At 37.4% G+C, this 72,089-nt stretch overlaps 3 protein-coding genes across 7 annotated transcripts in view; 1 reads left to right on the plus strand and 2 right to left on the minus strand.

Annotated features, from left to right (window-relative positions):
* Positions 1-18,698: 18,698 nt before the first annotated feature.
* LOC110769153 (TFIIB zinc-binding protein) lies at positions 18,699-22,268 on the plus strand. Of its 3 annotated transcripts, none has more exons than XM_021973073.2 (6): positions 18,699-18,852; positions 20,609-20,767; positions 21,259-21,299; positions 21,621-21,680; positions 21,770-21,829; positions 21,946-22,268. In XM_021973073.2, the coding sequence occupies exons 2-6, from the start codon at positions 20,617-20,619 to the stop codon at positions 22,018-22,020; spliced, it is 387 nt and encodes a 128-aa protein (XP_021828765.1). In that variant the 5' UTR covers positions 18,699-18,852; positions 20,609-20,616; the 3' UTR covers positions 22,021-22,268. The 3 variants fall into 3 exon arrangements, with proteins under 3 accessions (XP_021828765.1, XP_021828763.1, XP_021828764.1); XM_021973071.2 differs by lacking the exon at positions 18,699-18,852 and adding an exon at positions 19,600-19,756; XM_021973072.2 differs by lacking the exon at positions 18,699-18,852 and adding an exon at positions 19,763-20,268.
* A 2,114-nt stretch (positions 22,269-24,382) lies between these two features.
* Positions 24,383-39,214, minus strand: UBP8 (ubiquitin-specific protease 8). 2 transcript variants are annotated; one of them, XM_021973092.2, is made up of 13 exons: positions 38,841-39,214; positions 38,271-38,522; positions 36,481-36,622; positions 33,912-33,971; positions 33,744-33,833; positions 31,516-31,860; positions 31,239-31,379; positions 30,976-31,146; positions 30,408-30,665; positions 30,088-30,236; positions 26,952-27,485; positions 25,926-26,199; positions 24,383-25,207 (listed from the first exon to the last, which is right to left on the minus strand). In XM_021973092.2, exons 1-13 carry the CDS (start codon positions 38,930-38,932, stop codon positions 25,091-25,093), a joined length of 2,625 nt encoding a protein of 874 aa, XP_021828784.1. In that variant the 5' UTR covers positions 38,933-39,214; the 3' UTR covers positions 24,383-25,090. The 2 variants fall into 2 exon arrangements, with proteins under 2 accessions (XP_021828784.1, XP_021828785.1); XM_021973093.2 differs by lacking the exon at positions 38,841-39,214 and adding an exon at positions 36,864-36,959 and having other exon boundaries at positions 38,271-38,411.
* A 27,151-nt stretch (positions 39,215-66,365) lies between these two features.
* LOC110769155 (ubiquitin carboxyl-terminal hydrolase) overlaps positions 66,366-72,089 on the minus strand; it is a 7,036-nt gene continuing 1,312 nt past the window's right edge. For both annotated transcript variants that reach the window (XM_021973076.2, XM_021973077.2), the window contains 2 exons: positions 69,818-70,065; positions 66,366-66,853 (listed from right to left, as the gene is read on the minus strand). In XM_021973076.2, the coding sequence (XP_021828768.1) occupies positions 66,497-66,853; positions 69,818-70,065 (605 nt within the window). In that variant the 3' untranslated portion in view covers positions 66,366-66,496. The remainder of the gene's footprint in view (positions 66,854-69,817; positions 70,066-72,089) is intronic.

Consider the following 72,089-nt stretch of genomic DNA (forward strand, 5'->3'; position numbering starts at 1 on the left):
ATGATAGCTCATACCTAGCTCAACATGACCAAGCATCCAACCAGCACATGCTGAGGTCAGCATGACCAGCAACTTCAAGGGCTTACAACTTGGGCTTCTCTTAATCAAATTAGGACTTTAAGCACTCTAAATTGAAGTTCAGAATGTCTTCTTTCCAGCCATATGTTATTTGGGCCAATCCAAGGTCGGATGAGGAAGTTAAGGCCAAAACAAATTGCTAACTCATTTTCCGCGCTGATAAGATCCATCCTGAGCATGGTTCTGTGTTTGCTAGGTAACGGACTCCAGATTTATCCAATAGGGCTGAATTTTGGATATGTTATAGTACACACCAATTGGAACAACTTTCATGAAGAATGTGGCCTCATTCGAGCTATGTAGATTGTTGAAACAAAGCTTGCAATATGACCTACGGAACTGGACTGGCAGGGGGCTGTAGCCAAAATGAGTTTGTCTTTAAGCTCTTCATCCATTCATCCAAATTAGGCCTTAACATGCATGGATTGCATCATTTACTATCCAAAGCCCTCATTATTACCTAAAACTCAATGAACTGAAAGATAAACACAAAAAGGATTAAAAGCACAAGTTTAACTCAAAAACATAACCAAATCATAAGCTAGAAGGGTACAAAATGATATGTAAATATGCACCGATCAAGTGACATGCCCCCAGAATCATTTCCACATTCGCCGTCATGAATCTTGCAGTGCACTTCGAGAGTTTAGGGATACTTTGTGCATGTAAGATAAAGACCATAATATGATATGCGGACAAGCTTGTTATCCTTCATGTAGTACATTGCCGCTTTTTGCTGGATTTTTCTGGCTTCGGACTTCTCATTTGGCCAATTTTCATTCACCAAGTAGTCGATTGTGGGTTCTTGCCAGCTGGGTCTTCAATGCTTGGCCAATTTTCATTCACCAAGTCTATTTGCTCTGCGTCTTCAATGCTTGGCTAATCAAGATGCTCTATCGGGATCAAGCACCTAAACTGGGTGTCCAGAGTTGATCCTACGCTTGCCAGTGTATAGGCATAAATGTTCTCAGCTCGGGGAACTTGTTGGATGGTGAAGATGGGAAATGCCTTAAAAAGTTCTTGAACTTTTTCGAGGTATTGGATCATTCTCGGTAGGGGTGGGCATCAAAATCGGAATACCGAAACCATCCCGAAACCGTGCCAATCTATGCCAATCCCGTGCCGTCCCGTTTGGTGTTGACGTGTAAACGGGATGATATCACGTCATCCCGTTACTGTTTGGCACAACATCAGTTCCACATTTGTGATCCCGGTTGGTGTCATACCGTACCGAACAGTAAATGAATTTTATTAATCCTAATTTAACTTCAGTTCTACCCTACTCTGAGTCCACAGATATTTAGTCGACTCCCTCTTTGTTTCTCTGCGTTTTTTCCTCCTTTCCTTTCCTCTGTTTAATTCTTCTCTTCTATTCTCTTCTCCTTTCTCAATCAAATTGAATCCGTTCCCAACTCCTCCAAGTTCCAACATCAATCGATCTCATCTTCTTCTCCTCCTCATCCTCATCTCTCTCTCTCTCTCTCTCTCTCTCTCTTTCTCTCTCTCTCTTTTTGTTCTTCTCCAAACCAGTGGAAAAGGAAAGCCCCAACCCAAAGTCTCTCCGAATTTGTGTAGAAAAATTAGGGGGTTTCTGTGGGATCTTCTTCTTCAAGCCCGTTACCCTCTGCTACCAATTTCAGTCCGATCTCAGATTCTCAGGTATTCATAATATATGGAAAGTTGTTTTGGTTTGCAATTATTTGTTTTCAAATTTGAGAAATTGTTTTGATTTTGGGAAGACATGAATTGGTTCTATAAGCATGCGTGGGAAGACATGAATCTATTAATTCGATATGGTATAAATTCTCTTATTATTTAGGATGGATGTATAGAGGTATAATTCATTGTATCTCGAATGTATGTATAGGATTAGCAACAATAAACAAGCTTTGTTTGCCCAAATTAAAAGCATATAAAAGCTGCTGTAATTCCAATATAGTTAGATGGTTTTTCGTGTGTTTAGTTTTGTTTTTAATAGCATATAAAAGCTAAGTCTCACTGCTGTAATTCATTCTGTATATTATGAGAATTAGAGCAATCAAACTGCTGGTTTTGGTTTTGTGTTTTCAAAATTGAGAAATTGTTCTATGCATGAATCTGAAACTGTTATTTGATGCAGCTTTGCAGGTATATTATTCTTGCATCTACAGCTCTCCAACCTAGCCCGAAGCCCCAATTGGGAATTTGGAATGGTAAGAGGCCCCGAAACTTGTTTTTAATATTATTACTGCTTTTGCTAAGCTTGTAACTTGGAATCTATTAATAATATCCATATGATTCTTCTGTTCTCTGCATGCAGTCTGGATATATTGCTTCTCCAACAGGAACCTCACCATCATTTGAGATGGCACCATCGTCAACACAATTTGCACCATATCCAACCCAATTTGCAGAAGGAGCAGTAATGCCAGTGCCACCTCAAACTAAATATGATGATGATGACTCAGTAAGTGAAATCAACTCAGAAACTAAACCTAGAGGTGTGAAACGTAGTTGGGGTTGGGATCATTTTATTACATATGAGGACAAGAAAAAGGGAAAAAAAAAAGATGCAACAGGGAAGATTATAGAAGTTGAAGTGGTTCATAAGAGAGCAAAATGTGTCTATTGTCCTAAAGGTCCTTTAGGAGATTATGCTGTGGATAGTGGGAAAAATGGGACAAGTGGAATGCTTAACCACATTAGAAAGTATTGCAGATATTACCCTGCAAATGTTGACAAAACCCAGAAGATAATTAGTGGTGATAAGATTCAAGGTAACAAGCTTGTAGCCAGGGGGTTTGTGCAGACTGATGTTTTGGAAGCTTGTGCTGAGATGATTATTATAGATGAGCTTCCATTCAGTTTTGTAGAGAAGAAGGGTTTTAGGAAATTTTGCAAGAAGGGCCGAGGGGATGTGCGTTAACACATGGCTTCCTGCTTTTGGATGCGGTGCGGTTGTGCGCGGGCGTGCCAGCACGGTCTACCGTGCGTCGAGATGTTGATGTGGATAGAATGGTCAAGTGGTGCGCCTGTTTGAACTCATTTTCTAATCAAACGATTGTAGTCGAGAGAGGAACTGATCTCGGCTGCAAGGTTCACGGCCTGAGCTACAAGGCCATTTAGGGGTGGTGCTTATGGTGGGTTTTGGGCTGTGCTCCGGCGCACTGCTCAGTGAGCGGCGGTCGTATGATATATGGGGTGAATGAATGAGTAACAGAGATGGTGCTCCGGCGCCTTGAAAATCAAGGGTCGTATGATATATTGATGAATGAATTTTCCTTACAAACTAACACAACTCCTAGGAAAGTAAGTAAAGATATTGAAAGTGCATTACAGGAAAATATAATTTGCTCCGTGGGAAGCTTTTGTTTGGTGTTTGAACCCTGTGAATGTAGCTTGAGCCTTGTATTTATAGGAAGAGTTCTTGGAAGAGTAATCAAGGCAAAAAATCTGCATGGTGGAGCCTAATTAGAGCAAGTGGGTAGTCCAATCGACATTTGGGATCGTGAAGTATGGTGGTGTGACCCCATAAATCCCAGTGAATCTCGACCGCCGCCCTGATCGTGGGTTCTGCGCTTCTGGCCGTGGAGACGCATTTATTGTTTCTGACAGTTGGTGACCCAATATCTCAAACTGCAAGAATTCTTGTGAGAATGTCTGCGTCTAATCACTCTGATCCCTATCACCAAACCCTGACTTCAATCACTTCCCACCTTCCCTCGTGCATTAAATGCTTATTCGTGGTCAGTGGGTTTGCTACCATAAACAGAGGCATTGCTTCATTAAATGAAGCATGGGACCCTGCTGCCACTTGATGATCTGACCTTAGTGCCTTTGGCCGTGATTTTGTTCGGCTTCGGCCTCGGCCTATAATCAAGGCCGAGATGATCATGCCTTCACAACTTTTCCTTTGCTTTTTTAGGAAGGCCAGACATCTTGGCGAAACGCCGCGTTTTAGCCTCACGAGCAAGTGTTAGGGTCGAGAAAAGGGGCTCCCTCGGTCAGTTCTTGGCCGTGATTTATTAGGCACAAACAATGATGAGCATAAGTTGAAGTTGAAGAAAGATTTGAGGGAAACTAGGGTTTGCCTCACTACTGATACTTGGACTAGTGTCCAAAACTGTAATTATATGGTGTTAACTGCCCATTTCATTGATTCTGAGTGGAAAATGCACAAGAGGGTTTTGAACTTTTGTGTGATTTCAAATCACCGAGGGCCAACAATAGGAAAGCTTATTGAAAATTGTTTACTTGAGTGGGGGATAGAAAAGGTTTTGGCTATAACTGTGGATAATGCATCTGCTAATAAAGTTGCTATAAATTGGGTTAGGTCAAAGTTGAATAGAAGGGCGAAAGCAGAATCTGTTTTGCAAGGGAAGTACCTGCATGTGAGATGTCTTGCTCATATCACAAACTTAATTGTAGTTAGTGGTTTGAAGAGGCTTTCTAAGTCTATTTTGGCCATTAGAAATGCAGTTAGGTATGTTAGGTCTTCTCCTCAAAGGTTGGAGTATTTTAAAACATGTGTGAAAGCAGAGGGACTGTCCATCAAAGGTATGGTTTGAATGGATGTCCCCACAAGGTGGAATTCGACATTTATAATGTTGGATGCAGCCTTAAAATATAAAAAGGCTTTTGTAAGAATGGGGGAGGATGAGGACAACCCTTTCTTAGCTTACTTCAAGGAACCAGAACATGAAGTTGATGAGGATGGTGTGGTTGTGAGCAATACTAAGCATATTAGGGTTGGACCACCAAGTGAAGATGATTGGGAGAATGCTACTGTTTTTGTGAAGTTCTTAAGGGTTTTTTATGAGGTCACACTGAAGGTGAGTGCATCTTTGCACTCCACTGTCAACAAAGCTTTTCATTCTATTTTAGCAATAGAAAAAGAGATTAATAAATTGTTTGTGTTACCTGAGATGGCCACTGGTTCAGAAGCAGAAAAAGTGTTGATTGATATGGCAAGCAAAATGAGAGAAAAATATAACAAGTACTTTGTCAAATTTGAAGATATGAATGTGCTGTTGGTTGTTGCTATTGTTTTGGACCCTAGATTCAAGCTTAGGCATGTGACACATCTGTTTAAGAAGGAGAAGTTTGATGATGCAGAAGTGGAAAAAAAAAAAAACCACATAGATAAAGGAGGTGTTGATGTCTATGTATGAAGAATATGCACCTAGATTAGATGGTGGAATTCACATGAGAAGTGGAAATGTGAATTCTGCTCCACGGACAGTGAATGCAAATTCAGAAGATGTTGATGATATAATGGATGATTGGATAAAGGTGGTGGAAGAGAGCGAAGAGGCTGTGGTTGCACATGAAGTGGATACCTACTTGCATGATCCTTTGGAAATAACAACCAAATAGGTCTTTTTTGACATCTTGTTGTGGTGGAAGCTCAATGGTCCTAAGTAACATGTGTTGGCAGCTATTGCAAAGGATATTCTTGCAATTCAAGTATCAACAGTGGCATCTGAGAGTTGTTTTAGCACTGGGGAAAGAGTAATTGATGCATTTAGGAGTTCATTAACTCCTAGATCAGTGGAGGCATTGATATATATGCAAAATTGGTTGAAGGGAGATGACATTTGCACAAATTTAGAAGATGAACCTACTCTTGAAGAATATGAGTTTTATGAGAGTGTTGAATTAGGTATGTTTACTATGTTTATTAATTATTACTTTATAATTGTTTATTATTTTATAATGTTGCATTTGGTTATAAGAACATGTGTGGATTTATTTTTGGCAGAATATGCAAGTACTAAAGTTGCTGCCACCAGTACAAACACATTTGGTGCAGATCCAAAGGGAAAGGGATATGCCATTTAATATTTCCATTTCTTGCTTTGAAGTTTGTACTTAATTTGGCTTGATTTGTTTTGTAAAAGTCTATGTGAGAGATTTCCATTTCTTGCTTTGTAATTTGACATGTCTTGAACTTGAACTCTTAATTGATTGTTTGTTTTGTTTGTTATTAGGCTTGATTTATTGTAAAAGCCTATATGAGATTTGATTTGATTTTCACTTGAACTTTGTATGAGATTTCCATTTCTTGTTTGGTCTTGAATCAAGACTATTGACTTGATTGTTTATTTTGTTGTATTACACTGATCTCGTTTGGGTCCGATATGATTTGAACGTGTTTCCCATCCCGTGTCATCCCATACCGATTCCCCTATTCGGGATTGACACCAGGATGACCTCCATCCCGTGTCATCTCATACCGTGCCCACCCCTAATTCTCGGGTGTTTTGCCATGTATTCCCCTAAGGCTTGATTAGTGATAAGCTGAGAATCTGAATAAATGGCTAACCTTTTGATCAACAATTCCCTTGCTAAGTGTCATCTAGCGAGCAATGCCTCGTATTCAACTTTGTTGTTTGAAGCTTGGAAGCCAAGTGTGATGGCTTGTTCCAACATGGTTCCGTTCATGGTGATTAAGACGATGCCTGCTTTAGCTTATTTATGATTTGAAGCTCCATCTACGCACAACTGCCACATGTCTTTGGACTGGTCAAGTTTGGCAGAGGTTGGAGCAGAGGATTCCTCGCCTGTTGATGACTTATCTTTACTTTTGCTAGTCAACTTTCCTTCTTCTGCTGAAGAGGGAGTGAATTCTACAATGAAATCTGTTAGAGCTTGAGCTTTTATGATAGCCCATTGCATGAGTCTTTGAGAAGCGTCAAGGCTATGAAGAATCGATCTTAAACGAAATTTTGTCATGATGATTATTCGATGAGCTTAGAAGTAGGGACTTAACTTTCTCACTAAAACTACAAGTGCCAAAATGAGCTTCTCCATTTTTGGAAAGTGAGTCTCTGCATTGATGAGAGCTTTTGACGTGTAGAATACCAGGAGTTGTGCCTCCATCTCTTCTCGGATGAGAGCTAAGCTAATTGCTGAGTTAAGCATCACTAGGTAGATGAACAAGCCTTTGGCTGAGGCTTTGAGAGCAGGTAAGGTGAAGAGCAGTATGCTTTCAAGTCTTGAAAGGCTGCTTTGCACTCTTCATCGCACTTGTCTCTTTGTCATTTCTTCAAGGCTTTGAAGAATGACATGCACTTGTCTATAAATCTCGAAAGAAATTGGTTGAGAGAAGCTCCTCTGCCTGTGAGGCTTTGAATTTCGTTCATAGTAGAGGGAGACTTCATATTGAAGATGGCTTTGATTTGATTGAGGTGAGCCTCGATTCCCCTTTGAGTGTATAAGTGCCCCAAAAATCTGCCAGATGAAACTCCAAATGTGCCCTTGCTTGGATTCAACTTCATCGGTATTTTCGGAGCAGGTTAAAGGCTTCGCCATGATTTTTGATGTGATTTTCCCGTTGAGGAGCTTTGACCAACGTATCATCAACGTAGACTTCCATTGTCTTGCCTATCTGCTCCTTGAAAATCTTGTTCACCAACATCTGATAAGTTGCTTCAGCATTTTTCAGCCCGAAGGGCATGACCTTGTAGCAATAGATACCCCTTTTGATTATGAAAGAAGTCTTTGCTTTGTTGGATTCGTGCATCATGATTTGATTGTAGCCGGAGTATGCATCCATGAAGCTGAGTAGCTGATTCCCAGAGGTTGAATCCACTAGCTGATTGATTCTTGGCAAAGGAAAATTGTCTTTTGGGCATGCCTTGTTGAGATCTGTGCAGTCTACACATACTTTTCATTTGCGTTGGCTAGCCATTCGGAGTAGATGACCTATTCGATGAAGCCGGCAGCTAGGAGCTTGTCAATTTTGGCTTCGATGATGGCAATTTGCTTGAGAGCAAAGTTGTGTCTCTTTTGAGCAACTGGCTAGTTGGCTTGATTGACATGAAGCTGTGGCAGATGACCTGCGGGTCGATGCAAGGCATGTTGTATGGCAAACATGTGAACACATCCTTGTTGTTTTGAAGGAAGGTGGTCAACTTCACTTTCTCCTCTACGCTAAGTCGCGAGCCGATTCGCGCTTTCCTCTTTGGCTTGTCATGATCAATAACTATAAGTTCGACGTCCTCATCAGGCTTTCATCCTTCTTCAGTAGAAGCCTAAGGGTGGACCCCTTCTTCTTGATCTTGGTTTGGTAATTGCTATTGAGAAGTGACAGGTTCTTTCCTTTTCTCTTTTGTTGAATTGACAGGAATGAACTCCGTTTGCCTGCTTCCTTTCAGCCCTTGGGCTGAGCATCTTCTCACCATCGCTTGATCATTGTGGATATGCCCGATGCCCCCCCATGGATTAGGTAGCGTATTTATGCTTAGAATAAGAGACTGCATTTATCTTGCTTAGCCATGGCCTGCTAAATATGCCATTGTAAGGGAGATTGCCTTGATGATCATGAAAGTCTGCGTGTTGATCACTAATGGAGAATAGACATCTAAGTCTATTGTGCCGACAATAGTCGAAGTTAATCCATTAAAGCTGGTCAATGGTCTGTGGACTTGTTGATCAGGTTCTCTATGCCGATATGCTGAACAACTGAAAGTTACAGTATGTTGGTTGCATTGCCTTCGTCTAAATGGATATGGTCAACCATTGCTTGCACAACTTGAATGATGATGACAAAGGCATCATTGTGTGATAGATCAAGCCTGAGCAAGTCCTTTTTTTAAAAAAAGCGGATGACGGGATCATCTTACTTAATTAGGCAGCTGGTTAAGACTTGGGAGACTGTTATCGCCTGCTTGATCTTTCTCTTATTTTCTTTAATGGTCATCCTAGACTCATCGGAGTCAACTAGGATGACACTGATCCTTATGACATTCGCAGCGAGCTCCTTAGTAGCATCACAATCTTTGATCTACTGAAAAGCCTTGTTAATGGCCTTCTTTTACTAATTCCTCAATATGCTTCTTTCATGATTTGCAATCACAGGAATAGTATCCGTCCGTCCGATGGAATGTGCAATACTTGGAGGTGTCTTTTGTTGTTAATATTATGTTAACTCGCAATTGTACGGGGCAATTAGTAGTATAGCAAGACAAGTACGAGGTCGTACCCACGAAGACTGAGAAGTTAAAACTAGTTATGTACTTAGATTACCAAATTCAAGAAAGTAGGAGGTTATGTCTAAAACAGAATTTAAAACAAGAGTGGTTGTGATTGTTGAACAAAAGAAGCAAAATGAAATTGCAAACAAAAACAAGTAAACAAATGTAACAAAGAGTGGTTTTAAGAGTTGGAAAACAGATTTTGAGACTAGGGCATTCGAATCACCATAACAATTCAATTCTGGGTTATAAAGATTCAAGTAACAAGTCTAATTCAGATTCAAAGATTGATTCTAGCTAAAGTATGATTAGGCCATGGTGTTTGGTCCTAACCTTGTGTTCCTAATTCCCTAATTTGATCATTTGTTGTCTAACCTAAAATTAAGCATTAGGAACCCATTAAGCATAGAAGAACATTTTAAACAACCAAGTATGTATCTAATCCCTGTTGTCGAATGTCCATACATACTCTTCCTATTCATAGTTCAATTCGAATTAAAGCATGGTGTATACTCTTAATTCAAACCAAGATAGTTAACAAACAAGTTCTAATGGTGATCAATCATTCAAACAAGCATGTTAACTTATAAGCATAATGAATAAGAACATGAATCATGAATCAAACTTGAAACTCCAAACTTATAAACCCAGAATATTCATGTTAGGTTACATCGAAGCCCTAGTTATGGATTTAGCTACTCATAATGGAAAAGAGACTTGAACAGAAATGAGAAAACATAATGAATACAATAAGAGTAGAAAAACCCTTTTTCTGAAGTTCTTGTGGTGTCCAAGGCTTCTCCAAGTGCTTCTCCACTTCTAATGCTTCTCCAAGAGCTTCCCCACTTCTAGAAAGATGTATGAAGGATATGGAGGTGATTTGGGATGAGTTTGAGTGAGTGGTGATGGCTAAGGAAGATGAAATTCGTAGGGAAATGGAAGAGAGGTTTGCTGGAGTTGTTTTGGTGATTGTTGGAGTGTTTGGGATTTTGAGAGTGTTTGAGGATGGTTGGAGTGAATTGTGGGGGTTGTGAATCTCAGGATTTGTTGTGTCTTGAATGTGGAATGGATGTGGTATTTATAGGGAGAGGGGAGTGACAAATCTGAATTCAATATGGCTAATGCATACAACACTTGCATTATAAAAGATGAATTGGTTGATGCACTTCACCAATAGATCCCACCAGCAGCCCTAGCTCATCTTCATGTCACCATGACCAAGCTTCCAACCAGAAATGATAGCTCATACCTAGCTCACCATGACCAAGCATCCAACCAGCACATGCTGAGGTCAGCATAACCAGAAACTTCAAGGGCTTACAACTTGGGCTTCTCTTAATCAAATTAGGACTTTAAGCACTCGAAATTGAAGTTCAGAATGTCTTCTTTCCAGCCATATATCATTTGGGCCAATCCAAGGTCGGAGGAGGAAGTTAAGGCCAAAACAAATTGCTAACTCATTTTGCGCGCTGATAAAATCCATCCTGAGCATGGCTCTGTGTTTGCTAGGTAACAGACTCCATATTTATCCAATGGGGCTGAATTTTGGATATGTTATAGTACACACCCATTGGAACAACTTTCATGAAGAATTCTGCCTCATCCGAGCTGTGTAGGTTGCTAAAACAAAGCTTGCAATATGACCTACGGAACTGGACTGGCAGGGGGCTGTAGCCAAAATGAGTTTGTCTTTTAAGCTCTTCTTCCATTCATCCAAATTAGGCCTTAACATGCTTGAATTGCATGAATTATGCTCTCTTGCTCTATTGGCCTACAAAACACACAAAGGGAGGGAAATAACTTAGAATTATAGGAACTAAGCAAAAGAAGTAAGTAAATTGGGCATGTATATGTATGAAATTATGAGCTTAACATCTTTCATGGCGAGATCAGATTTCATTGGTGGTGGCCTCTTCACTAATGACTTGTCTTTCACCTAGTTGAGAATTTGATTGATCGGAATAGTAAATTCTGTGTAAGTTTTACCAGTTGAAGAGCCACCTTCGGTAAGTCGCGACTTGCACTTTCCTTCATTATTTCTGTCGTAGGATCCGCCATTCTTCTCACTTGCCCCTTTTTGCTATTGGTCAGCTTGATTGCCAAATTTCTTCATGCGAAGGCATCAACCAGAGTCTGACTTGAAGCGACGGTCAATTCGTGCTCAGTAGGTAAGCCCTTCTTAAAAACAGAGCATGATATTTGATCATCGCATCCCACTATGTTGGATTTCTCCACCTTGAATATTTTTATGTAGTCTCAAAGAGACTCATCATGCTTCCTCTTTATGGTGAAGAGATGATCAGATTGCTTTTTGATCACCAGGTATGAAGTGCATTCCTTCGTGAAGAAGAGAGCTAGCTCCCTAAAGATGTAGATAGACTTTGGCGTAAAGTATGGAACCAATCTTTAGATGCTCCTTACAAGGTCATGGCGAACACCTTGCACTTCAGTGCATCACTGCCCTTGTAGAGTATCATGGTACTCCTAATGTGCTTTAGATGGCTTTCAAGATTGGAATCCCCTTTGAGTGGTGTGAAGGAAGGTGTTGTGAACTGCCTTGGGGGAGCTGCCTACTCAATCTTGTCGGTGAATAGAGAAGGGTTCAACTAGTTTACTTCTTGGCGCATAGCGTCTTCCAAGTATCCTCTGACCTTTAGGTTTCAAAGTCATTCGTTCACAAGCTTCTCGACGTCTTCCGCTCGCAAGGGATGCAGCTCGCATTGAGAACGTCCTTGACATCGACGTCGTTGAGTAACCTTTTCATTTGCTGAAGGGGTTGGTCTGTTTGGCTACCCTGCCGGTGTGGCGTGTTGGTGGGTTGAGCTTGTGAAAGGATTTTTGTGGCTTATAGCCTGGAATCCGCTCTTTCGCTATGACCCAGTAAGTGTATTCCCTCATGTTCTCCTTGAAGAGCCCTACGTGGCTGGTCTCATTGTGGGCATAACCTTGAGTGAACGGTTCCTTGTGGGCCCAAGTGGGCGTGAACATTGGATCGTACTCCCAACCTTGAGTGCACATTGGTCTACATGCCTAATCTCGAACGGACACTTGCCCTACTCTGGTCACAGATCAGCATGTTCTTGTCCTCCACCTCGTCTGCCAGTTCCTGGGCAATCTCCATGGGATCTCTCGAGTCTCTTGCATGTGTGCTCGTCCATCCTTCTTTCCTCAACAATAGGTCGAAATCCGAAGTTGTGAATCAAGTCAATCTGCTCGAGTAGCCGATCGACCAAGTTGTTTGGGTCCTCGAACCTCTTGGCCAACTTGTAAACCTTGCGATTGAGATCTGTGTGACTGTTTGGATCGGTGGGAGTGAATTGTGTGGAGCCAAGTTCCACACGACCTAGGGTTTCGATAGAGGCGTGACCAAGTGCCATGAACATCGTGCACGACGACATAGGAGGGTACGGATGCACTTGCTCCAAGATAAGCCTGAAGGTGACAGTGGGATTGCCGAGGAAGGGTGGAAGTGCCAACGGTGTTAGAGGCCTCACCATGAGTGATGGCATCGCCATGGGTGAGAACCCCGGACTTGGCTGCGAGGCCGAGAGGATGATTCCTAGTCACTGCCGCAAGACCACTTGGATGGCCAAAAGTTTCATACATGGCACCACGGGGTGGATTGGCAACCATGACCATGGGACCATGAGGATGGTGGCTCGGCGTTGCACCGTGGTGCTGGCTCGATGTCACACCGTGGGGATGGCTTGGACCCCTGAGGAACTTTGTAGCGTGGTGGCCTTGAACGAAATTAGTTGATGGAAATTAATGTGATAATACTTCTAAGTAGTTTGCATTTCCAATATTTGTTAAGATCAATTAGTTCATGTTCTATTATTAGAACAAACTAATACTATAGGGTTAGTGTTTTATGTTAAAATCATTTAGAATTCTGTTTCATTATGCAAATTTGCTAGTGCTAAGGTCACATACTCTATTTCTTAAAATAGTTTCACATCTGTCATGCCATGCTTATTACACACATATATGTTAATACAAACATTTCATGAAAACATAAATCACGTCACAGTATCATGTTATAAGAATACGAAACACACTTTAATATGTAACATGAAATCTATATCATTCTTAGTATATCGAACATGTCTTGGTTCCATCAAATTTGCATAAATTTATTCTCTTGATACAATTACCATCTCTATCTATTTCTCTCTCTCTCTCTCATGGTGGTTAAATGGATTCCGAGCCTCTAAATTTAGATTTCATGCATTTTCCTGCATTTTGCAAAATCTTGACTATCCTAATAATCTAACCGTTTAAAGACATGGCATGTTAGCGACATAAGTGTTTAATTTTACTTTTCATTAGACAATTATTTAATTGTTTAAATAAAAAATAAAAAATAAAAGAAAAATCCACTCCCTTTCCACAAAAAAGTGAGGGGGGAGGGGCTGTTGGTTTCTTCACGAAAGGTGAGGGGGAAGGAGGAGATGTGAGGAAAAGAGAAAGAGGGAGAGAGAGATGGTGAATGGTATAGCGGCTTGGCTGGTGTTGGGTTGGGTGGGGAGAAAGTGTTATTATTTGAAAGGTTTTTAAAATTTAACGTTTTGATTTTGTTTTAATATTTTGGTTGTTTTGTTTTATTTATTATAGGAGTTACAATTGTTTAAATTTTCAGTTTTTATTTTCTATTCATTGCCTTAATTTTTCTGATTTAATGTGTCTGGAGGTGACGAGTGTTGGATGCCTATAAAAGGCCACTCCTCCTTCACTTTTGAACATACCACAATCAGATTTCTCTATTCTTATACTTTCATATATTCCTTACTTTCCATATTATTATTTTTGGGCAACGGTTTTGTGGCTTAGAGATTTCTATCCGACTGTGAACGTGCTCATAGCGGACCTTGAGCCAACATATTGGGGTTGTATCTTGGAGTCTTGTAGACCGTTATTACCTGCACGTAGGGAGGCTACAAAGGCTTTAGGACAGCGTATTTGACGTGCTTTCACTATACCAAGCTTGCTTTCATACTCTTGACTTATTTTATTTATTTATTTGTTTCTTTATTTTTAATTTACTGTTAAAGCTTTATTTTATATATTATTTATATCTAAATGTTTGAATAAGAATTTTATAGAAAAGGAAAAACACAATTTTTAATAACAAAAAGATGGTGGATGGTATGTCTACTTGGGTGTGTTGGGGTTGGTACAGGCGGCGGGGATAGGGGTGGGGAGGGGAAGATGCATTTCTATTTTTATTTTATTTTATTTTAAAGATTATGTGACTTTTTAATCTTATTTTTTAGTTTTAAATTGAATTTTCCAATATTTGAAGTCATTAGATTTTTTAATTAATTTTCTCAAGGTTTGACATGTCTTGTTTTAAGCGGTTAGATTATTAGGATGGTCAAGATTTTGCGAAATGTAGGTAAATGCGTAAACTCTAAATGTAGAGGCTCGGGATCTATGGTTAAATATAACCACTAACTAATTTAGTATATTAAATTTTTTAGCCCCAATTTCTTCTTGTCCTTATTTTTTTTAAAAAAAATTATTATATTTATTCTTTTAACCAAGGCGCATGTGCTTATGACGATTTAAACATTTTTTTTTTTGTTGACAATTTAGTGTTAGGAATTTCAAAAAATCAAAATGTCTCTTAAACTTGTCTTGATTGACAAAAACTCATGTATGACATATCTAAAACCTAGATGATGGCTACCAAGATTAGAGAAGCAATGGAGCTAAATTATGTGGATATATACGAAGGGTTCTTATATATTTCATAAGAAGGGATTGAGAACCACACAAAGTGTACAAGATGAGAAGCAAAGCAAGTCATCACAGTGGTCCTCTCCTGGTGGCGTGAACTGGATTAATAGAGAAACATGGTACTACTACAGCATGGCATAGCAATGAACAGGTTGGTTTGGTCTGGTCCCCATCTTTCAATTATACACCCAGATTGGAACAAGTAACGTGGTCCAAATTACTATAAATTTATAAACACTGCGACTTTCTTCAATGAAAATGAGACTATACTACTGAAGCTGTCCCCAGTTTCTTTTATTTTAGTACAATCGTTTTCTCTCTATTAGAGCACCTCCACCGGTGCCCCCCCAGCCAGGGCAACAAGGGGCCTAGCCCCAATTTGTAGTTCCAGCGGGCTTCTACAGCCTTGGCAAATCATGGGTCCCATTAAACTAGGCCAGCCCAAAGGCAAGAACAGCCTGGGATGTTGCCTGGGTTCGATGGTTTGCTAACGTCAATGATGACGTTAGCAACAAATACTAAAAATTTCAGAATTTTTTTAAATTAAATACTTAGTCATATTCTTCACTTCCCACTACTCTATACAAATTCCTCTCCTCATATCTCATGTGAATAGTGGTTGCCCTTCAGTTGCCATGGCAATGGATGGAAACACCACAACCTTTTACAAGGGCTGCCACTATTCACATGAATAGTAACAGCCATTGCCTTGCCCTTACCCTTTGTCATGGCAAATGGGTGGAAGTGCTCTTATGTCCAATTAATAATACAAATTAAATTTGAGCAAGTCGTTGTATCGAAACCCACTATCATAGTTCACTAATTGGCCGCAAATCAAATGTCTCATATTATTGCCAACGAGGTTTAGCTTACTGAAAAAGGACCTTGATTTGCAGACCAGTGGTATCAGGTTCAAGCCCCCATGACACCTTGGCAGTAACGAGCCTTCAACCTAGTTAGTTCTGATCACAAAAACAAAAACAAAAAAAGCTCCTTCAGTTCCCATATTAAAGACCTACTTGGCACCTTTCTTTTCCTTCATAATTTAAAATTGCTTGTTTTTTTGAGAAAAATTTAAAATTGTTTTGTAATTAAAGAAAAAAGAGGTAATATGAAAGAATAAGAGAGGTGATAAAACAAAAATAAAAGTGATACTTAAAAACAATATGAACCTATCAATGGTACGAGGATAATTTTATTAATTTTATCACTAAGTACGAGAGACATTTTAAATGAATCCCATATTGAAATTTTGCAACAAAGTGCAAAGCCTCTCCAACAGGTTAGGCATGGAAAATTTTCTGAAAATTAAAGGAATAACTAAGGTCCCGTTTGGTATCCTAGACTCGCCCCCTATCTCTATCCAATTTTATAAACTCAAAACAAATGTACAAAGTCCCAAAAAAATCCGTTTGGTAGACTCATTTTTAAAAATCCAAACCCAAACAAAACTCAAAATTAGAATTATTGAAAACAAAAAAAGTGAGATTTTACATTTTCTCTCTCTCTCTCTCTCTCTCTCTCTCTCTCTCTCTCTCCTTATGTTTTGTTAATTTTAATTTGGGAATTAGGGTTTCTAATTTTCTGATTTTAACTTCAATTTTTTTAGATCTTAAAGATACTTTGCAGTTCAATACCGAACGAGTTTTCAGATCCTAAAATCAATATTTAAAAATTCATATTTTTTTTAAATCATTTTTTGAGTAGGATACCAAACGGGCCCTAAATATCTCAAACTGCAAGGGACCCACTAGTGTAGTGGTTTGGAGCAATTGCTCCCCCAGGAAAGGCATTTGATTCGAGTCCTACCATCCATGTAATATGTATAAGTTTAGTATGCTATTGTCCCTCTCAATAGTAAAGGTCATCAAAAAATTATCACAGCCTAAGTCCCATGTTTGAGATATGAAAATATTATATAATTCAAAAAAGTCAATGGGATGTTCTCCATCCAAATAAAGGGAAAAAAAGGCAAAAAGAAACTGAAAAAAGCATTGAGCAAGAAGCACCACTTACGTAGACAAATGCACTCTAATGACTACCTCCCATGTTTCCTCTTAGAGCACTTCCACCCATTCTCTTTTGTCATGGGCCTAGGCCCTACAAAGGAAAAGTTGCCATGGCAAGAAGTGGGCCCATGAAATTGGGCAAGTCCGACGGTAAGACTTGCCTGGGCAAGCTGACGTCGGCGTGATGTCAACGACCAATTTAAATACTAAAAAAAAATTAAAAAATTCTAAATTTTTTTCTATAAATACCTAGCCATGGTCGTCACTTCCCACACCAAAATCCATACAAATTCCTCTCATCATATCTCATGTAAATAGTGGTTGTCATGGCAATGGGTGGGAATGCATCAAAAAATTGCTAGGGTTGTTTGCCTTTACTTGCCCTTACCCTTTACCATGGCACAATGAGGTAGAACTGCTCTTATATAGACATAACTGGCCACTCTTCTTCTTCATCTTCTTTTTCTTCTTCTTCTTCTTTTACTTTGATTTTTCATGTAATTTAATTTCTGAGCGTTTTTTCTAAATTCTTGTTTAGAATTAAGAATTAAGGGTTTCTCTAGATGAGAAACTGGTATCTAATGTAGTATCAATTTCTTTAATGTTTAAAAAAAAAAATACAAGTGAGAGTCTAAACTATAAGGGAGAGAGGGGTTCACACACACTACCAAGGTGCCATAGGGGTTCGAACTTGAGACCATAGTCTAAAGTAATCTCTTTATTATATATACTTCTCTATCTTTTTTGCATTTCTTTAGTTCGGTGTCTAATATGGCAGAAAAACTCTTATATGAAACAGAGATAGCAAGGCCAATCATGCTAAGCCAAGTGGAAAAGTTATAACACGTGGCATAACATGATTGGCCAGGGATAGCAAAACAGTGTTATCCTCATTGCACACAAGTGTTTCTCCTGATGTGGGGACAAGCAGGGAATCAGAGTATTGGAAGTTGAGTTTTTAAGTAAATTAGAAGCTAAGGTAGAAAAGACTTGGGTTGTGAATGGAATAGTGTTTGGTTTGATAGGGATATATTTCAGTTTATGAGATAAATAAAAAAGAAGCTTGGAAGTAGCAACAACCTGGTTTTGTATGCAAGGTTGAAAAATTACCACTATAAGGACTCTCTCACTATAACCCCTCATTCTAGCATCCTAGTGAAAAACCTTTCACTCCATAGAAATTTCGAGAGAACCTATTCACTTGTGAAAATAGGCTTAAAAGTTTAGCCCACCGCATTTTCAAATTATGAATCGTCTAAGTTAACATTCCTCTTACTCACTCTTACAACATGAAGGTAAAACTCGTTGCAACAAGAGAATCAATAGAATGAAAACTAAACTATTAGGTAACTACTAACCATCATTTATATAAAATACAAATTCAATATATCTCATCAATTGTTCTAAGTTCTAACTGCGGTAAGGCTGTCCTCTCTGATCTCTTTTTCTTTTGCGAAAACAAGAAGCTAAAAAAGGCCAAAAACTTGAGAATTTGGGCCTTCATAAATAAATAGGGCATGTTTGGTATTTAACTTGAATCCAACTTTTTGAATTTAAAAACAGAATTTAAGTCCAAAATAAAGAAAACTTGTTTGGTAGCCCTATTTTTAAAAACTCAAACTCAAGAACAACTAAAAAACACCCCATTTATTAAAAACAAAAAATATATATTTTTCAGTTTTTTTCTAACAACCCACAAGTTCTCAAATTTTTAAGATTTGAAAACAGTTTTCTAGTCGCATACCAAATAAGTTTTTGAATCTTAAAAATAGATTTAAGAACTCCTTATTTTTAAGAAAAGTCAAAATTTTTGAGTTCCCTATTTGAATAGGATACCAAACCAAACTAATGAAGGTTCAACCAGCCCAAAACTAAAAATCATAATAAAATATCATAATCTTTCTTCGACATTCAAAGTTCCATAATAAACATATTAAAATTGATATTTTGGATTTAGGGTTTAAGATTTTGGAGATTGCATGCCTAGTTTATTTTCCTCTCTGTCTCACTCATATCCTCATCTCTCTCTCTCTCTCTCACAGATCTCACTGCCTGGGCTTTCATCAAAGGTACGAAAATCTCTGACTTGGATTGTTTGGGTGTTTCTGATTTGGTGTTTTTGAACAGTTTTAATTTGTGGGTATTTGATATTTGGACTGTTTTTGTATTTTGTTGTTGCTGTGTTTTTGGGTTTTGGTGTTGCTGTATTTTTTATGTGCTTCTTCATAACTGAAGGTATTGAATCCCCTAGTTGTGAGGGCTGAACAAATTGAATGCTAGATTGAAAAGCAAAGAAAAAACAGAGAGAATGTAAAGGGTTTGCTATTTTTGTTCTTCAAATTGCACTTGGTTGTGTAAGGTGTTCAAAACTGGGGTGGGGGCTAGTTCCCTTATGTAACAAAGATTGCGTTTTTCTGCTCCTATTTGTATTAGAGAATATTTCAGCTGCTAGCCACTAGAAAACACAGAACATTTGCACTGTCTCTAGATTATTGTTATAAACATTTGAATAATGATTTATGGAGATTAGTTCTCCATCATCAGAAAAATACTGATTTACATATGTTGTAGCCTATGTTGCACCGATATGGATACGGGTATGGCGATACAGTAAATCTCTAAAAAATAGGATACGGGTATGGCACCGATACGGTGATTAAAATAATCTAAATATAAAAATTATAAATATATAAACATATATATGTAAAATTAGCATTTTAGGGCTTTTTTTTCTGGTTCCGTATGTTTTTCTAGGCCATATAATGCCTTTTTCCAGTTCTTGGGCTGGGCCCAAATAAAAGCATCAGATTTAAAAAGGTATAAAACAATTTTTTAACATAGGCTACCTAATAGCTAAAACGGTGCGTATTGTTATAAGGGCACCTAACATCATCTTCTTCATTAGTTAGCCGCCTCTTCTTCTTCGCACAGCAACTGTCTGCAACTGAATAATCGCAGCGGCTGCAAGCGCAAGTAAGTTCTTTTCTTCTTCATTCTTCCTTAGTCCTCCTTCCTCCTAGCCTTACCGGCTCTTCCCGGCTTCCTAGCTTAGTTGGTAGCTGACCTAACCTACGCTCATTTCACTCCGGCCTTGCTTCTTAGCGCTCCCTGGAATGAAATAGTCTGGTTTGATAGAACCAGGGACGCGGGAACAGACTTTGATATTCTACGATCTGATCTCGTCTATTTAAAATCGTCTTAAATCGAAGTTCTCCCGAACAGCTCCTAGTCTTAGTTAGCTCTCCTAGCTGCACTAGAATAACTATTTATTATAGAAGAGTATGGCATCAGTCAATCTTCTTTGCACGAGCATTGAGAGAGAAAATAAATAACTCCTTCTTCTTCTCTTTTGGTTGCCATCAATGGAGTATCACGACCGTATCGTGACCGTATCAATGGAGTATCGGAGCCGTATCGTAAAGTCAACATCGTATCGTATCAGATACGAGCATACCCCCAAAATCCGGCGTATCGGTGCAACATAGGTTGTAGCAGTATCTAGGCATCATTGTTTTCAATTTCTTCTTCAACTTATTACTCCAGTAATGTTGGTTATATAATGATTTGGTCTTTTTAGTAGCTGCTGCTCGTTTGTTTGTTGTATTCGCTGTTCAGCTTGTAGTAATATGAATGAAATTATCAGATATGAATTTGATTTGGTAGACCTTTTTAAGAATGGAACATGGACAAATTAAGTGCCACACTAGCTATTTGATGAAATGCTCAACAGAACTCATGCATTTTCTTGGAAAAATCTCATTCTCAATGCACCTGTCTAGACATGTTTGGATATTACTTTGTTAATCCTTAAAGGGCTATGTGCAGACTCATCAATGATAGTGAACGGTTCATTGGAGAAGCATTTCATGGCATATTCTGAAGGGCGTGATTTCATGTTCTGCGACTTGTGTGGGACTATGCGAACGTTGAGTTCAACTAAGCATGCTCAATGCCCCTTGTGCAAGCGTAAGATAAGTGCGAAAGGTAGAGGAAACTTGAGCTTTCAGCCTTTCACGTTGACTTGCATGTTTAATCTGTTTTCAAGTTTTAAATTTTATTTCAGATGATTGATGGATAAATAAATCTCTCTGTATGCAGCATTGCATGTGAATGCATGCATGTATTCCCATGTCAGCACATGTGTATTACTAAATTTTAATCATATATACTAATTTCAAATTGAATTTACTTTTTGGAATTGGTTTATATTCTAAATGTTATAGATGTTAATCATGTATTGGTATTGGGGTTTGTATTCTTCTGAGCAGTACCATTTGTGCTGCAAGTCTTACTTTGTAGTTTACAAACTTGTGTGGTACCACATTTACCAAATTCATGATGTTTGGACAGTTTGTTATGTATGGCATAAATACCATTTTCATAGGTTTATAAATGACTCTTAAATACTAACCCTTAACTTAATGTTTCCTCTCCTTAGTTTTGTATATTCCTAAAATGATTACCATTGTCTTCAGAGATCTCCGGAAGACAAATATCTTACACAGCCACTGCTGAGGTATGCCCAAAACTAATCTTTTGATGCCCATCTTTCGTGACAAGTTCTTATGTCTTTCATAGTTGCTGCATTTGGTCGATACTATTATTCATTATGTACTGATGCAAAAGCTACCCTACCCTACCCTTCACACACACAAACATATATACATCTTACTGCCTAAGAAGAAAGTTCATAATCATTTTAATCTTAATCTATGTGTGCTTTTGTGTGTGTACTGGAACACTATTCCTTTTTCGGGGTGGGAGAGATGGTGATGCTTGAATTGACTTGTTTGTATCACCAAACCAAGGGATTACTCTATATGTGTCCTTGTTGCAGGATATTAGAAGGGAGCTAGGCATATCAATTATTCGTGAAGAAAAAGTGCAATTGCAAAAGGTAGCTGTGCTTTTCAGTTTTCATTTAAGGTGTGGTATTTGTTTGGGAATCTGCTTTTCATTTTTCTGTACTATTTTTCCTCTTAACAGACAGATGCTAAAACATGTGAAAAATGTGGCCACAATGAGCATACATATTATTCCAGACAGGTATTCTACAAACGCCCAATCATCTAATTGTCTTCTTCTTCTGCTTCTTATTTTTCCTGTCATCTAATTATCTTCTATGTCGCCTTCTTTTCTTTCTCTATTATCTTTTTGTATAGATGCGATCAGCAGATGAAGGAGCAACTACTTTCTACGTGTGCACCAATTGCCAGCACCAGTTTACTGAGAATTGATATGTCAGAGGTTATATAAGAGACTACGGGGATCAAAATGTATGCGTTGATGTATGTCACTAACGGAAAGTATGTTCGTAATTGAGTGTGGTGTAGACATGTAGGATATTTAAGATGTCACTGATATCAAATTTTGAAGCTGTACCGTACCCAGGATTAGAATAGAGTGAGTCAAGAATCTTTATATCCTATTTTTGCAACATTATGCACCAAATGTTAATTGCAAATTGTTTTCCTTGTGTGCTTTACCTTCTGAAATGAAAGGAACGAGCTTGCCAAAGTGAAAAGAACTTGTTTGCAGCATGATATGCTAACGTACTAAGCTAAGTGGTGGAATGTTTGATATCACGTTGCTGCCAACCAATTATACTGCACAGGAATGTGCTGCAAGCCCTTTTGTATATCCTTTGAGAACAAATACAACCAATTAGCCCAATTACAACAACAAAAATCCATTAACTTGCTACATATTTTTCATTTTATAGCAACCATCCTAAAATCCAACATGCCAACAAACTTTGAAATTTATCAAAAACTTTGAAATTTCATCAAACTTCAAAATGCATCTTTATCTGGATTCGTTTTAGGCTAATTTACAAAAACTCAAATTTGCAATCAAACCAAACTATTACCGTCGAGTTTGGTTTAAACCGTTTAATTATTTTTTTAGTTAAAACCAAACCAAATCGGTCAATACAATTTAAATTGGCTGATTTGATCAATTCGGCCGGATTGTTGCCCACCCCGCTAATAATGGGTACCGAACCGGCGTTAGAGAAGAAACCAGGGTACCTCATGTGGATGTATAGGGAGACTTCTTATATTTCATATGAGGGGATTGAGAACCACACGAAGTGTACAAGATGTGAAGGCAAAGCAAATCATGACAGTGGTCCTGGCGTCAACACAATCAACAGGTGGGTCTGGTCTGGCCCTATCTTTTAATTATACACCGAGATAGGAAAGACAAGTAACGTGGTCCAACTTACTATAAATATAAATACTGCGATTTTCTTCAATGAAAATGAAAGTATACCAATGCTGTCCCCCAATTTTATTACTTCAATATATATTCTGTACAATCTATATACTCCAATTTTTATTACTTTAATATATATGGGCTGACACAACAGTGAAAAAGGGGGTCAAATTCTTCCTTTTTTCCCCAAGTGCACCCAAGTTCGATCCAAGTAGAAGACAATCTTGAGGCAATTCAATATAATACTCCCCTCATCCCCCTCCCTATCGAATGACAAAAAAAAAATATAGTCCCTTTCTATTGAGACACCCTTTAAGGCCCCCTACGAATATTTTTTAAACGATACAAATCATTTATTTTTTAAGTCTACATTTATAGATCATCCTTGCAGAAAATTGGACAAATCAAAAATCGTTTCGACATCCAATTGTGTCTTACAAAATTAATAAACTCGGTGCTTTAAGAAAGTACTAAAATTTCAATAATTCAATTTAGTGGTCTATGATATTGGATTCAAGTGCTTTTTGTAGAGATGATCTTGGAATATAATCTATAAAATAGACAGTTTTGATTCATAAAATACAATACGGAGTGGGCTTTACAAAGACGTCCCTCAATGGAAGCTATGGATATAATATATTATGTACAGTCATAGTCTCTTTATTAAGTCCAATTAATACAAATTAGATTTGGGCAAGTTGTTCTAACTAATTGGGCCCAAATCAAAAGTCTCATTATTTTAATCACATTTTTTTTGGGCATGATAAACCATCTACTTCCAGTGTCTTGGGTAGGGATGAGCCAACCTATTAGGTGTACCGTGTACGAATTTAATGCTTGCGGCAGCAGCGGCGGCTGTGTATAGCCATGTAGTTTCCATTGTCCATCCCTAATCTTGGGTTCGACTTAAGGTATGCGCGTGTGAGATGTTTAAGCTTCTTCAACAATTGTTAATCATTAACCATTGTTAATAATATTTTTTTTTCACTAAATATTACTAGAATTTTATATTAAAGGCCTGCTTGGTTGGTACTTTTATTTTCTTCTATACTTTCAAATTGTTTTTTAATTAAAGAAAAAAGAGGGAATATGAGAGATGATAAACAAAACCCAAAAAAAGAGAAAAAGAATCATACACGAATATAAACTAAAAAAAAAAGAAAACTAAAATTGTTTTTATATTTTAGCTTTTAATTTTTTATTGTATATATTTTCTCCTCTCACCTTCACAACTATCATCTGCATTTTCTCATTCCCTTTCTTTGTCATCTTTAGATAACAGAAAAACAAACCAATTTGAGTGGTGAAAAAGGCTAGCATCAGAACATCCCATGCCAGTTTATGGCATATATAATAACAGAAATTAGACAAGATGCAGCAATCTAATAAACAAAATCAGCTTTCGCTAAATTATAGATGAAAGAGATTACAATAAATTTCATTAGATAGCAGGGCTCAGACAGTTGTCCAAACCAAACCCTATTTCATCACCAACCAATAAAAAATACACCAAAAAAATTATAATAAAGACTGGAGAGGAAGTTCCATATGACCAAAGGGAAGAAGTACACACGACCCCAAGGTCATTGGCAGTACTGCACCCAGCAGATCATATTTACAAGATGAATGAGAAAGAAGCCAAGCTCAAAAGCTAAAAATATTACTGAGCGTTGAAAAATAAAGATCGCCAAAATGCTAATACAAAGTTATAAATTAATGAATTGCCCATCAAATATCTAATCCCAGTAAAAAAAATTACACTTTCATAGAGCAGATCACTTCAGAAATCTCTCTAATCCAGGGAGTTCAATTCTCTTCATCAAATGGTTATAACTCTATATAGTATCCTAGGTCCCTCTTTTTGTCATTTGTCACTATGTTACAATCCTCTAAGCACCCCCTCTATATAGGTCGGTACCGTCACTCTTTCTGAATTTCCCCCATTTTCATTCACAACGGAAACTCTCAATCCGAAATAAAGAATGCTGAAGACTAAAAGAATGACATTTTGGGGTTACAGTCCTAGGACTGATTTGAAAAATTCACTCACCACGATAAAAGGGCTTCCAAAGATGCATCTCAACTCTAATGTCACACTTCTATTACTCTTCTGTAGAAAAGAACATAAGCAGCTGAAGACTTTATCTTATCCTGGCTGATAGGGTTAACATGGCTATCATCAAAGTCATACCACCGATCAGCCCCATGCTACACCAGGAAAAAAAATACAGTTGAACTTCAGTGTGAAGCAACATAAGTTAACCTATGCATCAAATCATACCAAATTACAAGAAAAGGGAAAATAAGCCTCTAATTTTACAGATATTAGATTAACTTGATCAAGTTCTCTTGTATGACTTGCAGTGCCTTGATGGTATGAGGACAACTTTAGTAATTTATCACTAAGTATGAGAGACATTAAATGAACCCCAAAGTGAACTTTTGCAACAAAGTGCAAAGCCTCTCAGGTTAGACATGGAAGAGATTGTCTATTAAAAAAAAAAAGACATGGAAGAGATTTAAAAACAAAAAGGAATAACTAAGTAACTATAATTAATTCAATTTCTTCCAGCATCCGGTCAAATCTTGATGCTACCAGATTAAGTAGCAAAGTTATAAGAATCTATGCCTCAGCTGTAATGTCTAGTTACCAACCATATCGTGTAGAAATTATTATTGCATGTTTTCATATGATGTATAAAACACATGGAGATTCCAATGCAATACTCTTCGAGAAAGGGGAGATGATAGAGGTTACAAAGGTTTGAACCGAAATGTATTAGCTCTGAGTCCATAATGTTTGAAATGCGAACATATTATATAATTAAAAAAAAGTGAACAGAAAGTTGATGAAATTCTTCATCCAGATATAGGAAAAAAGGCAAAAACTAAATGAAAGAAACATTGAGCAAGAAGCACCACTTACGTGGACAAATGCAGTATAATGACCACCCCCCATGCTTCCATAGTGATTACTAACTGCATAGAGCATGTAACGATTACATAACTGGTCGCTCCTGTAGGCAATGTATGTTGACAAATCAAGATTATCATCAGGGAAGTCAACATATGTCTCTAGCTTGTTCTTAAAACATCGGCTATATGAGAACCGCTTCAAATGAATCACCAAGATCTCTGGCAGTCTCCAAAGATCCAACTTCTTACTGGCTTGACAATGTTTTTTGCAGCCAGGGCAATACCTAAAATAGCAATAATGGTAGCAAACATTATAAATACCTTCTCACAAAGTAATAAAAGGTTGAGACATTGTACTAAACTCTAAATACCTTGTCTTAATTTATACCACGAGAATATAACATTATCACCTTTTGTGTGTTAGTCCTAAGTATTCAAAACTAAGCAATAAAAACGAGTAATACTTGACAGACCAATATTTTGAGCATTACAAGATCATTTACCAAAAGTGGATGGGGATGCTGTTTAGATGAGGGTGTTGGGATAATATAGTCAGATAGTGAGAGGTAAATTGATAAAATAAATAAAAATTAATGATTTAACAGATATTACAGAAGAAAAATATTTTATTATGTAATTTGTTCTAACGAAAGCAATCCAGCACAAGTGAGACGTTATAAGTTTGGAGCTAATGTCAATGGCATCACAAGAAACCTGCAATTCTGTATTTTGCATAAGCAATAAAATAAAGACGCAACCAGTAGAGCTTTAATATCCTAATCCAAACAGAGAAATCTATAGATGACTGGAAAAAGATTTCAATCCAAAATTGATGTCAAAAGTACTGCAATGAGTAAATGAAATAACTACAATTTCACATAACCTACCTAACTGTCCTTGACTCTACGAAATAAACCAAGTGAACAAACCATTACATTCAGTGATCAAGACATTTCAGCTCTTCCAAATCATAGGTGTATGCAACACAAAATACTTTCAAAGCTAAATTTAAAAGGCTCAAGATGCACCCACTCACCACATGTCTTCTGGTCCAAGAGGCTCCTCCTTCAAGAAAGCTTCAAGGCACTTATACAGAGAAACAGACTCCTGAGGCTTTTTCGCAAAAAGGCTAGACTTGAAAACCTCTGCCAATGAGCTAAGAAGGCGAGTATCATACTCTGCAATGTACTTTTTTGGCCAACATACAAGCACATTTAATTGCTTGGACTCTTCTTTCTCTACTATCTCATTCATTACTATCTTTCTATCCTTGGAAGTTCCCTTTTCATCTGTTATGTAAAACTGAAAACCAAAATCCAAAGGTGAGTCAGCCCCATTTCCATAGCAGGGGTTCACACCCCCACCAAAAACAGGAGGTATTCCACTGACTTCTTCAAGAGTGGTGCTCTCTGAACTATCAAGACATTCTTGGGAATCGTTTCTAGGTGTTTGAAATGGCTTAAGTAATTTCAAGTACAAATTGCAGATATCTGATCCATTAGCAGAATTACCAAGTCTTGATACAAGAGGAATTCCAAAGCTTGATGTCATTTTTCCATGCATGTACTGCCTGACAATATAGAACAAATAAGAGGGTTAAGAGTGGGCATGTACTGCCTGTCAGAATCAGCAAATTGTACACAGGACCCAGTATGTCAATGAAGAACTAACTTATCAGAGAGCATATTCCTTAGTCTTGAAAATTACGACTACTAGGAGATCAAAATGCTAGGTGTAAATTATAAAAAGGGAGATTCACTATTATACCCAATATAGGAGCCTAAATTATAAAAAAAACCCTATATGAAATGGACTTTAGAAACATACCCAAAGCCCATTTACAACATAACAAAAAGACTTTTAACTTCTTTTAAATTACAAAACTGCCATTGATTTCTTAAAACAAACCCAACCCCAAAACCTCATAAAAAAAAGCCCAAAACACTCAATAGGACATCAAAGTAATTTAATAATCACAATTAAATTCAATAGGGCCAACTGTCATTTTTTGGGTTTTTTTTGGGTTTGTTTATAGAAATTAAATGGTGTAGGGTTTATCTATAATATTAGTGCTAAGAATGGGTACATGACTAAATATCTCTTATAAAAAATACCCATATTGCATTTTCTTAAAGACAAAAGTCTGTTTTTTCTGACCGGGAAAAAGAATTCATATAAGAATTACAATCAACCAGTCACTATATTCTCTGCTATTCCCAGATTGGACACTCTTTTATGGACATTCAGCTTCAACATACACATGGCCACACGTTTAAATGCATCTCCAAAAGTACAAGAAACTATCATTTTTAGTTAATAATGAACTTTCACTTTCAGTTAATGAAAAAAGGTTGTATATAATAAACACCTTCACACGGAAAAAATAAAAAATTAAGGAAAACATTATAGTATTTAGTGACTTATTTCAACAAGATCAAAGTAAAATTAGTTTTGTTGGTGGAAACTAGCTGGTAGGGCTGTTCAGCTGAGGAAACTGCAACCTTATCTGATCCAATGTTTTTCCTGGGTTTCCTTTGATTCAATCTTGAGGAACCAGATGAGGTTGCTTCAGCCTTGGGTTTGGATTTTCATAACCACTAGAAACGAATCCAAACAACTAAACATATTTTACGTAATATTGATATACCAGGAGGCTACAGTCTTTTGGCTGTTGTTTTCAACTATCAAAAGCCTGTAACATTTTACCAAAAGGACAAAGCTAATCAAGCTCTAATCTCTCCAGCAGCCTCTTTTGAATATCCTCTCCAACTTATCTGCCACCTCAATTCTATTCCAATGCCATTTTCAAGAACCAAAGTGGCATCACCCACTCTCATGGTCACAGACTCCCAACCCCCTCTCAATTTAACCTCTATTATCCTTCCTCTTTCATCTCCACTAAGCCCCCAACTCACAAGTACTCTTTCTGATCTGTTCTAAACTACTGCTACCATACAGATCTCAGAATGGGTGAGTTCAGTTTTCATGTGTGCATGGCATTGGGCCACAGACCTTGTAACCTAAGGAGCTCAATCCATTAGAATCTGAGCATCCAACCCAAAACCAAATGGCAATGGGTGGAGAGGCCGAAGATCATTTAACCCACTAAGGCAAGGCTTCTATTTCTAATGTGGGACAATACTCTCAAAACGCCCCCTCACATGTCACTCCCATAAGTGTGACAGGGGACCACAAGTTAGGCCCAACGTAGATAACCTGGCTCTGATACCATATTAGAATGCATGCATCCAATCCAAAACCAATTAGCAATGGGTGGAGATTGGAGAGGCACAAGATCATTTCAACCACTAGGGCAGGGCTTCTACTTCCAATATAGGATAATACTCTCAACACAGTTTGAGTTGTACAACAAAACAAAACCAACCCATGAACAACCGTACTGGCTACATCCAAACAAAACCCAAATTCAGGTCTCCTAAGTCAACAAAAATATGAGATCACAAGAAAAGACTGAACCAGCTTCAGATTGTCATAGCACACCAGTAGATGTCAATCTCATTGCATATATCAAGAAAACTCTGTTGTTTTGATAACCTTACCTGATATTACATTTGTTTTCGTATCCAAAAGAAAATCTTAAAAGTTGAATCACCTTGTGAGACCAATAATTCTAGCCTCATTGGCATAAAGTAAACCGCCACATACACATCTCAACAAAAGTCTTTCATAGAACTAAACTGTTTTCAGTAACACCCTTTTCTTTCACAATAAAAGTAAGGAGCACCCACTACAGTAAAAACCATTCACATCCATGCAATGAATGTAGTGTGGTTGACAAATACCTTGAAGTTGCTTTAACATAACAAATATTGTGATTCTAAAAGAAATCATGTGTGTTACGTGTGCACGCATGAGCTTAATAGGCAACTAAGATTCACTTACTTTTTGGTCTGAACTAATTTTCACTTCATAACTATTCAGAATATAAAACATTGCTACTGAGATTTTCAATTTAAATTTATTTACAAAGGTTACACCCATTTCCATTGAGCTAATGTATTCTACATATAAAAAAATAAAAAAGAATACAACTCCTACATAGTGTCCCTTCTTACACCCTAACTATGTGCAACTTGCATACACAAATTACAATCAAATAAGAATAGAAATTGCCCACTATCAATAGATTGGAAAAAGAAGATAATACTTACTCCTCCATCAGCTGATGCATGAACACGACCAAAGGGACTTGCTCAACATCTTTTATAAACCGATAAGCAACTAGCTGGTCTTGATCTCTAATTAAAGATAATGAATCAGATGGTTCCTCAAGATAACGTAAAATGCAATTGTTGTATATCTGCACAGAACTATATATCTTCAGAGATCAACCAGATAGGAACACAAAGACACACATGTATATATGTGTGTGTATGTGTGTGTATGTGTGTGTGTGTGTGTAATACACATATCATCCAATAGCACTGGCATGCAAGGAACTCATATCAGATACTCTAGCACTGAAAAATACCTCAGCCACCAAAAAGGTTTCATTAACCCCCAATGAACATGCAACACTTAAACCCTGGATGAGATCTTCAAATTTTCCATGCTTGGGCACAGTAATGGTATATTGAGATGGCTGAGAATTTCCATCAGTATTGACAACTGTTAACGTCATTGTCCGCATCATTGTTGAAGGTAAAGGTAGCGAGAGGTACATAAATGGATCAAATGTAACAGACACCTTTTTGCAAACAGGACAAACTAATGTTGATTTATATTGACCCTGCAATGTATAAAAATAAAAAGGGTTGATGCATTTGGTCAATAGGGCTGATAAACTTATCTTTTAAAATAAGAAAAATTCACCTTATATTAAACTCTCAAAAAGGAAGAAAAAAACGGAGTGGGGATCCAATTCGATGAGCTATTTTCTGATCTGGGTAATATTTTGGTAATAAAACCTTGATTAAGCACTCTAGACCCTGTAGGTTCATCAAGTGCATCTCAAAAGTAATTAATGCACATTGCTTTCCATATTTTAGTACAGCAAGTAAAGTATCGAACCAATAGGCAAATCTAAGGAAGATGCTCACTTGGCACACATCAACAATGATAGAGTCATTGCGGGCTAAATGATTTCGCCAATACTCATCAGCTACCTCCCTATCTGATCGACCATCACCATCCTTAACTTCTACATAAGGCTTGCATTTAACACGATTAAGATCTTCATGAAGTCCATCCAACAAAAAAGCCAGGAGCTCCTATGACAATAATATAGTATGATACATGAACATCCCAACCCTTAAAAACCTTGAACCCAAAAGAGAGAAATTCCAGAAAGAAGTTCACTAACTTGGGAATCATGTTGATTAAAGCCATTAAACTGCGGAGCAAATCGAGAAAGTTTTGACTTAAACGTCCGGGGAGCCACTGGAGTTGCTCCAGGAGCCCATAACTTCCTTAACAGATCTCCAAATGCTAAAGCAATCTCCCCCTGACAGAGAAGGGCATAAAATTAAATAAATTAACAGACTGTAAACAGATGATAGACTCAGTAATATGTTCTTCATTCATACCAAGTAATGTATTAAGAAATAAGTTTATGAACAGTGCAAAAAAGGATGACATACATCCATGCCCAACGGATTGTCCGGATTTATTTCTCTACCATAATCTCCAAGAAAGTAGTCAACAAGCTTTGGGGTGTGGGCTAAGCACTGGATGGAACTATTCATGAAACAAGTATTTCCAAGGTTCTGTAATCCAGTCAATCCTAAGGAACCAGCTTCATAAGAGCTTCCCCAAAATGAACGAATGAAATTAGAATTTGTGATTCCACCAGAACCATTCATCATAACTGAGGCACCACAACAGGAATTTGCGATGGTAGAATGTTGTGCAGCCCTCTCATCTTTTTTCCCTTCCCTGCACTTAAAGGAATCTGACAACCCATATACTTGCAACTCCAGTGGGATCTGCACAAAATCATACAAAAACTTACAACTATTAGAGCTTGTGAATCAAAATGACATAAATCACAAAAATGGCAGCCAATAATTCAGAATTCAAGCCCAATAATTTACTTTCCATATAAGACCAATATGAATACATCCAGCGGACAATTTAGCAACTTGAAATTGGCATTAACTCTAAACAAGATACAGCGGTGCCACTAACATCCCTAATAGAAAGAAAGCATCAATTATATACGGCCAACCTAACAAGTCAGTATATGTGTTCCATAAGACTAAATTGAAGCCCAGGAAAAATGTGCAAGAACTTGGCAATAGCATTAGACTTTTTCTGACCCGAAATACCATGGCTTTTGACTCATACAATTTTGAAGAGTTACGACATTAAGGCAGTTGAAGAGAACAGTCTACCAAACCACTGGTACAAATATCAGGTCAATAAATCGACAAGATGAAAGATATATTTATATATATACACACATATATGCATACTCGTAAGAAAGAAAAGTCATATGCCACCTAGTGGACAGGAACAACACTAAGACTTGCCACAGAGAAGCTCTAATTAGTATCGTTTTAAAACCAATATACCCATTCAAGCTGGCATTTAAGGGCATTTATCAACGCATCCCACATAAACATAAGGGAATTAAACATATTTAGGCTGTCCCATTCCAGAAATGAAGCACAATGGACATGCCTCAAACACATGAACTGTGTATGAACCCAACCATTTGTGAGAAACTCAAAACTGGACTCAACAATTTGTGCTTCACTGTAAGGATTTAGTTCAGTCACTTTTCATGCAGATAAAGGGTTTATTGATTTTTGAAAGTATTTTATGCTAAGTTTTGGACATTATTTTGGTGCAATTTGTAGGACCCAAAGGGAAATTATAGGGAGAGATAGAGAGAGAAAAAGGGAGGCGAGAAGAAGACCAAGAGAGAGGCCAAATCATGGTGATCTCTCAATTTATTCATGGGCCTAGTAGTGGAAAGAGGTTCGAATATAGAAGGAAACTAAAATCAAATCAAATGATGACATAATTAAAATTCCTAAAATAATGGCAACCAAATCAAATATTAGGCCCATGAATAAATTGAGAGATCACCATGATTTGGCCTCCCTCTTGGTCTTCTTCTCGCCTCCCTTTTTTTCTCTCTATCTCTCCCTATAATTTCCCTTCGGGTCCTACATCAAAGACTCTAACAAGCTCCAAATTCCATACAAGAAGATGTTGAGGCATTAAAGTTCAATTTAACTTATTACCATTAAAACCATATATAAGCAAGAAAAAAAAAACATTTCATTTGTTTAATCAAACCTAGCTGGAGCTGATCTTGAGCACATATAGATTTTTCAACCCAATCTAAAGCATGATTTTTTAGCTCATCATACAAGAGTTTACCAAGCTATCAAGCCAAAGTTCAACTTCAACCAGTTCGTTTACAGCTGCAATGTTTAATTTTGTACAAGCCTAATAGTCAACTTTAAATTGGACAAATATGAGGTACTTATAAAATGGCATTTAGACAGAACTGAAACACATTGAAGGCGTAAATCAGACCATTCAGTACCCTTCTACCATCCCTAACCATGAAAAGGCTTGCCTGACCTCATTTAATACAAGAACCAAAATAGTTAGGAGGCTTTAAATCAACCAGAAAATAAATAAAGCTAAGGGGGAAAAAAGAAACACACAGCAACTAAGGGTATTATGAGATACAGCAGTGGGTAGATCATGAGTATAGCTTACTTAATATCAGATGGAGGATAGCAAGAATAATAATCCAACTGAGAACACGAAACAAATTCTGGAGTCTGCAGAGTAGCAGAATAGTTGATGACAATGAATTAACAAGTGTCCATATCAACCTATCACTTACCCCATCTGACTGCCGTTGATAACTTGGAAACTTACTTTTCTCATTTGTAAAAAATAAGTTTGTCTGCCCAGAAAAGTCCCAGATGCGCAACTGGTGCAATAACAGAAGTTAAAAATCCAACCATTTTCTCCTAATAAAATAACATACTCAAGTAAAGAGCTTAATTACCATCTCAGACTCCACACTGAAGATTTTGCAGGCTCTCTTGAAGAACTCGACTGCATTATCCTAACAGAGAAATACAAAAATGAGAAAATAGAACATCATATTGACATAGGGAAGACAAAGAAATCCCGCAACAAGCAGAATCACCAGAACCAATTGACTATGGGTGGAGTGGCCAAGGACATTATATACTACTATGCAAGGCTTTGCATTCCCAATGTGGGATTCTCTCAACACGCCCCCTCACATGTGCTGTGACTTAGGCCAAGCACATGGGCAACTTCTATTGGGTGACGTGAGGAGCACAAGCAGCCATTGGGCCTGACATGTACATAGCATGCTCTGATTCCACAAAAGAAATAAAGCATCCAACTCAAAAACAATTGGCAATGGGTGGAGAGGCTCATGACATTATATACTACTATGCACAGCTTTAAGCGATTCTGATAAGGTGTAGGTTTTTCATCAAAAGAGCAAAAAGAAAAAGTGCACTCTGACGAACATGTCAATAAAACAAATAGTAACTGATCCATCCTTAACTTTTTAGTTCCATTTTAAGACTTAAGTATATTACTGGTGAATAACTGACCGGAACACATTGTTGGACAAATGTTTAAAAACATATGTCTGATCATAAGTTCAGCAATAAATCACTTACTAAATGTGTGATCATGAGCTCAGTCTCATTAAGCAAGTTCCACTAGGAATCTTGCAAAATTCAAACTGTATCTTTTAAATCAGCTTTTCCCTTTCTCTTATATTATCTTAATACCTCCATGGCACATTGTTTCCATCAATGATATGCAGAAATTAAGTTTCAAAATAAAACCCCTACCCCAAGTCACTGAAATGGAATTTAAGGGATTAAAAAAGAAAAAGGGCAAAAAGGGAAGTGCTATTGCCACCCACCAATTTAATCACCAATCTACCAACTTTTCTCACCCTCATTAAAAATATGAAAAACTACTACGCAGGATGCGTAGGACCTAAATTGATTAGTTTCCTAATTTATTTGTTAGTTTCCTAGGTTCTCTAGTTTTCCAAAATCTAGTAGGATTTCTTTTCCAGATTTATAAGATTTCTAAGTTTCCTATTTTATTTGGGTTAGGATTTCTGTTTTAGCAAGGGATTTTTATCCTATTATCTCTAGGTTTTAGTTCGCTATAAATACTCAATGTAGTTGTTTAAAATTCAGATTTGAATGTTGAGTAAACCTTTTCCTCGAACTCTACTGTTTCTGCCTTTTCTTTCGTCTTTATGATCTATAATTTCTTCATCTCTTATAATCTACTCTGTTCTATTGTTTAAGCGCTTAATCTAATACCGGCAGGCTGTACTACATTACTCAACCACCACTGCCGAATCCAGCCATTACCTTATATATAGGTAACCAAGTGCCAAAGAGAATTATAAAAACCTCCGATTACTGCCTTAGAAGGGCCCTATTTAAAGAAATCAAATTTCCAACCCCCAAACCCCATTTGACAGGAGGATGAGACACTACCTCCCATCTCACTAGATGATCTTTCTTCCCCTCACCATGATCACGCATGAGCTTCTTAATCCTTTTTGCAACCTCACTAAGTAAATCAAACAATTAGAAAATAGATAGTACTAAACAAAATGCACCAAGGTAAGTATCCTGCTCCTAGACAAAAGACAACTTTCCAACTTCTTTCAACCTTGTCAGCCATGGAGACCGTAGGATTGCTCTATGTTTCCCTCCCTAGAGAAAGCCCCCACACTTCATTGACCAACTACCACCAAGGTCTACTTATAAAGGCAATCCAAGAATAATCAAATGCCAAAAATAATCAGAATTCTACAATGGCAATCCCTAAATTCGGAATATAAGCAACTAAATAATTATTTAATCCGTAAGAAAGCGATAATATATCAAACCAGAGTTAACAAGTTCAAATATTCTGAACCTGTCTAAATAATTAAAAACTTACTTTGTCCAATACTTAATATACGTAAATTATGGGGCCAAATGCCCATATTTAGTGTATTTAGCCTCTCTTCTATCAGACCCGACAAGCCCAAACTTTGTGTGATTTTGTTAAATGAAAGAGCCCAAAGTGCAAAAGGGGATTGAGATAATAGTTGTCTGGAAAAGGTATGAAGCCAGGACCTCATCGTTAATGAACGGTAGTCATTTAATCAGTAAACTGAGTAGCATTTCAACAAAAATGAACACCAGTGGAGTTGTAAAGTTGTTCTCATTCGTCATATCAAAAAATAACACTTTTCACTAAAATGTTGAAAGGAAATAATAGGGAAAGAAAAAAAAGAGAGAGACAGAGGTACAAAGAGAAAGTGACGATCCCTCCAAAGTGGAAGGAAAAATTGATGATGATTCAAAATATTATCAAAGCTTGCACCATTAAGTATATACTTTTTTTAGTGACAACCATTAAATTTATGCTTCTTAAAATGTTTGCATCGGAATGCAATATAAATCCATTGCTTGAAATTTCAAATCTTAGCCTTCTGAACATTAAGAACGCAAGGCCAGAAGAGAACTAAAAATAAAAAAAACAGGAACAAGACATAAGCTACATATACTGACCTTTTTAGTAATCCTTACTCCCAATGAATATGTTTCTCGCGGAGCAGAAAGTCTGAGTTGTAGAGGATAGACATCGGTCATGTCATCTTCCGCAGCTGAAAAACATTTACCATCCTTCACTGCAGCCTTAGCATCACTATGCCTACATGTATACAACAATCATACCATGGATAAGAAACTTGGGAAACTATGAGTAACAAGTAAATAAGTTAAAAGTATTCCATGAGTTGCAATGGGAGGAAAATGCATCATCTTCAGCAAAGTGTCTAATTGAACATATTAATTACAAGAAATACTTTTAAACTATTATGACTGCCTGCACGTCTGAAAACATTAAGGGATTTTTTTTTCCTTTGAAATATGCAAAAGCCCATTATACATACCTCAGGTGGGCTCAAAAGGTTGCTCTTCTGAGTGTTAATGCAAGAACAAGCTTTAATTGTTCTCAAATTATTAACAGACGGGGCAGTATTCTCAAACTGCAGAATTTCAATGACGATATTGTTAAATGAATGAAATCACCGCAGTCTTGTCAAAGAATTATGAATCACTTGAATTTTCTTCTCTCTTAGAGGCTTAAGATCTGCAAAGGTTCTAGCATTGTTCAGGGAGTAGGACACAATCAAGCAACCCCGAGAAGGCAAATCCGAAATGGCTTAAGCACATCAAATTTTAGTGACTTGTGCAAGGTGAAATTTATACTATATAATGTTCCTAATTTAAAGGCTTTGAGAGGAATTACTTTACCCCAATCTTAATGTGAAAAATAAACTAGTGGCTCAGGCTCGATTTGCTCACAGGCTGCAGGTTTAAAGTAGAGATGGTGGAGCTCCCCAAAATTCATTGTAACTTAGTTTTTTCGACAGGAAAAATAAAATCAATGTGCCCTAGTTGTATATAATAAATGCTACTGTGTTAGACCAATTCAAAGCTCAACTAAAAGGAAAATGTAGGGAGCCAAAGTAATTACAAGTAATTGCTTGCGTAGTCAGTCCATTTTCACAACTTAAAAAGAATAAAACTATTAGTTGTACAATGCAACAAATATACATAGATATTAACTGACAGGCATCAGAGGCATGCACTCTGCCCTGGAATGTATCTAACTTCCCAAAATCATGACCATATGTATCAAAGAAGTCATAGAGACCCATGCAGATCATTGAGACTTTTAGAGCACAAGTGGAATCAAACGCACAATATCTCACATCAACACACCAATTAAAATCCAAAGAAGCAAAATATCTCACATCAAGGCACCAATTAAAATCCAAAGAAGCACAACATCTGATTCTAATCAATCAAATATTAGCAAGAAGCTTGGAATCCATCAGTCATTTAATCAAATAGTGGAAATGTAACTGCCCAATCTAGAAAGTAATGATGCAAAGGTGAATAACAAAACAGTTAGAAGCCTGCAAAAGGGTTGCATTCCTTGCAATATTCATGGACATAGAAACAACTCACTTCAATCCACTTCCATATAAAACAACAAAGCGTCATTTAAACGTGAGATACCATTACGGCCCTACAAAAGCATGTCAAACATAACGTATAATGTACAACAAAATTTCAAGTTCTAAAACAGTAGAAGGACCTAGAGCCAGCTATTCACATCATTAAACACCATATAAACCGCAAGTGGCAGCATCAAGCACTGATCACTCTTGGCACAAATTATATCAAATCCGAATTGTTTTTCAGTAGCACCTTTCTCTTTTTTCATTGAAAACACATTCAAAAGACCCCATATCATAAAAAATGGCCCAAATCGAATCAAAACCACTCACCATCTGAGTGCCTGAACCCACATTTCTGCGGGGACCAATGCATAGTCTCGGCCTGAGACACCCACTTCGCCATTTTCACCACTGTGCACAGTATCCTCCTCCCGCTTGAGATTAAATACAAGATCTGAGTTGAAAATGTTGTTGATAATCTTCATAGGTCCAGCATACGAGGAAGCTTGCGAGGTCACATACAAAATTCCTCTCTTCCCATCCGAATCGCCCAAAACTGAGTCTTGTGCATCTCTCCACCAACTGAAAACACAATTTACATATGAATATGCGATACATGAATTCAATCAAAACCCTATGATTCAGACACTCCCAAATCTAATACTTTGAAAAATAACAATACAAGAAGAAAGACTAAGAACCTTATTTCTAATTATATAGTTAAGAAGCCCACGTGACACTTCTCTCTAATTTCCTTTGCTCATTTCTAATTCCGGAAAATTCACAGAAACCAAAATGCATAGAAAATTTGATGAAGAAACTTCATTGTGGATTGGTGAAAGTTGTGCAGCTGTGGAAACTGAGAAAAATGAACCAAATCGAGAAGTGAATGAGTTAGACCTGTAGGGAATGAAGTAAATTTGCTGGCCGCTGTCTGAGTCGGAACGCTGACTGGAATCGGACAGATCTTCAGAGAGAGCAACAGCCTCCATTCTCTTCTTCGATTGTGTGTATATTATATATAAAGAATGAGAGAAAGAGCGGGTGAAGAAAGAGTGAGAAAATGGGTTCGGAAAATGCAGATCATCAGAGAGAGATTGAGAGTGAGTGAGATGGAGATGGCGAATTTGCAGAGAAACAAATGGAGCTTTTTCTGTGAAGAGGATTCAATAAGGAGGGAAAATATATATATTAATACGAGTTTTTAATATTTATTGGTGTTCTTACGTGGAAAATGAATATTGGAGTTTGAGCAGCTAAGAAACATATGCGGAGAGCGAAGCTCATGTAAGAATTAGAAGATCACAAGAGGACTGAATCTCCAATCCGAATATCCGATTATCAAAACGGGTCGAATGACACGACTCATGTAAGTCGTCTATTAATCTGAGTGGATTGAATTTTACTTTAGCTTAATTTATTGGCTAAATTATTGAAATGTCCCCTGTAACTCAATTTCAATCTTAGTTTTCCCCCTGAAACTCTAAGTGTCTCACTTTCCCCCCTGAAACTCCATATATTGTCTCACTTTGCCTATATTCCATCCAACCCTAACAGAAGTCGTCAAATCTTACCCCCCAAAAACAACATTTCCTTACAAATTCAGATACTCTTTGAATCTGCAACTACACTCAGACTCATTTGCAAAACCAAACCCCTCTCCAAACTCCAAGAAACGAAGAACAACCTCTAACAATGGCGGCAACCCAACTCCTTCTCTCTCTCATCGTCCTCTCAATTCTCTCTCTCTCTCTCTCCTCCGCCCTCCCCACCCAAACCCTCGTCAACGCCGCCGAAATCCTCTCAAATTTCGGCTACACCTCCATGGCTCTGACCCTCGACCTCGCCTCTCAAACCCTCCTCCTCTCCCAGTCTCCTTCTCTCACCATCTTCGCCCCCACCGACGCCGCCTTCTCTCACTCCGGTCAACCACCGCTGAACCCCCTACAGTTCCACATCATCCCCCTTTATTTCTCTCTCCGATCCCTCAAGTCCCTGCCTTTCAACGCTAAGATCACAACTTTACTCTCTGACCGCTCTCTCTCCGTCACCACTTTGGCCTATGACCCCAGAGTCTCACTCAACAACGTCCCCATCACTGTTTCCCCATCATTGTTTCCCCAATTTTTGACTTCTGCTAGGGCTGGATGGAATATAGGCAAAGTGAGACAATATATGGAGTTTCAGGGGGAAAAGTGAGACACTTAGAGTTTCAAGGGGGAAACTGAGATTGAAATTGAGAGTTTCAAGGGGGAAACTGAGATTGAAATTGAGTTACAGGGGGCATTTCAATAATTTAGCCTAATTTATTTAAAAATTATGTTCTACATTTCAAGGGTGTATTCAATTGAGATTTTAAAAGATTATTTTGGGATAAATAAGTTTTGTGGTATTCAATTATGACGTTTAAATAATCTAAACAAGTCTTGTGGTATTCCATTAAGACTATTAGAATTTTTTAAAGAGGGTGTCAAAATCTTGTGGTATTCAATCAAGACTTTAAACAAGTAATAAAAAGTCTTATGGTATTCAAAAACTTGCTAATTTCGAATGATTTTTTTAAATGCGAAATTGTGTGAGACCCTTTAGTGGGATGTATAAATACCAAACCCTATCTCACAAATCCCACCCCAGCCCATGAGACTTTTTTCACGTGAGATTCTTTTTTGTGCTCATCCACTTCGCCTTCTCTCAAGGCCAACTTCAACCCCCAAAGCTTCACCACCATAAGCCATCTTTGCAACTCTACCTGCAAACCCACTTCACCTTCTCTGCTATACCTCGGTCAAATTTATGGTGACACCACGAGACCCAATAGGTCCAAAGTCCCAAACTCAAATGGGTTCTTCTCTGTTAAAGCTTACATGGATAATCCAAACTCCATCTCCAGCTTTGCTAGCAAGGTCATTGGCTCTATGTCCTCACTTGTAAGAAAATTCAAATGAAGGACCTCCAATTCCTTCAACAAAATAGAGAGGCTTGATAGTAGAAGTTCTTGCCCTCACTTGTAAGAAAATTCATGACTGAGAATTTCATAGGAGAACTGAACAAACCAGAAAACTGTACCAAGAACTTGTGCTGTACATGCATCTAGCAGGCTTGATTGGTACTTTGGTGGTAATAGATTATGCTATTGAGATAGAACAAAGAGTTCTCTTTTTTATCAATTCTCCCTTGCTCGAGGATTTACCGATTTTGTTCAAATTTTGAACCATAGTGTATGAATTTTGCCAATCAACTGAACTAGAGAACCTTCCTCTTAGGCCCTCTACTTTCCTTTGATTCCCAGCCGGGAAAAGAAATGGCATATAGCTTCCAACTTATTAATTGATGATTAACTCCAAACAATACCATACTTTGAAAAAGAATGTGGTAGGGGATAGAAGAGAAAATACTACCACAAAAAAAAACTAGGGCAGAAACTCCACTTGCATATAACAATATGATATCTCACAACAGTAACAGTTCATAGGGTAACACAAATTTTAAAAAACCAAGCAAGTTCCTTTTACACTATTTGACTGGAGTTACCAGCTGTGCAGCAGGCCAGCGTTAAGATGGTAAAACCAGCAGCCTCCCCTGTTAGGTTCACTATATCTGTCGGACTAGGTATTTAAAAAAGTTTCAAATTTTGGTCTGGCCTATGGACATATTTAGTCAGACCCAGATATAAATCCTATGATATAAATCCATATGGTCCTTTCAAATCTTATAAAATCTTATGATATAATATTTAAAATCCAAAAGTTAAAAATCCTGATTATACAAATCCATCAAGAGAGTTACATAAAAGCACAATACAAAAGTCTTCATGTATCAGTATCAGTCAATCAGTTTTTGTTTTCTTCAAACAAATGAACATGTCACTACTCTAGAGAGTTACATAAAAGCACAATACAAAAGTCAGAAAATAAAAAAGCAACGGCAAAACCAAACAAAATAAATGCTCAATCCAAAATACAAATAATTCAGGCCCAAAACACAAAAACCCTAGAATTAAACCCTAGAAACAACAAGCAATCGCCGCCGCCTAATCTACAACCACATACGTAGCCAGAAGAAGAAGAAGGTTCAGGAAAACCAACAAAGGGGATCTGTAGAGCGTGGGATTGGAGAAGCAAGCCACCAACATGCATCATGCTCAAGCAATCTAAGTATTGGTCAAAATTGACCATTAAACTACAAAGCCCACACCTCCATATCAAGATCTTAGTCAGAGGATGGGTTGTAAGGGAGAAAAATCAACAGCAAATGATCGTAGACAACCAAGAAAATTCTAGGGAAAGAGGAGGATTTTAGGGTTTTAGTTTTTGTGGGAGAAGGAGAGAAATGGACTGATAGGGGATGAGTGTATGAGAGGAAAAGAGGGTGATAGTGGTGTAATGGCTGAAGAGTAGTGGGGGAGGAGATGTGGGGGAGGAGATGTGGAGGATATCTGGGCCAACATCTAGAAAATCAAGAGAGAAAGGCCAAACCAAAACAAACAGAAAAAGAGAGAAAGAAAGCCACACCAGAGGGTGGCAGAGAAGCTGTACCATAGGTGGTAGAGGTGCCGCCTAGAAGGGTGGCTGGACAACCACCAACTGCTCGGAAGAGGCCGATGGGGAAGGAGAGAAGTTCTAGAGTTAAGGGGGAGCCCCTCTCTCTAAAGCTCTCTAGGGTTGAACCTTTCAAATTTTACTTTGCAGTCAATCAATTTTTTGGATGTCTAGATTTGAGTTTTTAAATCAAATGGTTATGATTGAGAGATCTCAAAGCTTGTTTCCTTTTCTTTATGGGCATCACGTGAAACGCACGTGAGGAATAGAAAAATATTTTAAACAAAGGCAAGGCCTTCTCCTACGCGTGAACTGGACCACCTATTTTGCGTAAACCATGTCTAGCTCTAGACATTGTTGCCTCTATGTGTCTCATTCTCACTGGCGTGAGCATGACCTGGTTTGAGGAGGCATGGAGTAGCCTTCAACTATCTTCGCTCTTGTTCCTTAAGCATTTTCCCCAGCTATTTGAGACGGGAGTGAGTGTGTCCCATTTTGTCAGTGGGTGCTTATGTAATATATAATAGCAGTTTCTGTTGAAAATATGCCATAAATGCTAATCATATGATGTAATCTTCTATAGATATTCATATGTTAAACTTATATCACTACTACAAAATTGGGCAAAAACCATGATCCAAAGGCGACAAAAAAAATGGTCATGTCCTTTTGAATCACATTGGACACATATATGTAGTATTTGTGTCATATGCAAATAAGACAAAATAATTTTGTGTCCAACTTGAACAGAAGAAGGAAATAATTGTGCTTAAGTAATTTTGACACAACTTTCATGGCCTAAAGAGAGCACGAATAGACAGCTTTTGTGGTTATATACTATATGTGTGTGTGTGTGTGTGTGTGTGTGTGTGTGTGTGTGTATTTCTTCTCGTGACTTATATAAAGCATGGATACTAAAATTGTGTGCCTTTGTACTGCACACATTCCAAAGTATGGTGGCCTATAGAGCACGAATACTGCAATTGTGTCTCTTGAGGTTGCCTATAGAGCATGAATACGGAAAATTTTGTTTATTAATTATGCTTCACATATCATGTCCCATAAATAGAGAAGCTGAATATATAGGGCAAGTTTCTAAATATGCCAAATAACGTTTTTTTTTTAATCAATATGTGAAATTACTTTAGGACATTCTCATAACGATTTGTGCTCAAGATTATATTTAAAAATAATAATTATATAAAAAATTTAGATAATAAGGCATGAAAAACTTAAAACTGTGCCTAAAGCTCTCCCTGTTTCAATTTTATTTTCTTCTCTCTCTCTCTCTCTCTCTCTCTCTCTCTCTCAGATCCTCCACTCTCTCGGATCTCATTGCATCTGGGCCTTCATCAAAGGTATGAAAATCTCAACTTGGACTGTTAGGGTGTTTCTGAAGTTTAATGTTTTTTTAAAAAAACAATTTGTGGGTATTTGATATTTGCACTATTTTTTGACTTTCTGTTTATGTGTTTTTGGTTTTCATTTGGTTATATTGTGAATTTATTGTGTTTTGTTTTGGTTATATTGTGTTTTTGGTTATGATTGGGTCATAGTGGAACTTGGAATTTACATATCTTGAAGGGAGAGTAGCTGAAGCTAGGCATCATTGTTCTTGGGTTAGATGTCGACTACTATTTTTGGTTGCATCTTCTGTTTTCTTATCAATTAGGCTAAAGCAGGTGATATATTTTTGTGAGATTGGATGCTAATAGAGCACGAGTTCTCTAAGAAGTGAGGGACAAGATGGGTATTTTGTTGATAAAGTTTTTTTTTTCCTTCTTTTACTTGGTTTTAGATTTGAGAAGGGTTCAATTCATATTGAAAAGCAAGATGGATAAAGGAGACAATTTTATTTCCCAAGTTTCATATTTTAGTTGAATCAATAAAATTTTCATTATATGTATATATATTGCATTTTTTTTAATACAAAATTATTGGGAATGGCTCAATTTTAACAGTCCTTGTGCTTGGTGGGTAAAGGCCCAAGCTTTTTAAGATAAAGATCTAGTTGAATTGAGTTAGTTTTTATGATGATGCATATTATCAAATCATTTAACCAATATGATAATAGCCTTACCCTTTTCAATCAACACAGCTTCACACGCCATACTTTACTCTTCACATATGAGCATTTGAATAATTAATCAGTCATTGATCAATCCTTCATTTCCCTCACAACATATTTCTTGTGCAAATAACTTATATTTTGAATGGCTTGACAGTTTGAGACCCACTCCCTGAGAATCTCGTGGAATCTCCGACAAGGTCTGAGAGTGTTTTATCCAAGGAAGTCAAAAATCAAAATGAGTCCTTGGTGTCTATTGTATGCAAGGTTTGATAGCTGGGTTGTGGAGATGGGCCTCACCCAGCTCTTCAATGAGCTTTGCTCTACTTTGCCATGGAACAAACTCCTAGTTTGCAATCTCTCTTTCTCTCTTTGTAAATCTTTTCAGGAAGTAGATTTATAGAAAACAGTTCAAATTTTTATTTGATAATTTTATCATCTGGTTGGTTCCTTATATAATTGGTGAAATTTGTGAACAAAAACTATATTTTGAACACTTAGTATAATTGTTCTGTTTTGTCACATAATAAAAACAAGTGAAAAGATTAAGAATTTCTATGCAAATCATTGAGTATAGTGACTTTTGAGTTTTTAAACTTTATATTATTATTGAGAGATCCTTGCATTCGTGGGTTTTTTTTTACTTTGGCCATGGACTTGTTGTTTGTTCATGTTAATTGGCAACACACACAACTTTTAATTATGTAACGAAAACCAATTAAGATGCCGAATGACGTAGCCATGTTAAACCTTGTAGGACAAAACGATGAAAGAGCTGCATTTGCAAGGAAAAAATTCTACGGATATTAAAGAGTGGCTTTGTTTCCCTCTTTTCAGCCGAGGCGATTGACGAAAAGAACTTCTAGTCCTTCTTCTTTTGAGTGCGAGGCGTGCCACCACCAATTCACGAATTTGGGCTTGAATGGAATGTGAGTAAATGGATATGTAGCGCTTCTGACTTCTGATCAAGAGATTGATCTGCCAAGTAAGGAACTTCCTCTTGGCCTAAGTTCTTTCACTTCCTCGGGATCGAGGATGGTTAGGCTTCGTATGGATGTTTTTGTGATTTTTAAGTTTTTAAGTGAAAATTGTGCAATTAAATTAAATAAGCATTTAAACGTAAAGACAAAAAGTAAAGTGCAATAAAATAAATCAAAGCGATAAATAAAGAAAGAATGAAATAAAAGCAATAAGAACGATAAGAACGATAAACTAAATTAAACTTAATGAAAATGTGATAACAATGAAAAGTAAAGCAATTGAAATAAACTTGAATTTAAAAGACAAGAAAATGTAAATTGAACAAGAATTTAAACTTACACTAGGAAAAAGAAGAACTTGCTACACTAGGTGCTTGAAAAGTAAAATCCTAAATCTAGGAAAAGAAAAGTGCAACATGAAAAATAGGTTTGTGTGTCTTCTGCCTTTGTTTGGTGAAGTTTATATAGGGCACCCGTTGGCCCATAGGCTGGCCAAATGTCAACTCGTTTAAAATTCTTTCCTTTCAAGGCCCCCTAAATCTGTGGGACTACATTGGTGGAGATATTCTGAATACTTGATTCTCTCTTGTTTTGGAATATTCTAAACTATCATCAATCTCCTTGATTTCTTTCCTTATGAGGCCACCGCCACGCGCATACACTCTTCGGAAAATATTGGGCACGAATCCATGGCTTGAGCTTCGCCCTCTAGGCTCCTTGGAATTATATGGGGCTGAGTCTCTCTAGCCCGACCACGATACTTCTCTAGCCTGGTCACTAGCCCGGCTACCAAACTTCTCTAGCTCGGCCACTACTCAAGCGCTACCGCAACTCCTCAAGCCCGGCTGCTACCATCAAAACATTCCAGCCGCTACTCCTTAAACCCTACCGCAACTCCTCAAGCTCAGCCACAACTCCTCAAGCCCTGCCGCCATTCTTCACAAGCCCCGTCGCCATTCTTCACGCCCAGAGTCAATTCTCGCACCCAGCCATCTTCTCGAACCTGACTGCCATTCCTCACGCCCAGAGCTTGTGTTTTCAAAAGGTGCCCGGGTTAGGTGCTAGAGCTTGCTGCTTGTGTAGGTGGTTATGGTTGAGTTTGTTGTTTGAGAGATCGATTTGTAACCCCCAATATGGCCGTGATTTACCCAGTTTCGGCCACTTTTCAAGGATCAAGAATCAAACATTCGGATATTCTGAATCCTCAATTATAGGGTTTTAACCGTTGATCGCCACCCGATCGTGTGGTCATTGACGATCTGACTGGCAGATCGTAACCAAACTGTTGGGGGATAACTGGTGGACTGTTGTGGACCTATAGGAACTTTTGGATTGGAGATTAGAGGTTGTGGGCTGTTGTGTAGATACAACTGCACCAAAATGGATTCAGCTGCATCCTCAACTTGTGATACTCGCAAGTGCACGAGCCGTTCGGTAGTATAGCGTATGTAAGTGCGAGGTCGATCCCACGAGGATTGGTGATTGAATGATTCAATTCATTTTCCCTACACAAAACAGAAATGAAAAAGAAGGGAAATAAATAAAACAAGGAAGAAAGAAAATAACTAACTCAAGCAGATAAGTTCCCAAGTTCAATTAGATTAACGGATTGATTCTAGCTAATGTATGATTAAGCCATGGTGTGTGGTCATAACCTTGTGTTCCTAATTCCCTAATTTGATCATTTGTTGTCTAACCTAAAATTAAGCATTAGGAACCCATTAAGCATAGAAGAACAATTTAAACAACCAAGCATGTATCTAATCCCTGTTGTCGAATGTCCATACATACTCTTCCTATTCATAGTTCAATTCGAATTAAAGTATGGTGTCTACTCTTAATTCAAACCAAGATAGCTAACATGCAAGCCTAAATGGTGATCAATCATTCAAACTAGCATATTAACTTATAAGCATAATGAATAAGAACAAAAATCATAATTGAAACTTGGAAACTAATCAAACTTGAAACTAAAGAAAAGAATTTACATAACAATGAAAATTAAAGTAGAACTTGGAAAGACTTAAAGAGAATTTCAGCACAAATATTTCATTACAACAATTGAAAACTAGAAAGAGAAACTAAGAGAATTTGAGGGAGAGAAGGGAAGGGAGCTCTAGAGAAGTGTTTGAGAGCTCCCCCCCTTGGGGTGTGTTTACAAGCTTGGGAAACCTCACTATATATAGGCCTAAGGAAGCTGAAAATCTGAATTAAGTATGGCTAATGCATACAACACTTGTTTTATAAAATCTGAAATGGTTGATGCACTTCACTAATGCATACAACACTTCCATTATAAAATCTGAAATGGTTGATGCACTTCACTAATAAATCCCACCAGCAGCCCTAGCTCATCTTCATGTCACCATGACCAAGCTTCCAACCAGAAATAATAGCTCATCCTGAGGTCAGCATGACCAGCAACTTCAAGGGCTTACGAATTGGGCTTCCCTTAAGCAAATTAAGATTTTAAGCACTCAAACTTGAAGTTCAGAATGTCTTCTTTCCAGCCATATATCATTTGGGCCAATCCAAGGTCGGAGGAGGAAGTTGAGGCCAAAACAAATTGCTAACTCATTTTGCGCGCTGATAAAATCCATCCTGAGCATGGCTCTGTGTTTGCTAGGTAAGAGACTCCATATTTATCCAATGGGGCTGAATTTTGGATATGTTATATTACACACCCATTGGAACAACTTTCATGAAGAATGTGGCCTCATCCGAGCTATGTAGGTTGCTGAAACAAAGCTTGCAATATGACCTACGAAACTGGGCTGGCAGGGGACTGTAGCCAAAATTGAGTTTGTCTTTAAGCTCTTCATCCATTCATCCAAATTAGGCCCTAACATGCTTGAATTGCATGAATTATGCTCTCTAAAGCCATCATTATTACCTAAAGCTCAATGAACTGAAAGATAAACACAAAAAGGATTAAAAGCACAAGTTTAACTCAAAAACATAACCAAATCATAAGCTAGAAGGGTACAAAATGATATACAATTATGAACCGATCAAATACCCCCAAACCTAGATTTTGCTAGTCCTCGAGCAAAACAACACAAAACAAAACAAGAAGTTAACTAGACCACTTTCGTAGGTAACTCGATTGCATTGAGCGAATGCAACAAGCCTTTAAACCTCTAGGCATCCCTAGTAGGAGGAGTTGTGTCTCCTGAGGGTTTAACAGATACGATACCCACAAACGTTTTACTGACTCTGTAAAACAAGGTAATTAGAAAACTTAAAAGATTGTTAGTCCTTAAGCAAAATAAAAAACAAAAACAAAAAAATAATTACATTAACAAAAACAAAACAAAACAAAACAAAAAAAATTACAAAAATAAAAAGAACTCAAAACAATCTTTCCGAACATTTTCTGAAGAGAAATGACTCATGCACATGACTCAAAAGTTTTAACAATAAAAGCTCAATTTTAAACATTATTCACAAAGCGGCAAAGTTCAAAACATAATATGCTCAAAGTGTGGTAGTGTGATAGCCAAATGCAACAAATTCCCCAATCTTAGTTTTCACACAATTTCAAAAATCATACAAAGCACAAGTTCAACTTCAAATCTCACCAAAGTTGTCCTCTCACAAATGAATCACTCAGAAGAGGGCTATAATGCAACACTCAGTTATAAACATGAGATTAGAGTTAAACTATAAAGACTTAACTCGAAATAGAAAGATGAAGAACTTGCATTAATATGATCTCAAGAAGGATGCCAAACACTTAAAAGTAGAAAAATGAATGCAATTCAACCACATGACATTTAAGATCAATTTAGGTCTTTAACATAGGTTGTAATGGGGCCAAGGGTGTAAGGTGAGTAAGAAATGAAAGGTATGGATAAAACAAAGTCCAAGGAACTCAAAATATAAGAGCATAAAACAATTGTTTGCAAGACTTCGAATCATCACGATTAGATTTTTTCTTTTACACGATCAAAACTCCTTATACCTTCATTTACAATTATTCATACTCCTTTCCTTGAATTGAACAAACACCAATTTATTTAGAAGGCCCAAAAATGAAACCCAAAAATGAAATTTCATTCAACCACCACTTAATCACAATTTTTCTCTTTTCTTTTATTTTCTTTCACCAATTGAGTGAATTTTTTTTTTTTTTTTTTTTTTTATGTAATATCCCTTCCCAAACTTAGCATGAAAAACACATCCGAATTAGAGCTCATGAATTCCTTAGAAAGGTAAATATTTGTTTTTCGGGCTAAGACGAGGAAATATAATTGGTAAAATGAAAGAAAAGGTTTACATGTAGGCTCAAAATGGTAAACAATGGAAAATCATGCTTAAGCATGCATAAGGTTAGCTTGAAAGGCACAAACGATCCAAAGAAGGCCTTAATATCACTTCTTAAAATGTCATGAAGTCAAATTGCATAAGAATGAATGACTTTTAAGTGTTCAACCAAATCAATGAATAATGAGATCAAACAACAACTTTGATGACAAGAAAATAAGAGTATGTGTATAACACTCATGAAATGAAGCACAAGGCTCAAAAGCTCACATTATATGGTTATATAAGTCTAATTTGTGCTTGATACAATTCTTTGGGTCATGCAAATCCTTTAATTGGAAAATTATGAAACAAATGGCAAGTGTAAAGAAGGTTTCAAACATATCATGCTAGAACAATGCCAAATTTTTTTTATTATTTTTTAATAAAGAAAAAAAAACACTAAAATAAAATGAAATCCAATTTTTATTTAAGTCATGCAAACATTTATCACTATCTCATCATAAGTGTTCGGAAAGTGACTCAAAACAAAAACAAAACAAAACAATACTTAAAATAAAAACAAGCAAAAAAATAAATAAATTTTTTTTTTCAATTATTTTTTTTTAAAAATTTTAAGAAAAACCAAATTTACTTGCTAAACTCCAATACCCCCAAACCTAGAAATGAACATTGTCCTCAATGTTTAAAAATTAGCCACAACCAATGTCATAACAACAAATGAAGGGTATTAAAGCAAATAAAAATCACAAAACATACAAAAATAAAATAAAACAATTACAAAATAAAAATTACAAAACAAACAATCAAATAAAATAAAATAAAATAAATAAATAAATAAAACACGAAACAGTAAAACACTCAAAACAGTAAGCCCTAACAGATAGTCTTACACAAACTGAAACCCAAACAATTGAAAGCCCAACCCAAAATGAAATTAACCCAACAACGGTAAAACCCGACCCAACATGAAATCTGAAGCCCACACGTTTAAATTTAATTTTTTTCTTAAAAAGATAAAACGTGAATTATGAGCGCAAAGCGGGATTTCTAAAAAGAGGGAATGTGGTCTCTGATGTCGTTTCATGGATAGTCACGGGCAGAAAGCAGGAGCCACGTGTCGACGCATAGAGGCGCCGCAGATCCACAAGCGAAAATTACGGGCTCATGGAAAGGCGCGACAACTTTGCTGAACGCGTCCGTTCAGACAAAGCAAGTCGTGACAAATGTGTTGGAAACGGTTGGAAAGTGAGAAGGTTGTGGGACTCGAGGAACGCTGGATATTCAGAAAACGCTTAGACGCTGCAACGGCTAGGGTTTGTTTGTCAAAGACTACATCTATAAGAAGGAAAAAGAAGGGAAAAAAACAAAAAACAAAAAAAACACACAAACTCAGAAACACAAAAGAGAAAAGAAGCAAGAAAAAGAAAAAAAAAAGTGAGAAATCAAATGGCTTCTTCCTACCCCTTTTCGTTAGATCTCAACCTAGCTCCACCGACTCAGACACGAGGCCAAGCAGTAGCACCAGTATGGATGCCCTACTTTGCCTCCGCACGGGGGCCTGTGACTGTCAATGACTCAATACTCCTGGACAACGATGTTGCCATTGGAGTTTGCAGAAATTTAGTGACTCCCAAAGATATACGTGTGTTCGGGACAAGGGATGACAACCGGGTCACGAGTGATGCCCTGGCACTGAGCGTGCAGAGTACAGCATGTGTCACAAGTTTGGGTCATCGCCTACTTGCGAAGTCCCATGAGGTAGAGGTGCTTAAAGCTCAGTTGGCGGCGGAGCGAAGTTTGGTTGAAGACTGTCAGAGTGCTATAAAAAGCTTGAAAAGGGAGAGGTCAAGGATTGTGGAGGTGAATCGACACCAGCTAGAAGTATTGCGAGACGAGAATAAAAATCTATCAAAGATGGTAGAGTTGTACTCTCGCGACATGAGAAAGCAACTGGAGGACCTAGACCGACCGGGTAAACGCAAGCAAGCGGATCGCGAGAGTAGTTACTCTCAAGCTAAGATTGCGATCTTTGGGAGCTCAAGTGATGAGCCCCAAGAGGCTGTGCGTGAAGCCCCGGAAGAGGACAGCCAGAGGGCCAAACTCAAAGCTCCAATGGTCGAGACACCAAGCACCGAGAAGAAATGATTTCCTACTGCATTATTGTTGTTTTTATTTTATTTTGTTGTTTTTGTATTTTCGTTATTTTGTTTTGAAAATAAAATAGTAAAGTTGCAGAAGAAAAAAAAAAAAAAAAAAAAAAAACGGAAAAGAAAGCACACTTCCCAAACTTAAATCAAATAAAGACGACAAACGGAAAAGAAAGCACAGTTCCCTAACTAAAATAAAATAAAGATGACAGCCGAAAGGAAAAAGCAAAAACACAAAGCTCTAGAAAATGAAAGTAACGGGCAAAAACATAAAACACCAGAAAACACGGAAAAAAGAAAAGTAAAGTGAAAGTAAATGTGCTCCCCCTTGAAGCGATTAGGTCGAGCATGCCCGGGAAATCCGAAATGGCTTTCTCTCATCAGCGTATGTCTATTTAAACCACACCTCTGCAAGCGGATGATACCCAGCATTTCTTCCTGCAAACTCAAGGAAAAACATCAAAAAATTCAGAAGCAAAACAAATGGCATCCTCATGCACTCACCTTGATGATCTCAACCTTGAGCTCTCACTTGCACCACCGAATGCCCAGACAAGGGCTCCTCCAAACACTGTCTTTCCAAACTCTTCATATCATCACGGCACGGCCTCAAACTTTGCTGAGGCAATACCGAACTTTTCTGAGGCAATACCGAACTTTTCTGAGGCACTGTCGAACAGAGCAGTGCTGCTAGGAGGCATGATTAGCAGCAAGCTCACTCCGACAGATCATCTGCATGTGGCACAGAGGTCTGATAAGGCAGCGGTAGAGGAGTCCCACAATTTAACTGTGCTCCACGCGGTCTCCGCTACCAATTTGGGCATGCGCCTACTAGCGAGGACAAGGGAGTGTGCCGCGATGAGCGAGGAAATAGCTTCCTTGAAGGCTATGGTGGCGGACTTGCAGAAGCGGCTCTACTGTGCCAATCAGCATGTGGAAGCACTGCAGAGAAAAAATGAGGACCATGTGGAGCTGCTGCAGATTCTACAAGTGCGAGAAAATAGAGGCAAGCCATGATGATGATGGAGATGAAGAAGATGAAGAAGATGAAGAAGATGAAGAAGTTTTTTTTTTTTTTTGTTTTGTTTTTGTTTTTTGTTTTTGTTTTTTTTTTTTGTTTTTTTGTTTTTAATGCAGCGTTTGAAATAAAAATGTTTTTTAACACTCAGAAATAAACTAACTAACCATACCACGTAAATAAATAAATAAACTAACATAACAACACAAAAACAGAAACAAAACAAAAACAAAGACTCAACAGAAAAGAAAACAAAGAAAATAAAAAAAAAACTTAATTTAAAAACACACGAATATACAAGCAACTCACGGATGACCAGTTAAGGGCCTCAGAAAACACAGCCAGGGGATCCGGGAAGGTTGGAGGGGTCACAATGGTCCCGCTTAAAACCCAAACTTCTTAGACACCGAAGGTGTCGCCTAAAGAACTCCTAGACACTGTATTAACGGAAGTGCTCACTGGAGTTACCATAAGTCAGCTCATATGAAAAAAAAAAAAAAAAAAAAAAAAAAATTTAAAAATATATTCTCGTAAGAAAAAGAAACAAAAACAAATTAAGATAACATGAAACAACAAACCATAAACAAAAATGAACTAAGTACTCTAAACAAACTCAAACAAACGATATAAATTATTGTACTAAAAGAAACAAACCAAGAAACCAAAGAAAAAAAAAAACAAACAGCACTTTCTATCACCTATTTATCACCATTTGGACAGATTCGTTTCTATGTTTTTCAGCTTCGACCTCTGTTCAGTTTTTAGGCTATAACTTTCCAACCGTAAGTCCAAATTTTACGTTCTTTATATGGTTGGATTCAGCATAGAAAAACAAAGAACTCAGCGCGGACCAAAAGGCAAAAACAACTACGGAAATAAACAGAATTCAAAGAAGAGAAAGGATTGAAATGCTTCCCCTTGAAGCGATTAGGTCGAGCGTGATGCACTTGGAGGTCGCGACTTCTCCTACTGCTCCACACTTCCTATCCTTATGATTGAGGTTGCCATCTCTCTCCATTTTTATTAAGCTATCATAAATTGCTAAAACAAACACACAAACTTGAAATGGAATTAAAAGGATTAGGAAATAAAAACTAAAATGAAAAGGAAAATTAACACACATCCAATTCCATGCTTCAAAGCAACAAGCACCAATGGGTTGTGTAAGCTGGGACTTAAACCCAGTTCTCTTGCTTGTTGGGCAATTGTCCTTTTCTGTTGGACTACAAACACAACTGGTCCATTAACATCATTAACTTTAAAACTTGAAATTGTTTAGAAGAACATGAAAATGAAAAATAAAAATAAAACAAGTAAGGAAAAGAAATAGAACCAAACTATGTTGCCAATCCCCGGCAACGGCGCCAAAAACTTGTTGTGTAGATACAACTGCACCAAAATGGATTCAGCTGCATCCTCAACTTGTGATACTCGCAAGTGCACGAGCCGTTCGGTAGTATAGCGTATGTAAGTGCGAGGTCGATCCCACGAGGATTGGTGATTGAATGATTCAATTCATTTTCCCTACACAAAACAGAAATGAAAAAGAAGGGAAATAAATAAAACAAGGAAGAAAGAAAATAACTAACTCAAGCAGATAAGTTCCCAAGTTCAATTAGATTAACGGATTGATTCTAGCTAATGTATGATTAAGCCATGGTGTGTGGTCATAACCTTGTGTTCCTAATTCCCTAATTTGATCATTTGTTGTCTAACCTAAAATTAAGCATTAGGAACCCATTAAGCATAGAAGAACAATTTAAACAACCAAGCATGTATCTAATCCCTGTTGTCGAATGTCCATACATACTCTTCCTATTCATAGTTCAATTCGAATTAAAGTATGGTGTCTACTCTTAATTCAAACCAAGATAGCTAACATGCAAGCCTAAATGGTGATCAATCATTCAAACTAGCATATTAACTTATAAGCATAATGAATAAGAACAAAAATCATAATTGAAACTTGGAAACTAATCAAACTTGAAACTAAAGAAAAGAATTTACATAACAATGAAAATTAAAGTAGAACTTGGAAAGACTTAAAGAGAATTTCAGCACAAATATTTCATTACAACAATTGAAAACTAGAAAGAGAAACTAAGAGAATTTGAGGGAGAGAAGGGAAGGGAGCTCTAGAGAAGTGTTTGAGAGCTCCCCCCCTTGGGGTGTGTTTACAAGCTTGGGAAACCTCACTATATATAGGCCTAAGGAAGCTGAAAATCTGAATTAAGTATGGCTAATGCATACAACACTTGTTTTATAAAATCTGAAATGGTTGATGCACTTCACTAATGCATACAACACTTCCATTATAAAATCTGAAATGGTTGATGCACTTCACTAATAAATCCCACCAGCAGCCCTAGCTCATCTTCATGTCACCATGACCAAGCTTCCAACCAGAAATAATAGCTCATCCTGAGGTCAGCATGACCAGCAACTTCAAGGGCTTACGAATTGGGCTTCCCTTAAGCAAATTAAGATTTTAAGCACTCAAACTTGAAGTTCAGAATGTCTTCTTTCCAGCCATATATCATTTGGGCCAATCCAAGGTCGGAGGAGGAAGTTGAGGCCAAAACAAATTGCTAACTCATTTTGCGCGCTGATAAAATCCATCCTGAGCATGGCTCTGTGTTTGCTAGGTAAGAGACTCCATATTTATCCAATGGGGCTGAATTTTGGATATGTTATATTACACACCCATTGGAACAACTTTCATGAAGAATGTGGCCTCATCCGAGCTATGTAGGTTGCTGAAACAAAGCTTGCAATATGACCTACGAAACTGGGCTGGCAGGGGACTGTAGCCAAAATTGAGTTTGTCTTTAAGCTCTTCATCCATTCATCCAAATTAGGCCCTAACATGCTTGAATTGCATGAATTATGCTCTCTAAAGCCATCATTATTACCTAAAGCTCAATGAACTGAAAGATAAACACAAAAAGGATTAAAAGCACAAGTTTAACTCAAAAACATAACCAAATCATAAGCTAGAAGGGTACAAAATGATATACAATTATGAACCGATCATGGGCCCTACGGGCCTAATTGACCAAGATGGTGGGCCTCGCCGGCCCGATCGGGACCAATTGGTTAGGAGGTGTTTGTGATTTGGTTGTTTGGTTTAAAATGGTATTATGCTATGAGAGTTTTATTAACTGTTTATGAATTATTAATCTATCACTTTTACTTTCCAAGCATGATATATTTGTGTTTTATTGTGCCAATTTGGGTTAAGTTGATTTTAAATGTTTGTTTATATGTTTATTTTCATATATGTTGAAAAGTGTGAGGAAGAAAAGGTTATGGAGACGAAATATTTTGTTGCCTTCGAAAAAAGAAATGTTTCCTACGGACATGTGGTTGCCTTCGGAAGGGACATAAAGTTGCCTTCAGAATGTCTTCGAACCTACAATTGCCTTTGGAATGTCTTCGGATATATGGTTGCCTTCGAAATATCTTCGGACATATAGTTGCCTTTGGAATGTCTTCGGACATACAGTTGCCTTTAGAATATCTTCGAACATATGGTTGCCTTCGGATTGTCTTCGAACACCCTAGTTGCCTTCAGATTTATCTACGAGCGTATGACATTGCCCCATGAGTATTGAGGACGCGGGAACTGTGTGGTGCTAGGATTTGTGTTCTCAGGTTGAGTATATCTCCCTAAGTTATGCTAGGATTGCGTTCTCAGGTTGACCATTTGTCCATGAGTTCTGCTAAGATGTGCCACACATGTGGAGTGGACCATTTCACATATGTAATACTTGGAATTGACGGATTATGTTTGGGTATACCTATGTGGAGAACAGTGCAGTACTGATATGTTTTGTATAGTTAACATGATTTTCTTCACCACACTGCTCATGTTATCTATATAGGGTTGGCCAGGATCCCCAGCCACCTGCCTGACTTGTCCACACAGGTGGTTGGCCAATTTCCCCCTTCCCTGGTTGCCTTTGGATTTAATGATATTTCTCATATACCCTTTGGTGGGTGATAATAGGATATATGCACTATGCAGATGGTTGCAGGTATGGTTTTCAAGTAAAAGGTTTGATTACACATGTGTTTGGATGTACAATGATAAACTCATTGAACAGTTAGGTACATAATTTCAAGACATGACATTCAGTTTATAGCTTGTTGAAATTAAGTAAAGAAAGATTATATTAGAATTTTATTGTTGGTTTCACCTTGAACATTTCTATATTATCTTAATTGTGACTTATGATAGAAAGAGCTACGTGTGGCATGATTACTTAGTTAGGGTACATAGGCAACCTAGGCTAACCTAGGTACAGCCACAAGTTTAGGATTTGTTTGTTATGTTCAATTATGTCATGAGGATTTTGCTAACTTATTTATGTTGGTAAAAGGGGCCTAAAGCTCATTGAAACTTTTGCTAATTGGTGTGTGGTTTATATGTTGTGCTTGCTGAACGCTTGGGAAATAAACTGTATTTGCTATGCATGTAGATTTTTAGGTTTAGAGCCATTTTCAAGGGAGGCTCTGCCGATTTTCCAGTAAAAGTCAAACCCTAAAGTTGTTTTGGAATTAGGGCAAGAAGGGTATTTTTGTAATTTGAGCCGACACATGCCTGGTGTCGGATAGGGAGAGGGTTCGTCACAGATTTCAAGGGGGAATTCTGGGCGGGTCCTTTCAGAGCACGATTTTGAAACTATGCTCACCTCACACCTGTCAAATCAGTCTATATAACATTTCAGTCACTTGTCAAAATAAAAGCACAAATGCTTCATTCGTACTCTAAATACCTGCCACAAAGCAACACATTTGTGCTCTATAATCAATGGAAACTCCTATAGAGTACACCGACTACTTTAAAGTGGCTGCACCGTGGCCATCTTCACAGAGCACGATTATCCGTGTTGTTTGACATAACGAGCACAAATGGAATTTGTGCTTTTAGCGCAGTTTTTTAGTAGTGTATTTAGTTAAAGGGCAAGTTTATTGTTCAATATCAATTGTCTCATTAATTTTTATGTGCATAAACAATAGTCTAAAGAATATGAGATGAAAAGAAAGTAATCTAAAAAGTTTGATTCAGGAGACCTTCCTCTATAACCGTCATATGCTTAATTATTCATACTCATAACATTGTCAATTATAAGGATATTAAATGTAATAGGGTCGAGTTTGGGCTGCTTATGGGAATATAACCACAACTAAGGCCCTACCTTTTGTACAACATGCTAGGCTAAGCCCCCCACAGTATCGAGCATAGCACCAAAAAACAGGGTTGGGTACAAGCCATTCTTATGGGCTTATAAGAAACTAAAACAAAAGGCATACATCAAAGGAATCAAATTTTTTTTCTTCTTTGTGGCCTAATCGAAAATATGATTTTTATTGTGCATGGTAGAGTGGATAGCATTAGAGAGGATGTCATTATCGTTTCCTTCTGCGAAGGGGATGTGTGAGGTGAGGAACTTCTCACATAGTGTCTAGAGTACCCTTAAGTAAATAATGACATTAAATTGTTCATTGGTTGCTTGTTTAAATTATTCCAATTTATTAAGTAAACAAAATACTTATTCAACGTGGTATTGGTTTGCATATTAGGAAGAAAAAAAAAGTTAGGATTCCTTGTCGGAAATGGATGTGCAACAAATGGTGAGGTGATAATATAAAAGTATTTGCACCCTGAGCTGCAGACCTGGAAGAATTCACAGGTCGTTTAGCAAGATTCTTGTAGAACGCATGCGTGCAAGGAGCCATAAGGTTACTTATTATCTCAACCAACATAACTATTTTGCTCTTGTTTATCTTTTGTGGCCAATCAAAACTCCTAATGTGAAATATTCATCGCTCGTCGTGTTTTCTATTTTGCAATGAGGACAAATGTAGCATACTATTATGATATATTCCTGCTATCTTCATTAGAAGTAACATTTTAATAAATCACAGTTTGACACATATAAAAAAGTAGTTCATCAAAAACTCAACAAAAAAAAAAACATTTATGCACACTTTAGCTGCGATTAGAAAGAAAGTAAAAGTTCCTACTTCTAAGAAGAAGAAAAAAAAACATGCATTTTTATAAGCATAATTTTCTCTACCTAATTTCTTAGTTAGATTGCACTAGCCTCCCTTCATACTTTAATCGTGCGCGTGTGATATATCGTGCGCGTGTGATATATCGTCGTCTTAAAAGTTTTCCTTTATTGCCCGTATTTTTCTAGAAGCCCATCTTAGCAGTTTCTTTTTTTTCTTTTATAGCTTGTAAATTGCTAAGATGGACTTATAGAAAAATACGGGCGATAAAGGTAAACTTTTAAGACGACAATATATCACATGCGCGTGATTAAAATATGAAACTATTGAAACGGACATTTATATAAATACAATTGCGCAAAAAATATTTACGAAACTTTGTATGTCGCGCGTAGCGCCCATGATTTAAAAAAAGCCTCTCGCACGTGCAGAAGCGCGTGCAGGGAGGCTAGCCTATCTTTTTGTCTAGAGGCGGGCGGGCAAGCCTATCTTTTTGTCGAGGTTAATGCCCATTAACAGGCATGGAAGCGCTTATGCACTGATTGCAGTGGATCAACATGCTTTGTTAATGGGCATGAGGTTAACATTTGTTCTGTACAAATAGATAGGCTTATCCTAGTGGTGTTTTACTATTTCACCCTCTTTTAATTAAAATTGTATGCTTTTAATTTTTTGTTTAACAAAGGGCATATTCGGGGTTTTTGAATGTTTCACCATTCTCTGCCTTTTGCTTTATATATATAGATAACTAGTAGAACCCTCTTTGCTACGTTTCTTTTTAATAAGAACTGCATCTCTCGACCAAATCAATGTCATTACCAACTGCCGTTAATCTCATTGTTGTTATGATGAACTCAAAATGATCAAAGTTTGACCCCATTATTTACGTCTAGTCGATGATCACAGAAAATGCGGTTCCAAGTAGATTTCAACACATAAGATTGTTTGGCATGTACCACAACCTCAAGGTTATCTCTTCTTTCTCAAGCTCTTGGCCAATCAATGGAACCCTATGGATCCCATTACCTTTGACCATGGCCTTCTTATTGGAGTTTAGGAAGATCTTTGTTTTGGTTTGATGTCGAGGCAGCAACAACCTGCCTCGTTCTCTCTTTATGTCACTCTCAGACAAACTCTTATGCACCAAAATTTGTAGCTTCATCCCGTTCATCCCTCAAGAATCAAACTCTTAAATTCTTCAGGCACGTCGTTTTCGAATTTGATCTTCTTGTTCTTCACCACTATAACCACCCTCTTCTTCTTCTCTCTGTCTTTCTTCAAGTTCAAGTTCAAGCCCAAGTACAAGATGTTGTTGGAAAACCTGGCTCTCTTCTTCTTAGCAAAGCTTAGCTTTTGGCCGAATATGGTGATACTTTTGCATGTCGACCTTGGTTTCTTAGGGAACTTTTGTATTATACAACATTCCTCAAGTCAACTGTGGCAAAAAATAAAATAAGTATGTCATTAATTAATACCTAATGAGAATTAATTAAAGTATGAGTTTTCATATTCACACAATCGTTTTTTAGCAAAGAGCGAATGTGATTAACTGTGATCATAGTTCCCATTTGGTGATCAAAGAAACTACTATTCCCATTGTCAATTGCTGATATTTAGTTCATAATTCTACAAATTGTACGTATAGCATATGGATACATTAACTCATCAATTACACATAAAGCTAGCTAGCTAATTCCTCAATTACATTGCAAATACCAAACCTATCTAGCTCTAGCTACAAAAAGCTCATCCTAACAAACATTTACAAAAATTTATTATATAAAATAGTACTGAATAAAAGTCCCTTGGTCTTTTTCACCAACTTTGGGGCTGCAGCTATCAATTTTTTCTAGGTTGCTACTCTCAAACTTTTTAGGGATGCAGCCCCTACTGCTGCTACCACCTACAACTTCTCGTTCTTTATTGCTTCTACTACTACTTCCTTTGTTGCCTTCTTCCTTAAGAATAAGATCACCTCTCCAAATCAAAACAAGAGCCAAGTGAAGCTGACCATAATCATCATTAAGATCATCATCAGCATTGTCAACATATTGATCATCATTGCGATTATTATCGAGATCACCATTGAGATCATTATCAAGATTGTCATGGTTAAAATTAGGGTTAATAGCATGAAATGACCAAACTTGAACTAAATCATCTTCATTTAGATGATGCTTATGAACAATGTGATTCCAGGTAGTTGTCAACATAAAGGAGTGGTGTGACTTGTTTGACAGCGTATCTATTCTTGCTCTAGCACAGGATCTATCAATGGAACCTCTATTTTACATTTCTCGAGCTTGTCCTTCTCCTTACACTTGATGAATTTCTTGTGTTTTTTGGATGAGATTTGCTCTTCAGGCAGCAACAACCTGCCTTAATCTAACTTTACGCTAATGCGGAATAAACTCATCTATGCCAACAATTGGAGCCTTGTCCCATTCATTTTTTCCAAGATCACTTGCTTGAATTCTTCAAGAAACTCATAAGTAGGTTCAGGCACACCCTTGCCCTTACTTGAATTCTTATTCACCGAAAACTTGACCTTCTTCTTCTTCTTATTTGGAGCAGCAACCCAATCTTTGTCCTCATCATTAATATATGTTCTTTTCAAAGAAGTATTCTTAGTAGTTATTGTCTGCTCTTGATGAAGTTAATCATATTCAATATTACTGGCACAGTTACTAGCAAGGTTAGTCGTGGTCATTGTTATCTTTTGTCGAAATAGAATGATGTTATTAGTATTATTAGGTTATGAGACCTCCGTTTCTTAGGGTGTGGACAAAACTAAATTGCAACACAATTTACAACATTAAAATTAGTTAATTAACCCATAAGAAAATGTTAAGTGTCAAAAAAACACAATAAGCTTAAAATATGTGATTTAGTTCGCTGACAAAAAAAGTCAAACCATATTTTATTGTGCATGATTTGGTTCGACTCTTTTTAAGATTATATGTTATAAAAATATATTGAACCGTTCAAATTGGTCTTGTTGACCGACTTCAACTATTAAAACGGGCTTTGGCCTAACCCTAAAGTATATGTAGTGAGAAATTAAACTGTGCAACAAATTAACTAATTGGTGCGCTCAATTCAAAAAGTAGTTTATTCACTTGGCTTGAGTATTCAGTTGCTAAGAATAAGGCATTTTGTTTTCTTTGCTTCCTTTTTGACATGAATCAGTCACACCCAACCTTTATTGTTGATGGGTATAAAAAATGGAAGAGAATTGGTGAGAATCAATGTGCATTTCAACATCATGTAGGCAAGCTAAATTCACCACATCATCTTGCTATGCAAAAGTGGATTAGCTTAAAAAAAAAAACCCATATCTTCATATTGAAAAAGTGGTAGATGAGCAATCAAAGCAACAAGTGATGGACAATCGGTTGCGACTTACGACCACAATAGAGAGCATTAGGTATCTAGCAAATCAAGCATTGGCTTTTCGAGGCCACGATGAATCCGTTGACTCATCTAATCGGCACAATTTCATTGAAATAGTAAAGTCTTTTGCAAGAATGAATATAGAAGTTGAGAAAGTTGTCCTAGATAAGGCTCCTCAAAATGCTCAGTACATTTCCAATGACATACAAAACAAATCTTGCATATTTTTGCTACCAAGGTGAGGAAGACAATTTGTAGAGAATTTGGAAAGAACAAATTTTGTATTCTTGTTGATGAATCACTTGATGAATCTGGTAAAGAACAAATTACTATTATTATAAGATTTGTTGATTGTGATAGATTTATTCATGAGCTCTGTTTTGATATTCTGAGTGTTGAAGACACTAATGCCTTGACTCTTCAAAATGAGATATGCAAAGTGCTTGGTAATAACGACATTCTAGTGGAGAATATGCATGGTCAAGGGTATGCCAGTGCTAGTAATATGCGTAGTTCATGGAATGGTTAACAAGCATTATTTCTTCAAGATTGTCCATATGCATATTATGTGCATTGATTTGCTCATCACTTACAATTAGCATTAAATGGCGATGTGAAAGTTATATGGAGATTTTTTTTAATGTTGACTAACATTGTGAATTTTGTTAGTGCTTTTGCTTAGTGCAGTAATGAGTTAAACTTCATTCAAAAAGCTGAACTCAAAGAGTTGTTGGATTCTGGGGAACTTGAGACAAGTAGAGGACTTCATCAAGCTTGTACTTTGAAACGAGCTAGAGTCACTCATTAAGGCTCTCATTTTTACTCTATTACAAGTTTGATGAGCTTATTTAAAGAGACTAAATTACGTCTTCTGGAAATCAGTGATCATGGACCTAACCAACAGTTTTGTGGCGATGCAGAGAGTAACTATATTGTTATGATGTCTTTTTAGTTCGTGTTTGCATTGGTTTTGATGGATAAAATTATGGGATTGACCAATTTTCTTTGTCAAGCATTTCAGACTAAAACTCAAGACATTGTAAGTGCTTTAAATTTTGTTGAAAACACAAAAATGCAACTTCAAGATAGGAGGGAACATGGTTGGGATGATTTATTCATGAGTGTGGTATCATTTTGTGAACTACATTGTGTTGATGTTTCTGATATGGGTGCTTGTTATATGACGGGTACATGTCGTTCTTGTCAACAAAAAGATGTTATTACAATTGAGCATGCCTATCACGTTGATGTATTTAATGATGTTATAGATTGCATGTTGAGGGAGTTAAATGATAGATTTCTGGAGCAAACAGTTGAACTTCTTACCCTTAGCTCGTCATTGGATCCTCGTAATTCCTTCAAGTCATTCAATAATGAGCATATATGTAAACTTGTCGAGAAATTCTATCCTGCTGATTTCCTTCCACATGAGTTGAAAGCTTTAGAAACAGAGCTCGGGTATTTTCAAAATAATATACATCGCCTTCCTTGCTTTAAGGAAACCACTACTCTTCCTCAGTTATGTCAACAATTAGTGGAAACAACTTTGGCAGAAAACTACATTTTCATTAATAAGTTGATTCAGTTGGTGTTGACTCTTTCTATTTCTATAACAACAATTGAATGAGCTTTCTCATGTATGAGAATTATTAAGAATCAACTTCGAAGCACCATAGCTGATGAATTTCTTGCTGATTGTATGATCCTCCACATTGAAAGAGAGTTTGCTAATAATATCGATAATGCATCTATAATTGAGGAATTTATGAGTTCTAAGCCTCGCAGGGTTAAATTTTAGATTTAAATAGTGTTGTTTTGTATTGCATTGCATTTACTTTTGGTTTTAGTTTTAGCTTTTGTATTTGTTGTACTTTTATTTATGGATAGAGATGCATTTGAGGATAAGGCTCATTACTTGACTAGATGTATTTTTTTTGTGTTTATTAATGAAATTCACTCATACCGTCGAGTTTAGTATGTAAGTTTTGCCCAGCCAGCTTTTGAATCTTGGAACCGCCACTGCTCCTAGTACTCTCCAATATCTGGTCATCATCATCATGACTCATAGTACTGTCCAATATCACTTCTTTTTCTCTCATGATCATCGCTAGCACATTTTCTTCTTTCTATGACAAATTAATTAAACAAATTCAAAGTAGAAAATAAGTACATATGCTTTAGAAATACTTATTAAAGGGAAGAAAGAAAGTATTGATTATATGAAAATTAATTGGAGAAATTAATACTTAAGGAGTAGTAATGGTATTACTAGGGCTAGGCATATCATTCAAGAAATTGAACTTGGAAATACTGAAGAATTCTCCCGTTCCTCTTGCTATAGCTTGAATATACTACAAATCGCCTTCGACAAAATCTCAAGAGGAGACAAGCCATCACCAAAACCTTGCTTACTCATCAAACCCTTCTTCTCTTCTCCAATCTTGCTCATCAATATTATTGACGAACCCATTAACAAATTAAGTAACACAAGTGAGAAGGGAGTGTGATTTGGAAATAGTAAAGTTTGGGCTTCAAGTGAATGCCAACCCTAAATAATTGAATGAACTCTCTATAACCAAAGAAAATCATATGTACATATCATGTTTAGGAAAGTATGAGTGAAAATGTAACACGAAGAGAGAGAAAAACTTAATTGGTACTCAAGTAATCTACACAATAAAAATCGGTGACTAAGTCCAATAATTTCAGGGTTATTTTGAGTTGCCCATTTTAGAATATCTTTTACATTTACCTTTTTTTTTTTTTTTTTGGGTGGTGTGGGGGAAGAGGGGGGCGGGGGGGGGGGGGGGGGGTAAGTTACAAGTCGGGTTTGATATTGTTGTTTCCTTTCTCATTCCTGTAGGCCCCTTTTTGTTTTTAAGCTAAACCCATTTTCTTTGACAAATTGAAGTACTAAGTTTTTTTTTTCTTTTTAATTGATCAATAACTGAAATCTACAAAAACATAAACACGGACCCCAATATTTGTTTCCCCCACCCATCCCCTTCTTAACTTTGGCCCAAAAAAAGAAGGTTAATGGTTATCCATACTAAAAATTAATTAAACCGACAATCAAATAGATATTTAATTATAATTGAGTAAATAAACGAATATATAATAAATAAATTTAAAAATATTATGATGATACTCAAATAACTAATCAATTTTAAAATAACAAAATATTGAATCGTGCAAAAGGAGTAGTAACATATAGGACAATTTAATTACCCACAAATATATATAGCATATAAAATTTCTTTTGTAAATTTGAATACATTCACAATTAGAAGACATGATGGGGCTTACAACAAATTAAAAAGAATACGTGCAACCAAAGAAACTAATATATAAAGTCTTTGGGTTTAGCTCAAGTGGTGAGAGACGATGGAATAGTGGGTTAGGATTAGGAAAAGTAAATGATTTGATTCCGTCTAATGTTTAAAAAAGAAAACAAAGATATAATGTAAGTTAATTATGATAATAAATCTAAGGATTAAATACTTGTTTGGTCACTGGGTTTCACACAAATTTTAATTTGGTCACTGAGAAAATAATTTAGCTAAACTAATCACCGTATTATCCTAAATTTACAATTTATAAACAATGAGTCGGGTCTATTTTTTTAGGCCTACTTGCACCCAAGTTCAAATCCATCTCCCCATAAATTAGATTAATTGAGTAATTTAGACTCTTTTTTTTTTGGTAAGTAGGGGCTGAAAGCCGAAACCAAACAAACTACAAAACAGAAGAACGTGGCCTCACAGCTCCCCTAGCATCCGCAACAAAATATCTTCAAGAAAGTCAGGAACCTCATCATAGACATGAAGACCAGGGCCAAGATTATAACTTCTGGTAGCCAAAGCATCAGAATCTACATTTTGTTCACGGTAGATATGCTAAATTGCACAACACCAGGATTCATGAATCTTAATTTTACAGCAGGAAATGATGCTGTAGAGAGGGTGAGTTGGAACAATAGGAGAAGATAAGAGAGTTACACCAAAGCACACTGCATAATTTATCATTAAAACACGAATGACAGTAATATGTTTACTATAATAAGCTGCCTAACCGACATAAACCTGGTGAAGAAAAACAAGGGCAAGGTTAACAAACAATGCTAACTTAGTAATAGCGCGAGCCGGTATCATAAACTCGGCCTCCAGGATATGGACCTCTAGGCTCAAACCCATGATCACGAGAACCTCCAAGAAATCGAGCCCGCTCTCTGTAGGACTCATATTGATCAGTATTATAGGCTCGGTGCCCTTCACCACCAGCAGCTGAGGCTGCAACTCCACCGTACCCACGAAGTTCAGAGGGGCCCATGCTGCTGTTAGGGTAACGATCCATTACTGATTGCTGGTACTGATGCTGTCGGGCATTTGATTCCCTACGAAGCAATTCGTCTCTACGACTTGCATGCCGCTCCCGAAGTGCTACTAGTTGTTCTTCATACTGAGCATTTATCGCACCAATTTTCTGACAAACAGATGAATCACTAATGCGTAAGGTGGAAGACAAATGAATATCTTAAATTATGTAGAAACTGATTTTCCCTTATATTATTTATAAGATCATTATACAATATATATCAAGTTTGTAGAGAATAATCTACAGTTACAACAAGCCATTATCATAAACATAAATATGGAGTTATGGCCTAATAACAACATAACTGACAACTGACCATTTCCTATCATTAGTAGGATTAACTATTGTAACTGAAATACTATTGTAACTCCCTAATACTCCCCCGCAAATCGAGCACACACAGCATAGCAAGATTTGAATGAAGAAACTACATAGTAATGGAGATGACGGCAGCAGTCGGTTGTAGTAGTCCAGTAAGGGGAACCAAAAAGAAGAACTCCAATCTCCAGAGTTGCAACAACAGCATGAGAGAAACAAAGTAAACATAACGCCCATTGAAAGGCAGGAAGTGAAGGAGCGCACAGGCTCATTGAAGAAAGGAATAAAATGATGGGCTGACATACAAGTCAAATGGACCTAGGAAACAACTTTAGGCACCTACGAAACATAACTCTACCTAGGAATCACCCTTTAGGTAGGATAAAGAGCATGCGGTAAGCGAGAAAAGAAGTAGCCATGTAGAAAAGAAAAAAAAGTTACACCCATAGGAAGAGAGGAAGTGGAAACAAAAGAAAATTTATCACATGGTAAGTAGAAAGGGATGTGTGCAACGAAAGCAGAAGGAATATTTGAAGGGAATAATGGGGTTAAGAGAGGGTGGCACAACAATAGGGGATAGGAGGTGAAACCAACTTGGGACACAAAGAAAAGAAAAAAGAGCATGGGCAAGTTTGAATTTCAAAGCAACATAGAAACAATAAAATAAGGTATGGGGAAGAAAACCACGTGGGAACAGAGAAGTGATAAAGAAAGGATCATCACAAGAGCATAGGGGCCCATAGAGATTAAAATAAAAAGAGATTATTGACCCAAAAAACAATAATAAGAAATAAAGAAAGAAACCAAGTGAGACAGAAATGAAAAGATAGTATGGGCAAAACACATAAAGAGAAAATCCTTTCAAAATAAAGATGGAAAAAGGAGAGAAAAAGAGGAGAAAATTGAACACTCATCAAAAGGAGAAAGTAGTCAAGAGAGGGAGAGAGAACACAAGATGCGAAGGAGCGCATGGGCTCATAGAAGGAAGGAAACTCAAGATGCCAGAAACAACCCATGACGAGGAGAGAGAAAACACAATTGAAAAGAAGAGAAGAAAACATCCCAATAATATAAAAGAATTATAAAGATACGAAGACAATACCAGTAACAGAGAATAAGAAAGGCAGCGCAAAAGAACAGCGAAAGACAGAGACCAGTAGTAAAATCAAAGAAAGAGATTGGGTTTAAGAGGGGAGGAGAACACCGGTTGAGCAGAGATAGAGCGTGAGAGGCCGATACCAAAGCAACAACATAGAGATACCAAGTCGGCAACACAGTGATAGGGCTTGAGTGGTCGATACCAAGTCGGCAACACAGAGGAAGAAACAAGGGCTGTGCAAAGGGAATAGCGGCAGTGTAGCACAGCAAAGAAGGCTCGGCAAGCGTTGACGAGGCCCGCAAAGGAAAGAGAGACAGCTAGGTGAACGATATGGAAACCACGATAGAGAAACCATCAGAAAAACATGGGAGAGGGAAACCACAATCGTAGACTAGGATAAAATCCGGCAAGCGTTGACAAGGCTTGCAGATGGAAGAGAGGCGGCGCGACGGAGACAAAGAAGTGGAGAGAGATTTCAAGAGAAAGAGGGAAACAAGGATAGAGAGGTGTGTTCTCTGAGGGAGAACAGAGATCTGACCATCATGGTAAGAGACGGACATGGATGAGGAGTGGGACTAGGTATCTGAGGAGTGGAAGAGGTACTAAGCAGTGGAGGAGAGGGAAAAAAAAAAACAACAATATTCATCTTTGAGAAGAGGAGAGGAAAAATGATTGTACAGAAACGAACACTCTTACGGGTGAGGAGCGCCAACGACTCTCAATGTTGGCAACTAGAGGATCGCTAATCGGCGTTAGCCATTAGCTCTGATACCATGTAGAAACTGATTTTCCCTTATATTATTTATAAGATCATTATACAATATATATCAAGTTTGTAGAGAATAATCTACAGTTACAACAAGCCATTATCATAAACATAAATATGGAGTTATGGCCTAATAACAACATAACTGACAACTGACCATTTCCTATCATTAGTAGGATTAACTATTGTAACTGAAATACTATTGTAACTCCCTAATAATTTACAAAAAAAACAAGCATGAAACAAATCCTCATCCCCAATTATAGATGGGATGTCAGAAAAATAGAACAGAACGCAAGAGAAAAAGAATATGTGAAACAGGGAACCTTTTAGTTAATTTAAGCAAACTAAAGAAAATGAAACCTAAATTTAGAGCTCATTTGGGAGTGATTATGGGAGGGCCAAAATCACTTCCAAAGGGATAGAACCACTCTTGTTTAAGAAATGAAGTGTTTGGCAAAAAAAGTGCTTTAAATGTGTATTAAAATCACTTCAAGTGATTTAATGGAGAAGCACATGGGAGGTGCTTCTCCTTAAAAGTGATTTTTTTGTAAAACACGGGAATCACTTGGAAACTTTTAAAATTCCAATATTATCCTTATTATTTTTACTAAATGCCCAAATAGCCTATGCTCCCAGAAACACAAACCGAGCAGCAGAGGGCTGAAAATCAACAGAAGCCGTGAGCTTACAACCAGTAGTGTCACTGATGCCATGAAACTGAACCCCATCAAGCATACAAGTGACCCTTTGACTGCCAAGCCACTCAGGGCTGCCAATAGCACCATGGCGCCTGAGGCCTGTTGTCCTCTATTGTGTTTTGCAGAGTTCTCTCTTTTCTGCAATCTCTTTGGCTATGTAGTAGAGGAAGTTAGTGCTATAAACTAACCTCTTTGTGTCTAGCATTTTCTGCATCCTCAGCATCGTTCTGTTCCTTGGTTAGTTTCCTAATGTCATCAAGGAATTTCTGCTCAAGTTCTTCAAAAGTCTGCGAGGAAGGCTTGTCCTCATACCCAAGGTCCATATCTTCATTATGAGATTGAGATCGGGAATCATTGTTGTTTTGTTTCTCCATAGCAAGTTTTGGATCAGGCCTTTGACCCTGGAAATAGGATCTTGATGTATCACCCCCTTGACCTGCAAAACAAGCATGTGACCCTAAGCATACACATTTCAAAATTTCAACAAGAAAAGAACTTAAGGCATGTCATAACCTAGAGGCCCTCACCTGAGCGACTAATCCAACACAGCCGTTGGATTCCAATGGCCCGCTCAGGTGAGCACTTCTATATCAAAACCTTTGCTAGTGACAATAAAATCATAGGAATGTTATAACAAAAATATGACATTGCCAAAAAAAAAGTAACAAAAGATGGGGATCACACTGAAGGACTACAGCAAGCTAAAATGTTTTGTTAGTAGCAATAACGGTTTTGTCCGCATGAAAATTACAAAATGTCTTGGAAAGATGACAAAGGTTTCTAATTCAACCATGTCCCACCAATAAAACTCAACTTCTTTTGTTTGTTGAACATATGGAGGTACCCTAATGGGACCCTCCATCACTTTCTCCCTTGTTACCCTCATGAATACAAATAGAGGGCCTGGTATCTGTTAATATTTAGGGATTTACCTCAACCACCATTGACAATGAATAAATAATTTTTCTATAGTCATATGCCTCTCAAGCTTGTAGAATAACATAAAAATGTAAACCATAACAAGTACACCGCCAATCCGAATATAACATCAAACATTTTCACATCTACATAGTAATGTAAATAAAAAGAGATCAACATAACATGCACTCTATGCTCCTACCGTGACAACATTTAGCTCTTATGTATATTATTACAGATAAACTTTATTGGCAAAACAGCCAATACCAGATCATGCTTGGTTGAAGATTTGGCTAAGGAAAACACAGCAGATCTTAAAAGACAAATGATGCAGCCCAGGAATTAAACAAAAAATGGCTATGTTTCAATCTTGCTGAACGCGTGGATGGGGGTGTAAATGTTGGAATGTAAAATTAAGCCTGGACAAAGCAAACATGTGGACAATTTCTGCTGGCACGAACAGTAAAAATTAGGCAAAGTAACGTGGCAATAGCAGCTATTGGAGGCCACCTGGAAAAGGAGTTTATTTGGCCCCAACCAATCACCCTACCCCAGGAGCATCATGTGAGAACAAATTGCTCTGGGCAAGATTGGAGAAGCAAAAGGAGCCCATTGAAAGGGGGGCGAGCTACAGGGAAGAGCAAAACCTAAGAAGAGAATGGAATAACATTTGAGAGGATACAAAGGTATACTTAGCTTATCGTCGAGGCCTCACATTCATCTCCGGCATCTCCATCTCCGTCTCCCCTTCGATTTGAGAATAAACATCTATGCAGGATGCCTAAAGCATCAACCAATCATCTCTCACTAACTACATCCAAATCCAAAAGAGTTTCAACCCCAAACTTCGACATGTTCAATAATCAGTGGGAAAATGGATCCTGTGGAGAATATTTATCACTTCCCAGAATAAAATGGCATTGGAAGGAGAAGAGAACACTCACCAGTGTCATGTATATCCACTCTGTCAGGACCAGCCCTGCTCAAGGTTAAGCATATGCCGCCCGGACCTATCCCTAACTTACAAAGCCATGCAAGTTGTTCATACCTTAGTAAACTGGGAATTCTTGGCAACGAAGCACCTTACTTCCGTATTCACCATGAAGGTGGCAAACGGAGAGATGCTGACTAATTTCTGAACTCATCTAGATCCTTGAATGAACAGTCCTCCTCAAGAAATTAAGACTTATGCCCCGTTGTTACAAGAGTCCACAGCATAAACAGTCAGACTCTGAGATGTTTGGCTATCAGTGCCAACTGTCAGCATACGGAAAGGAGTTGAACTAAATTTTCCCTCTCCCCCAATCAGAAGTAGAGAACAGTAGAACAAGTATAGGGGTGCAAAAGCCGGCCAGTCTAAAGTTGACGAGTGCTACTGGCACGAACACCTAAAAAGAGAAAAATTGACGTAGCAATATCAATAAGATCCTAACCGTATAGGACGCTGGGTAGGCCAACAGAGTTTGTTTTTCCCCAAGTGAACACCCTTGAGACCCAAAACTATCCAGTAAAGGAAAGCCAATAACTATCTCTAATTAGTTC

This window comes from Prunus avium, chromosome 6, assembly GCF_965620075.1.
Source record: "Prunus avium chromosome 6, drPruAviu1.hap1.1, whole genome shotgun sequence".
In the NCBI taxonomy this organism is placed as follows: Eukaryota; Viridiplantae; Streptophyta; class Magnoliopsida; order Rosales; family Rosaceae; genus Prunus; species Prunus avium.

What these genes read in the sequence shown, in the direction of transcription:
- UBP8 (XM_021973092.2), bottom strand. Translation starts at nt 38,932, where the DNA reads ATGGAGGCTGTTGCTCTCTCTGAAGATCTGTCCGATTCCAGTCAGCGT. An exon ending in ATTTACTTCATTCCCTACAG is followed by an intron (nt 38,523 to 38,840) that starts GTCTAACTCATT and finishes TTGTGTTTTCAG; the next exon opens with TTGGTGGAGAGATGCACAAG. An exon ending in TCATTGTTGATGTGTGCCAA is followed by an intron (nt 30,666 to 30,975) that starts GTGAGCATCTTC and finishes TATACATTGCAG; the next exon opens with GGTCAATATAAATCAACATT.
- LOC110769153 (XM_021973073.2), top strand. Translation starts at nt 20,617, where the DNA reads ATGATAGTGAACGGTTCATTGGAGAAGCATTTCATGGCATATTCTGAA. An exon ending in CTTACACAGCCACTGCTGAG is followed by an intron (nt 21,300 to 21,620) that starts GTATGCCCAAAA and finishes TCCTTGTTGCAG; the next exon opens with GATATTAGAAGGGAGCTAGG. An exon ending in AAAAAGTGCAATTGCAAAAG is followed by an intron (nt 21,681 to 21,769) that starts GTAGCTGTGCTT and finishes TCCTCTTAACAG; the next exon opens with ACAGATGCTAAAACATGTGA.